Source organism: Enhydra lutris, unplaced genomic scaffold (genome assembly GCF_002288905.1).
Source record: "Enhydra lutris kenyoni isolate GAN:26980312 unplaced genomic scaffold, ASM228890v2 scaffoldscaffold75, whole genome shotgun sequence".
NCBI classification, from domain to species: Eukaryota; Metazoa; Chordata; class Mammalia; order Carnivora; family Mustelidae; genus Enhydra; species Enhydra lutris.
The window spans coordinates 1,925,943-1,991,502 of NW_019154159.1; the positions used below are offsets into that span (position 1 = coordinate 1,925,943).

At 52.4% G+C, this 65,560-nt stretch overlaps 1 pseudogene; it reads left to right on the top strand.

Annotated features, from left to right (window-relative positions):
* Positions 1–20,276: 20,276 nt before the first annotated feature.
* LOC111160272 lies at positions 20,277–47,943 on the top strand (annotated as a pseudogene).
* Positions 47,944–65,560: the final 17,617 nt, after the last annotated feature.

A 65,560-nucleotide genomic window follows, 5' to 3' on the forward strand; every position in this document is an offset into this window, starting at 1 on the left:
GAGTGCACAGCCAGAGCCGACCACTATGTGTTAAGCCCTCAAGACGTGGTTTTGTCCCCTCTGTCTCTGGAGAAGGGGAGCTCACTCTAATGTTTAACGCTCCAGCAGAATTACAATTATGAAAAGCGCACACTGCAATTCAGGTTTAGGCTGAAAGTATTAATTTCCTGGTTTTAATTATTCAATAGAAATTAATGAAAATGTGAGCGGAATCTCAAAGGAGACTCTAACCCGTGGGCGTGGGCAGAGGGAGAGAGACAAGCTGTACAAAGTGGAGTCTAGGGAATTGGGTGAACTCAAAAGCCAAGGGCGCCATCACCTATCTGCCACCCAGCCAGGCTGTGAGCTTCCCAAGGGTGGGGACCCTCCTGCACCAACCCGAGTTGGCGTTTGCTCATTCCTTTGGGGGGTGGGTGACGGGGAATGCACTGTGCCCTCATCCGGGCCAGGTGCTATGCCAGGAGCTGGGGAGATGAGACCCAGCCCTGCCCTCAGGGAGGGACAGATGAGTGGCTTTCCCATCCCACCATAAGAGCTACAGCCCTGGTGTGATGACAACACGGAGCAGGGGTATTTGTCGAGTCCAGAAGACTGAATTATCGAGGGGTGGGCAGCCCGGGGACGAGGGGAAATGAGGAGAGTAGCTACCGTAGGAGGTGGCTTCCCCAGGAAGGAAGAGGATCAGAGCTTTGGGGAAGATGATTCTGAGGATGGAGAAACTGGGTGCCAGACATAGGACAGGCTCCCAGAAGAGATGGCACACAGATGTGAGGATGGATCCCCAGAGCCCTGGCCTTGGGAGCCCTGGCAAAGGAGTGCCCATACCTGAGCTTTGCTCCGGGCATACCACTGCCTGTCTCTGAATGGACCATGAGGATCTTGGATAATGAGCATCTCCATGGGAACCACGTGGGAATAGGGGCTTTCCCATTCTCGTGTGACCTCTGGGGGGGGGGGCACAAAAAAGAGATCAAGTCCAAACCTCACGCTCAGAAGCAGGGTTTGGAGCAAGCTTGAATTTGATGTAGCAAAACGCTGTCTATATCAAAGAGTATGAGCAGACAAGTCATAGGTTGGAAGAAAATATTTGCAAAAGGCACGTGTGAAAAAAGACTGTGATCCAAAATATACAAAGAACTCTTAACATTCAACAATAAGAATATGAACAACCTTAGGAACTGGCTCCCACACACCTTCCTCGTTGTCCTTTGCTCTCTGCTGTGACTGTAAGTAGCAGTTCCTTGCTCACAGGACATGGATTTCAAGATTGCCTTTTAAAGGTTTTTGTTTTGTTTTGTTTTAAATCAGCGTTTTTAGATGCAAATAACAAATGTCCCTCCCTGGAATCATTACCACTGAGGCCCATCACTCATCATCCTGCTTCTTCCCAAGAAGGGCATCTCTTCTCTGATTGGTAGAACCTTCAGGGACTCTCTTCTCTGGTTGGTGGAGCCTCAGAGGAGTCTCCTCTCTGGTTGGTGGATCCTCAGAGGAGTCTCCTCTCTGATTGGTGGAAAGGCATCAGGAGCCGAAGTTCCAGCTACAAGGATGGCGGGGAAATCCACCAGGGCACTGCCCACTTCTGCCCACGGTGGGACGTTCCGAGACTAAGGATGGGGTCAGAGGCTGGGCAGCCAAAAACGATGACAAATGTCTACAACACTTCACATGAAAACTTCGGAAAATCTAGACCAGTACAAACAAGTAAAAACCACCTACATTCCCTCTACTGTTAATTTTAGCATATTTCCTCCCAAACAGTCTGTGCGGATGTGGATACGTTTGCGTAGCTGGTAACCTCCCATCTCTGCGGTTTTGGTTCTGGTCCTTCTTCCTGATGGGTGGCAGAGCATGCCATTCCAAAATAGCCACTCTGGCGCAAGGATTATTGTGAGCTGAAGAAGACTGAGAAGCAGCACAGGCAAGAAAACCTCTCTGCTCCCTCCCTCTCTGCCTAAAAGCAGGACCCGAATGTGCGAAGTTGTCCCCCCACCCCCCAGAAAGGACTGAAGTTAATCGCCAGAGACACTGTAGATCCCAACCAGCCCAGAGAGGCACCAGAGGGTCCAGCTAATGTCGCTGAAGCCAACCCCTGTCTTCCTCTGGTTCCCACAATTTACTGCCCTTAGAAGCCTGGACTCCTTGGTCTTGTCACTTCTATTCGGATTCCTTGTTTTGTTAAAATGCTGTATAAGACTGAGTTCCAACCCCTTTGAGCTACTCCTCACTGGGTACTTCCACAAGTTAATAAACTCTAGTTTCTTCTCCTTGTGAATCTGCCTTCTATCAGCCTAACATACAGACCCCAGCTGGAGACGGAGGCGGTTTTTCTCCCGTGCCTTCCTCAATAGCCTATCACAAGCATTTTATTTTGTCCTTAGAAAGTCTTGGTTGATGTTATTTTCTTTTGTAAAGATTTTATTTATTTGAGAGAGAGAGAGCATGAGTGGGGGTGGGGGGCGGGAGGGGCAGGGGGAGAGGGACAAGCAGACTCCCCACCGAGCAGGGAGCCCAACGTGGGACTGGATCCCAGGACCCCAAGACCGTGACCCGAGCCGAACTCAGACGCTTCACCAACTGAGCCAGCCAGGCGCCCCGATGGCTATTATTTTCAATAGTTATATAATGTCCCACTCTCCAGGGAAGTCAGTTACGATAAAATTCCCCATTCTCACCCCCTCTGGGGGGTTTACAGGGAGGTGACCTCCAAGAGCTGGTCCCGGTTCGAGGAGGCCACGCACAAGGCGGTGAGGGACATGGATGGGTCAAAGAGCACTGAGGCAGAGAATCCTGAGTCCGGAGGCAGGAGAGAGCTCTGCAGGCCGTGCTGGGCAGGGCAGCTGGGACCCATGCTGTGCCCAAGGGGAGGGCCTCCCTGTTCCTTGCACACCGATGCTCAGTGCCATGGGGGGGAAGAAGCCGGGCTCTGAAGACGGGCAGACCTGAGCCGGACTCCTACCTTCCGTGCGCCTCCACGCTCTGGCTAGAAATGTGGGCATTTCCATGGTGCCCATGTGCAGGGTTGCTGAGTGGACACCAGGTCTTCCTGGTGGCCCAGTGTCTAAGTTTTGTTTTTGTGGCAACAGCATCCCTGTTTCCCTTGGGAAGACACCCCTCTCCCTTGCTGGGCCTTCTTGGCGGCCCATGACCCAAAACAGATGAGAGGTTCCTGCCCTGCCCCTCCCAGGCCTGTCGGCTTCCCTGATCTTTGCTCCCTCTCCCAACTTAGGACCAACCCGAGAAGGCCACATACGTACCTCTAACGTGTCTCAGGAAGCCCAGGCCTGGTTTGCCCACCGCCAGCCTCCGCCAGCCTCCGCCGGGTGCGCCTGACACCTTCCTTCTGTCCCACCGGGAAGCTTCCCCACCCCACCCCCCGCCTGCTTCAAGTTTCTGCCAAGACGAAAGTGATGGGGCTCCGGCGAACGGAGCCCACAGTAGTGGCCTGCTCTCGTGTGGCTGGTCTCCATCTCGTGCCGCGTTATTTTCTCCAAACACTTAGGTAACATTTACCTGATACACAGTCACTCTGCGTAGATGAACTCCTTCACGCAGAGAAAGGTCTTGGAATGAGCGACAAAGGCCACCCCCAAACCCACATCCCACCCTAGAACTAAGTGTCCTGTCCAGTGCGGCTGTGGGCTCATCTCGGTTTTTTGTTATCTTCGAGCTGTGTCACAACTCTGTGTATTGGAGAAAACGGATAAGAATCCGAATCATCCTTGTCGGTAACAATGCACATGACTGAGTTTGGTGGCCCGAAGTGGATTATTGCCCCGTGGCTGGTTTTGCTGCGTTGGTCCGTTCGCTGCAGCCTTCTTGACCGTCCGCGTACCTACGCTTTTTAAATTCTCTTTTGAAACGGTTGTAACATCTTGGTTCCCTTGTGAATGAATGAGCTCAAGAAATTCTTGCACACACATTCATTTTCTAATTGATGGAGCTGTGATTTTGCTTTTCTAAGAATTGTCCTTTACCGTGTCTCACAGTTTTTGAGGTGGGTACTGTTATAATCCCTCAGGTTAAAGGGGAAGTGCCTGAGGCACAGAGAGGTTAAGGAGTTTGCAGAAGGGCACACAGCTGGGACCAGGATTTGGCCGTAGGAATCTGGCTTTAAATCTGTGTGCCTCTAAGAACACTGGAGCTCTGTTCTTTATTGGCCGACCCCACAAAATGGGTACAATATTTACAGATGAGAACGGGGAAGCACAGAGTGGTTAAGCAACTCATCCCAGGCCCCGTGGTTACTAAGTAGCTGATTCTACAACAGAACAGCTGTCCCCAGGGATGCTGGGGTGAGGGTCCTGGGGGAAGCACTGGCCGAATATTAGTACAGAGAGGGGCTCATATTTTGGGAGTGCTTTCTAAGTGCCAGTTCCTGAACCAAGAGCTATGCCCAGATCATGTCATTTATCCCTCTCAATAGCCCTACAAGGCAGATAATTTTTTTAAAAGATTTTATTTATTTATTTACAGAGATCACAAGTAGGCAGAGAGGCAGGCAGAGAGAGAGGTGGGGGGAAAGTAGGCTCCCCGCTGAGCAGAGATTCCCGATTCGGGGCTCGATCCCAGGACCCTGAGGTCATGACTTGAACGAAGGCAGAGGCCTCAACCCACTGAGCGACCCAGGCGCCCCAAGGCAGATAATTTTTTAAAAAATATTTTATTTTAGGGGCACTTGGGTGGCTCAGTCGTTAAGCGTCTGCCTTCTGCTCAGGTCATGACCTTGGGGTCCTGGGATCAAGCCCCACATGGGGCTCCCTGCTCAGTGGGGAGCCTGCTTCTCCTTCTCCCTCTGCTCCTCCCTCTGCTCCTGCTCTCTGGCTCTCTCAAATACATAAAATCTTTAAAAAAATTTTTTTTTTAATTAAATTTTATTTTTTGAGTCATCTCTATACCCAACATGGGGCTTGAACCCACGACCCCAAGATCAAGAGTTGCGAAGGCAGATAATTTTATTATCCCATTTTACAGATCAGGAGACTTGGAGGGAGGGAGTAAATTGGGTCTGTCTTCATCTCTGGGTTTATTTGGGGCCAAGATCTGCAGGCTGAGATGCCTCCGCCAGGGCCCCACTGGGGTCTGCCTTCAGACCTGGTGTGTGTGCCCCTGGGCTCCCTGATGCCCACCCTCCAGGCCCGGCCTCCCCACCTCCACCACAAAGACTTCACAAAGGCTGGAGACCTCGCCCAGCCTGACCTCCCCAGCTCGGCTGAGCTTTGCCCCTCTCCCCCAGCCTTGAAAATCAGCTAATTATCCTGAGGGGGCAGGAGTCCAGTCTCCTGGGCCCCGTGAGGGGAGGCGCAGGGTCAGGGATCCGAGGGGCCTCTGGCTTCCTCTGTTTACGCGGGACTCTGGAGCTAATTGAAAGGAGCCGACCAGCTGCAGGGGTGGGGGGCCAGGGCGGGCTGAGCAGCCAGGCTCCCCCGCAGGCAGCGGTGTTATGAGGTATTAAGGAGGAGAAAACACGGAGCGGCTTCGTTTGCAAGGGAAATGGCTTGACAGGGGCCCTTCATTTGCAATCTTTGGGCTCTGAGGTTTTGATTAGCGGCTGAGGAAAAGGTCCCTCCTGTTTTATGCATGAGGAGCTGTGCTGGGCACCAGGGAACCCGTGGGCCCGAGGCCCACTCCCACCCTCCCACCCTCCTACCCCTTTCTTCTCTTCCTCCCAGGATGGGGGGTGGGGGGTAAGGAGCAGAGGGGTCAGGGCGGGAGGCTTCCCAGAGGAGCCTCCCCTTGGTGAGGATGGAAATTTCCCAGAGCAAGGCTTCCCCCTGCTTGTCTGTGAAGCGGGAACTACAAGATCTCTGTCCTGAGGCTTCGCGGGAATTTAATGAGCTCAGCGTGGAGGTGCCTGGCTTGGAGCAGGAGATGATTTCTGGTGCTGGGCACGCACCCAGCGACTCTGCGGAAGTCCCAACCCCCACCCCACCAGACCTCCTGGCCCTTCCACGGCCCCCAGCCCCTCCTTGTGCTACCTCTGACCCAGACCACTCCCCTTGGGGCACTGGGGACGCATCTCTGCTGGGAAAGCGAGGGAGATGGGGGCACTGAGCTAGGTGCTTGTTAAAAGTAACCTCTCGGGGCGCCTGGGTGGCTCAGTCGTTGAGCGTCTGCCTTCAGTTCAGGTCAGGATCCCTGGGGTCCTGGGATCAAGCCCTGCATTGGGCTCCATGCTTGGCAGGAAGCTTGCTTCTCCCTCTCCCACTCCCCATGCTTGTGTTCCCTCTCTCGCTGTCTCTCTGTCAAATCAATAAATAAAATCTTAAACAACAACAACAACAGCAAAAAGTGATCTCTCTGGCCACTTGGAGGGACGATGTCCCTTTAAAAGTTGAAAATTACTTTTTAGTCCTTTTCTTTCACACGCCTCCCCCACCTTCCTCGCCTCCCTCCCTTCCTCGGGTTTTTTCCACCTTCTGCAGGGCTGCGCTAGACCCCCTGCTCTGCAAATGTGATAAATGCTGCGGGGGAGGCTGCTGGCCTGGCTGGGGCAGAGGCCCAGGGTGAGGCGGCCGAGGCCAGTTGGGGGAGGGAGGACCGATCCAGAAGCTTGACCAACAGTGACAGCGGTGTGGCAGTGACAGCGGTGTGGCTGTGTCTCGGGACAATGGGTATGGGCAGGGTGGGGGTGGGGTGTGTGTGCCCAGGATTCACCCTCCGAAATTCCTGAGGATCACAACCTTGGCCTTGGGAACGCCCAGGCTGGGGGTCTCATGAGCTCAGCCTCTGGGGCTCAACTGCCCCTCAGGGATGAGCCAGGCTGGTGGAGGTGGGAATCCCGTCTCTGTGTGCAGGACACCCTACTGTGAGCCCCTCTCAGACCTGGGTGACAGTCCGGCTCTGTCACTTACCAGCTGGTGGTCTTGGACAAGTTCCCTAACCTCTGAGACAGTTTTCTCATCAGAAGATTGGGGATGGGGACACCTGGGTGGTTCAGTCGTTGAGCGTCTGCCTTTGGCTCAGGTCATGATCTCAGGGTCCTGAGATTGAGCCCCGCATTGGGTTCCCTGCTTAGCGGGGAGTCTGCCTCTCTCTCTCTCTCTCTCCCTCTGTCCCTCCCCACTGCTCATGCACTGTCTCTGTCTCTCAAATGAATTTAAAAAATTTTTTTTCTTTAAAGATTTTATTTATTTGTTTGACAGAGAGAGAGAGAGAGACAGCGAGAGCAGGAACACAAGCAGGGGGCGTGGGAGAGGGAGAAGCAGGCTTCCCGCTGAACAGGGAGCCCGATGTGGTGCTTGACCCCAGGACCATGGCCTGAGCTGAAGACAGACGCTTGACGACGGAGCCACTCAGGCGCCCCTAAAAGAATCTTAAAAAAAAAAAAAATGGGGGATGATCCGCCCTACCTGAGAGGGTGATTGGGAAAGGTGACTGGGAAAGGGAAAAGAGGTGACGTAGCTAGTGCACGTGACCACCAGGGGTCTTCCGGACACAGTAGCTACTGCTCTGACGCCAGCAGACGGTGTTTCCTGTGGACAGGGTGGGGAATGGGTTGGGGGGTGGGGGACAGCTCTGCCTTAGGCTCAGGATCCCCACGCTGCCAGGCACCCACACCTGTGGGAGATCTCATCTCCTTCCTCCTCCAGCCCCAAGTGAGGCTCTGATTGCGTGTATCCATGACCAGGGAAGAGAGGAATGAGGCTGCTGCAGCCTTACAGCTGTCCCAGGATTGGTCAGATTGTTCCCCGGAAGCCCCTCTTCGAGGGCATTGACCCCCTGGAGTAAGCCCGGTATTCGCAATTTCCCTGGGACATAAACATTGGGGGGATTGAGGACACGGAGCCTGGGCGCTGCATCCGCCCAGCTGCCTGGTGTGGACGTCTCTGGTTTCTGAAGGCCAGGCCGTGTTGCCCAACGAAGACGGTCCTGCAGGGCCCCGGGAAGACTGCAGAGCCGTTAGCATCTGAAGCCTTGAGTCGAAAGGATGGGAAGTTAGAATTCTGATGCCCCCTTTCCCTAACCACACGAATGGGAGCAAGTCACTTAATTTTTCTAGGTCTCAGTTTTAAACTATAAAGTGGGGATACGAGAAATAACAAAAAATAAATGAGATAAGGCATAGGGATAACAGTGCCTGGGGTGTTGCAAGCATCAGTAAAGGTTCAGTTTCGGGGCGCCTGGGTGGCTCAGTGGGTTAAAGCCTCTGCCTTCAGCTCAGGTCATGATCTCAGGGTCCTGGGATCGAGCCTCGAATCGGGCTCTCTGCTCTGCGGGGAGCCTGCTTCCTCCTCTCTCTCCCTGCCTGCCTCTCTGCCTACTTGTGATCTCTGTCAAATAAATAAATAAAATCTTAAAAAAAAAATGTTCAGTTTCATTTGTGTTATGAGAGCTCATTTCCTGCCAATCCTGGGGTGAGGTTTCCATTTTGAGGGCTGTGCACGTGAGCGTCCTCCAAGTCCTCACTGAAATGCAAATGTACCCACAGCAGCAAAGAGCCTTGGGGGCTGGGGGTCACGGGTCCGTGACAGAGGTGACGTAGTTGGGTTATGCTGGTGGAAGGCCCCGCAGCCCGGACTACGCAGTGATGGAGCTGCAGAGTGAGGGGGGAGCAGCTGGCCACAGACAGAGCCCCCTGGAGACTCTGGGCTCAGGCGGACAGATGTTGTAAAACACAAGAGAACTTGGTTGCTGAGGACGGGAGTTGCAGACAGTCCCTTTAAAAAGAGATTCTGCACCAGTGATAGCTGACTCTCCCATCTCCTCTACCTTTCACCCAACCCAAACCTAGAAGCGTTCTTGATGAGGAAGTTGAAACAGGGGGTGCCTGGGTGGCTCGGTTGTTAGGCATCTGCCTTCCACTCAGGTCATGATCCCGGGGTCCTGGGATGGAGCCCCACATTGGGCTCCCGGCTCTGCGGGGAGACTGCTTCTCCCTCTCCCACCCCCCTGCTTGTGTTCCCTCTCTTGCTGTGTCTCTCTCTGTCAAAGAAATTAATAAAATCTAAAAAAAATTTTTAAAAAAGTTGTTGGAACAACTGTCGGAGAAGATAAGGCCACTGAACTGCAAGGCCACCGGTGGCTGGTGGCACCTGGGGGGATACTGCAAAGCTCTCCCATCCAGTACAGGGAGGTGGTGGTGGGGTTTTACTTAATAAAACCTGTCCTTACCCTGGCCTGTACAGAATTCTCACTCCAGAGGGGATAGGGAGGCCCAGTGACCCAATAGCCGAAGAAACACCAATTTGCTACCCAGTCCTCTTCTGTTACACATGATGAACCACAGAAGGTCACCAGGCCATTTGAGGAAGGCCACTAGGTTGGAGGGAGACTCAGGAAAACAGCAAAGACACTGGCCGGAGGAAGCGGAGATGATTCTTGGGAGGGCTGATAGCATTCAAAACCTGTGCTGAATATATTCAGAGGGGTTAGAGAAGATGTTCTATTTATATAACAAGGACTCAATTTGGTTAGGGAGAAAAAGACCAGAGAACAACTGAAGAGCTCTTGAGATTAAAATATATACATATGCTTGCTAAAATTTAAAGTCTAATAGAAGCGCTAGAAAATAAATCATTTCAAAATGCAGAACTAGCAGAAGCAGGTGGGGAACATAAAAGCAAAGAGAAATAGTCTGGAGAAAGTAAAGTGAGTCAGACTAGCACCTCACTACCAGTACATGGAACCAGATGCTTAGAGAAAATGGAATACTCCTTCCAAGTTATAAGGGAAAATCGTCCCCAACCTAGAATTCTATACCTAGCTAAACTGTCTGTCAATAAACCTTAGAGCAGAATAAAGACATTTCATACGTGGAAGGACACAGTCGATCTTCAACGTTTCCTTTCTTCGAAAGTTGCTGGATGATATAATTCAGAGAAATCAGGAAATGAATAAAGAAGGGTGGCTCAGTCATTAAGCGTCTGCCTTCTGCTCAGGTCATGATCCCAGGGTCCTGGGATCCAGCCCCATACTGGGCTCCCTGCTCAGCGGGAAGTCTGTTCCTCCATCCCCCACTCCTCCTGCTTGTGTTCCCTCTCTCGCTGTGTCTCTCTCTGTCAAAGAAATAGATAAAACCTTTTAAAAATAAATTAATAAATAAATAAAGAGGAACATACAAGATCCAGAACACTGGATCCAATCAAGAAGAGGAGTCAAGGGAAGTTTCAAGGTTAGGGTGACCAACACATTCCAGGTAGCTTTCTTGTTTCCAGCACTTAAAGGCTTATGACTTTTAAGCCTGGAAACTAGGATGACTGGTCACCCTAAACCCAGAGAAAGTCAGTCAAGATTGCCACTCAAGGAACAAAGATTCTGAGATCAAGGTTTCCTGGGAGAAGGTGTGTTCTGTAGAATTTATAGTATGATACAGACATGATTAAAGTCAAACTATAGATAAAGCAGACAACACTTGATTACAGTTCAGAGACAGATTATACATGTTAAGACCTTTGTAAAAATTAAAATGTGGCTGTCAGAAGGAGTGGGAAAGATTATGGGGAGGAGGGGGGTGGTGTGCACATAGCCTTATGATAAAGTAGGGTCGAGAGATACTGTTGACAACATGAAACAGGTCCGCATGTCAGAGCTAGAAAGTGCTCAACAGAACCAAAGTAACGACGATGATAGCAATATAATAGCAACAACGATCACTTTCAGACTCTGAGAGGCAGAGGGGGATGAGAAGGAGGTGAGCCAAATCCCTCCTGCTCATTGCGGAAATGAAGTCTTCAAAGAAGTCATGAAACAGAAAATCTCCATGAAGCTCATATCTGATAAAGAACTTGTATCTAGGATATATACAAAGAGCTCTTGTAACTCATAATAATAAGAAAGCAATGAATTGGACAATAAAAAATCGCAAAAGTTTTGAACAGACACTTCACTAAAGAAGAGAGGCAGATGGCCAACAAGCACATGAAGACACTCATCACAGACATTCAGATGAAGACGACAAGGAGGTACACTTATACGCCTATTAGAACTGCTGAAGTTAAAAGTAATGACAAGACCAGGTTTTCATGAGGACACAGCAATGGGAACTCTCATGTGAGGCTGGCAGGAGGGTGGAAAGATACCGCTGCTCTGGAAACCATCCATCTGGACATTTCTTACGGAGCTAAGTGCATGTTTAACAGAAACCCAGCATCCCACCCCGAGGTGTCTATTCAAGAAAAATGAAAATCTACGTTGGCTTATACTTGTATGGGAATGTTTACAAGCACCTTTCATTCATAATCACCAAAAAAGGGAAACAATGCCAAAGCCCATCACGTGGAGAACAGGCAACACAGTGTGGTAGAGTCACACAATGGAGTCGTACACAGCAACGGAAAGGCAGACACGCCTGTCTGCTCAGTAACGTGGGTGAGCCCCAGACGCTCTCTGCTCTATGTCTTGGTGGTGATGGTAGCTACGTGACTGCATATCCTTGTCAGAACTCACAGAACAGGACATGTAAACAGCGTGAATTTTACTATATTTCGTTACGCTTCAAGAACCTGTCTTAGGAAAAAAGCTGTTGTAGACTTGGCCCCACATCTAGAGAAATCCGGTCCTTGGGGACTCTGGGCTCCAGGCCTTTGCCCTGTCCTAGTACATGTAGACTGTTGTGTTCTGTTCTGAGCAGCCTTCTCCCTCGCCACCCAGGTGCCTCAAAGTTTAATTTTTGAAAAATGAAAAGCGTGATTCTTATACCAGTATAAAGTGATTATGTGTTGGCGCACCCGGGTGGCTCAGTCAGTCAAGCATCTTCCCTCCACTCAGGTCATGATTCCGGAGTCCTAGGATTGAGTTCTCTGTCGGTATCCTTGCTCACTGGGGAGTCTGCTTCTCTCTCTGCCCTTCACCCCACTTGTGCTCTCTCACTCGCTCTTGATCGCAAATAAATAAATAAAATATTTTTAAAATAAGTGATTATATATCTAAGACTTACTGAATTCATTAACGAAGGAACCAGCCGGCTGGTACAGTCGGTTCAAAGAGATTCAAGAGCCTGGATACATATAGGCCCGGAGAGAAATCTGGAATAAGACAGCTGTGTTAAGTACAAAGCTGGTTAACATCCTTTGGAGTAATGAAACGGTAACCTTTGGGATTAGCTTTTCTATGGGACAGAAATCATTTGCATCTCTTCCAGACAAAATTCATTTGAATTGTTATTAGACAAGAATCATTTGCACAGCTAACAGTTTTCTACAAGCTGACATCTGCCCTTCAGAGTTGCAAAATAGCCTCATCAGTAGCAAAAAGTAGGTCAAATCAAGGTACAAACATTCTGTGTAATTAGACGGTCCCCGTGTGGTGTGGGTGTGGCACAGAGCATCCCAGCGGTAACTGAAAGGACACTTTCCAGTGGCGGATTATTTTTCTTAATGTAGGACAGCCATGGGACACACTGCCAGGGGCCTCGCTAGGGCCCAGGGTGTGTGCGTTTATGATTTCTGTAGATACGGCCTGGAGCTTGTACCAGACAGGCTGTCCCTGCGATCTGGATCTCATGGCTTCCCTGGGGTGATTGCATCCAACGGGATCCTGAGGGTTAAGGGCTAGACGTGGCCTCTGTTGTTTTGGGGAGGGGGGGATGAGGAGCGGAGGGTGGGGTCCCACCTCCAGCCCTGGCTCACTGAGAAGTCACCACCGCACTCTCTGGTGACTCCGATGTCCTCTTACCTGCACCTTCCTCCCACTCTGGGAAACCGTGCGTCTTCTGGGCCCCGATGTGGATCACGCTCCCCTAGTGGGTTTCTGTCCTTACTGGGTGTTATCTCCTCGAACACACCCACGTCTCTGGCCTTTTAACCCGTTCTTCCCTTGTCTGCGTGGGATTCTGGCATTTCTAGCTCCCTTGGTGTGGACATCACCTTCCCGTGTTTCCAGGGCTGTCCCAGTTGTGTCTGCCTCTCCTGAGGCTGATTCCCAAGTCCTGGAGGAGGGCTCCCTCCCCAGCTGTACCTCCCCCTCACCCTCACCCCCGGCTCTATCAGACCCCTGCAGCACCCCATTCCCTGTGCTTCTGTCTGGCTCCCACAGGGACAAGCATGCTGCACCCCCTACTTCCTCTGGGGTGGCATCCTTTTCTTCTGTGTCCTCAGCTGGGCAGTACCGCTACTTGACCCCACCTGCTGGTGGCCAGAAGGGGCGGTGGGGGCAGCTTCCGAAAGCAATCCGTGTTGTTTCGCCAGGGAGAAGCCTCTCCATGGTCTTCAAGTCCAGGGCTGGAGGTGGACAGTGGTGTTGGCCCTTAGCAGCAAAGTGTGGGCCTTTCCATAGCCTCAGAGAGTCTGGAGGAAATCTTGGATTCAAGATTTGGGGGAACATCAGTCCAGATGTGCCTTTCCCGTGTATCAGGGTCCCATTCTTCCCAACCAGGGCCCTGAGCTTGGCATGGTAGATCCTTCTGGGTTGAGAGTTGAGCTTTCTATGGAGTTCTGCTGCTCTTAGGGTTAAGTCTTGGGTTTTCTGAGGTCTTAATCCAAGAGATGAGAGCCTCTTAGGGTCTCCCCAAGAAGGCCCTCCACTGTTTACCCTTGGATTTTCTCTGCTTTTTTTCCCCCAAAGCATCACCATCTGTGTTCGACAAGCGTCTCCTCCACGTTTATCCAGTGGCAGATCTAGGACACCAGTGGCTCATTCTCTGCCCCCCGCTATGCCATTTACCATGGGTAACATTTTAACAAGTTTTGTTACCTGTGCCAAGATCTGTCTGTGTTCCAGACACTACCACCATTGGGGTCCATGTTGCCAACCAGATGGTAGGGGACCAAGCACCAAAATCCAATCAAGCACGGGTGTTTTTGGACCACTCCTGGCGCCCGTTGTCACACGTTGGCTTCCCCAGGGGGCAGACTTTGAGTCAGAGATTAGCATCGCATGGGTCATGGGGTGCTCTTGGGATCTTGCCCAATGTGATTGAAGGTGTGGCCTCGTGCATGGGATTAGCAGCCTCCTAAGAGGAAAGCCAAAGAGCTCCCTCTCTTTCTGCATTGTGAGGACTCAAGAAAGAGGCCTTTTGCCATCTGCAAAAGAGTCCTCACCAGAACCCCGCCCAGCTGGAACCCTGATCTCTGACCTCCAGCCTCCAGAGCCCTGAAAATAAATTTTGTGGCTAAGCCACCCAGGCTGTGGAAATTTATTACAGCAGCTGGAACAGACTACAGGGTCAACCCAGAGGAATCAGCGTGGGGCCCCTCTCAGGATGGAGGACGGTGCAAGGAAACCAGGCTCTGGGGAGGAGGCGTTGGCCTTGATCATTGGCAAAGAACCCCCAGACAGGGGCTGTCTGACAGCACACAGCAGGTGGGGGCTTCCAGCAAACAGTCTGTCCCGGGCCCCAGAACACTTGTCACATGGTGTATGCTGGTGTGTGTGCTCACGGGCAAGGCCCGTGTGAGCAGGGAGAGCGTGTGCCTGGTGTTCCTGCACACAGGCTGGGTGGGGTGCATGGGTGGGAGGCCAACCCCCACCTACATCCACGCAGGAGACCCCAGCCCAAGCTCAGGGAGAAATCAGGGCTCTGCCCTCAGCACTTCATGCCCTGAGGGTCGGCTGGGAGACTGGACGCCTGAGTGGCACAGGGAACGCCCCTTGCGTGCGCTAAACTTTGATATGTGCTCACAACCGAGTGGTCCGAAAAGCTCTTTTCTGAAGCACCAGACTTCTGCAAAAAGCACAGACTTTTGCAAACGGCCTTCCTGAGAAAGCAGGAAAAAAGCCCCCCTGGCCACCTGGCCGTACAGGGACGCGGGGCACCCGCAGTGACCAGGTCACTAAGGGACACTCAGCCCTCAGGGGCAACAGCAGGTCGGATCCCAGATGTGCGGGACCAATTTGATGCCGGCTGTAAAGAGAAGTCAAGACAAGTCCATCTTGAGGAAGGCGGAGAACAGGCAGGAAAAACAAACCCTCAAATCCCTGTACTTTCTGAACCAAAAATTATGGCCCTGGATTCCCCCTTCTACTTGAGAATGCATTTAAAATGAAAAAGATGAAAGGAGTCTGGATCCCAGGGCCGGGCCCCTGCCAGCTCTCCCCAGCCTGGGGCTGCGCTCTTCCCGGGTCCTTGGTCGCGGGTCCTTCTACTAGCCACGCCCCCGCCCCGTCCTTCTACTAGCCACGCCCCCCGCCTCTTCCCCCCCGCCCCCCGCCCCCGTGACTTGCCGCAACCACAGCGCATCTCTGTAGCATTGCCGAGAGGGCTGTAAACGTTAAGTCACATTCTGTTACGCATTTAACACCTCTCCTTTATTGAATAGAATAAAAGCTCATGAGCGCAAATAGAAAGTGCTGCAAAAATACATATCCGTTAATACAATAGTTGAAATTGCAAGGGTTTCAAAAACCTAGGCAGAACGATGTCATCCTGGGGACCGTGCGTCAGGGCTGCGGTCTGATGGGTCAGACACACACAGCTCCCCTCCCCACTCCCCCCAAAATAACTTCGAGTCCAGGTCGACTCCACCAGGGCAGAAACCTGAAACCCAGGAGTGAGTCAGGATTTTGTGAATTGAATTCAATTTCCGATGCCCCAGGGTGCTTGCTATTTAACAGGGAAAATTTAGGCATGGTAAAAAGAAATTATAATGCAAATAAGCCCTCTCCAGTCTATCTTTTTTTTTTTTTTTTTTAATCTGATTTTTGCTTTTCTGTGTGTTGAGAGCTGGGAAGAGTGTCCCTGAGGGAAAGCAAGGACCTGGGCGGGCCACCATCCAGCTGAATGCCCCGGGTGACAGGCAGCACCATCTATGCACTTCTGTGGGGGAAGATACTGTGTGCGGGGATTTTGAGATCTGGAAGCCCTCAGGTCAAGGGAACCAGCTGGCCGCTCAGAGGATGGCATGGCCTTTGCCCCGTGACCCCTGAAGGATTGTTTAGCAGAGCCTCTGTGCTTCCCTCAGCGTCCCTCCTGCCTACCCTAACTGTCCTTGTCCAGAGCCCTCCTGGCCTTGGGGACCATCTTGCCCTGTCCCAGTCCCACCTGTGCACTGTCCCACTGGGCGTTACCCCAAACAAGCGATCCCTTGCAACTCGACCACACTTAGTCCTGGCAAGAGGGACCCTGGGTCCCCATTTTAGCAGGCCCCATTCTGATCCCCCTCTGGGGAAACCCTTCCCCTAGGGCAGGGAGTCTACCCAGAGTTGTGCCAAATTTTACAGGTTAGGGACCCGTCCTCCACAAGTCTACCTCCATTCAGACACCAGTGGCAGCTTCGGGGGTCACCAGGCCACCCTCACTTCTTCCTTTTTTTTTTTTTTAAAGAGTTTATTTATTTATTTTGTGGGGGAGGGGCAGAGGGAGAGGGAGAAGCAGACTCCCTGCTGAGCAGGGAGCCCCATGAGGGGCTCGATCCCAGGACCCTGAGATCATGACCTGAGCTGAAGGCAGAAGCTTTAACCCACTGAGCCCCCAGACGCTGCCCCTTTTTTTTCAAGATTTATGTAAGAGAGAGTAAGCAAGGGTGTGGGGTGCGGGGCAGAGGCAGAGGGAGAGTCTCCAGCACAATCTCACGACCCTGAGATCACGACCTGAGTGGAAACCGAGAGTTGGCGCTCAACCAGCAGAGGCCCCCCCCACCCCATGCCCACCTTCACTTCTAATTAGCTGGCTGCCGACTCGGGGGCTCCAATACCCTAATGTTTAATAATTCACTAGAATGGCTTACAGAACTCAGGAAAGCACTGAACTTCTGTTTATTGTCTAATTACAGCCCAAGGACGCGGATTGGAACAAGCCACAGGGAGAGACACTTAGGGCAAAGTCTGTGAGGTCCCAAACGTGAAGCTTCCATTGCCCTCCCCGTGCAGGGACATGCGACAGCCATTTGGAGAACACTGCCAGCTGGGGAAAGCTCACTTGTGCCTCAGGGTCCAAAATTTTATCACAATTCCATTACAGAGGGAGAGCTCGGTCTCCAGCCCCTCCTCCCCTCCCCAGAAGCTGGGCTCTAGTCTTGTGGTGGGTCTCGGTAACATGACCAGCTTCAGTTGGAGGGACCAGCCACGAGTCACAGACATGTCCATCACTCAGAAAAGTCCAGGGTCTATGGGGCACCTGGGTGGCTCAGTGGGTTAAAACCTCTGCCTTCAGCTCAGGTCATGACCTCAGGTTACTGGGATCCCTCTATCGAGCTCCCTGCTCAGCAGGGAGCCTGCTGCCCCCACCTCTCTCTCTGCCTGCCTCTCTGCCTACTTGTGATCTCTGTCTGTCAGATAAATAAATAAATAAATAAAATCTAAAAAGAAAAAAAGTCTTAAAAAAAAAAGAAAAAAAAGAAAAGTGCAGGGTTTTATAGGTGACCTCCCAAGAACCAGGGACAAAGGCCATATAATTCTTTTTTTTTTTTTTTAAGATTTATTTATTTATTTGACGGACAGAGATCACAAGTAGGCAGAGAGGGGTGGGGGGAAGCAGGCTCCCCGCTGAGCAGAGAGCCCAATGTGGGGCTCCATCCCAGGACCCTGGGATCATGACCTGAACTGAAGGCAGAGGTTTTAACCCACTGAGCCACCCAGGTGCCCCAAGGCCAGATAATTCTTGATTACACACAGTCCACGGGACCAAGAGGATAGGCTGCTGCCCCCCATCTAGACCATACTCTGGAACTCAGGGCTCCAGAAGGTCTGCCCACCCTCAGGTCTGTCCTTGTGCAGCTGGGCTGGGTGTACACAGCCCTTGTTGTGAGGGGCTGGGGGTGGGAAGGAAAAGGGGGAAGTCCTGGCCGCCTCTCCTGATGAAGTTCTAGAACATAGGTGAGGTTTGGTGGGGTGAGGTCCGGAGCCGATGACCAAGAAAGAATTCTTGAGACGTCTTTGGTGCAAAATGGTGGTTTATTGAAGCACGGGGACAAGACCCGTGGGCAGGAAGAGCTGCTGCCCCAGGGATGTGAGGGGTGGTCTATTGTATACTTGTAAATTGGGGAGGGGATTAGGGATGGTGTAAGTCTCTAAGGAATTTTGGAAGCAAGGTTTCTAGGACCTTGAGGGTCTAGCTATTGTCTGGGGAAAAGGTTATTCATTACCAGTAATAAAACCTTCTCATGAGACCCTTTAGATGTCTATCAGTGGGCCATATGCTTGGGAATGATTGTCGACACTATCTTGGAGGTTTAGAGATAAAGTTTCCAAAGACATTGTTAAAGTAGACTTACAGGATCCTGGTTGGGGGTAGGGGGTCGGTCAGGCTAGGATTGTCCTTTGCCCTTAGCAAAGCCTTAAGGTGGGGGTAGTTGAGTCCCTAGAGGAGAGTCACTCTGCCTGTTTTAAGGACTTGTCAGTAGGTAAGGAAATTTAATAATTTTTCTCCTGCCTCTGTTTCCCACATCATGTTCCAGCACAGCAGTCTGAAAATTCTGAACTTGAATCTGGCCTTTGAGGTGCTCTAAAGGCCTATCCGCAAGGTAAGAAAATAGAAAGACCAGAGCCTATTTTATTGAGAGTTTGTTGGCTTGACTTAGAATTTGTAAATGCTCAGACCTGACACATAGTACATATACCTTCCTCTACGCTCTGTGCCTGGGGCCCCCCAAAGTTAGAGCTCGGCCTGGCAAACCCTGCAGTGGTTCCCTTTGCCCCAAGATTGAGTCTAAGCTCTGGGGGTGCACCGAGCTCCTATGGAGGCCAAGAAAAACAAGGCTGTACCCACCTCAAGTCTAGCCTTGACATAAGTGCAGCCATCTTGGCTCCAGCAGCCATCTTAGGTCTCCATGACCGGTAAATGACCCCTGGCTCCAGGAAGACTGACCAAAGGTTTCGTCTCCGTGACTGGTAAATGACCCCTGGTTCCAGGAAGACTGACCGAAGGTTTCAAAAACAAAGATCAATCAGGAATAGGATAGCTTAACGTTGTAATAAATCATGTCGGAAAAACAACAACAAAAAAAAAACAGGAACATAGGGCCAGCAGTTGTGGCCCAATCACTTACTGCCGAGTCCACCCCTACTCTGCCTTTAAAAACTCTGACTATAATCTGGTTCTGGGTCCAAGTCCCTATTCTGCTGTGTCGGGTAGACTTGGGCCCAAGCTTAAACTTGTCGAATAAACCCTCGCGTGATTGCATCGGTGTTGGCTTCTTGGTGGTCTCTCAGACACAAAAACTTGGGCACAACATTTGGAGGTCCCACGGAGACCCCAGGACCCCGACCCAGAGGGTCCTGCACCGGCTGGTGAGTGCACTCGTTTTCCTGTTTGCCTGCATACTTTGGGAGCTCCAATCTGCATTTTTACCTGTAGGAATTCCAAGCAGTATCTGGGTCGACGTTGGCTTAAGCAGACGTGCTGGCGGGCCATCGGGGGTCTTGGAGACGTTCCTTGCCCCCGCCTGGAGGACAAAGTCCTCATCTGTGAGGAGAGCTGGCTGCCGTTGCGGTCGGATCCTCCCTTAACTTCCTTTCGGTTTTGTCTTCTCAACCACGCCGGATCATTTGTCTGTGTGAGTGTGTTCTCATTAATTGTCTTTTTTTTTTTTTTTAAAGATTTTATTTATTTATTTGACAGACAGAGATCACAAGTAGGCAGAGAGAGAGAAAGGAGGAATCAGGCTCCCCACCGAGCAGAGAGCCCGATGCGGGGCTCGATCCCAGGACCCTGGGATCATGACCTGAGCCGAAGGCAGAGGCTTTAACCCACTGAGCCACCCAGGCGCCCCTAATTGTCTTAAGTGTATTTGTCTTGCTGTGGACTGAGGGCGTGATGGGACAGACACAAACGACCCCTCTGTCTCTGATGATTGACCACTTCTCGGACGTCAGGGAGAGAGCTCATAACCTGAGCACAGACGTACGAAAGGGAAAGTTTCAGAATTTCAGCATGTCTGAGTGGCTAGCCTTTAATGTTGGATGGCCCCGGGAGGGAACTTTTCAACTGCCCATTATCCTACAGGTTAAGGCCGTCGTCTTCAGAGAAAAGCCACACGGCCGCCCTGACCGAGCACCTTATACCCTGGTCTGGCAGAACATGATCGAGAATCCTCCCTCCTGGCTTAAACCTTTTCTCCCTCCCAAAGCAGGACCTACATCCGAGATCCTGGCCCTGTGGAACCCAACTCCTGAGTCTGACAAGAAAACGGAGTCCGAACCAAAGACTCCGCTTTCCCCAGTCCTTCAGGGCACTCCCACGGGGGACCTGATTCTCCACCACCCTACCTGGTCTCCCTCCGCCCCGTCTGCCCCTCCAGCAGAAGCTTCGGGGGTTGCCGAGGAAGTGCCCCTCCCCCTCCCAGATGGAGGCACCCCCCATGCATGGGCCGGCGGCGGCAGGGACACGTGGACGGACCCATCGGGCAGCCCCAGCCCTAAACCTGGGACCAGCCGATTCCACTGTCCTTCCCCTCCACGCCATGGGACCCCCCGATGAAACGGGGGGACAGCCGATGTTATATTGGCCATTCTCTACTAGTGATTTATACAACTGGAGAACCCAACATGCTAAGTTCTCCGATAACCCAAAAGATCTGATTGGTCTTTTGGATCCTGTTTTTCACCCATCGGTCACCTGGGATGACTGCCAGCAGCTCTTGTAGGTTCTCTTTACCACTGAGGAAAGAGAGTGAATCCAGGTGGAAGCCTGAAAGTCCGTCCTGGGTGACGACAAACAGCTGACGCAGAACCCCGATCTCATAAATGCAGCTTTCCCCTTGTCTCACCCCGCCTGGGACTACAACTCGGCGAAGGTGAGGAGAGGCTCCGGGTCTACCGCCAGACTCTGATGGCAGGTCTCGAGGCTGCAGCACATAGCCTACCAATCTGGTCTAGGTATATGATGTAAGACAGGGTGAAGATGAGAGTCCAGCGGCATTCCTGGAAAGGATCATAGAGGCATTCAGACAGTACACCCCTATGGATGCAGAGGCCCCAGAAACCAGAGCTGCCCTTGTTATGGCTTTTGTTAACCAAGCTGCTCTGACATTAAAAGGAAATTGCAGAGGGTAGAAAGACTAGGAGAGAAGAGCCTACAGGATCTGATAGTGGTGGCAGAATGAGTCTACAATAACAGAGAGAGCCTGGAGGAACAACAGGCTAAGATAAGTGACCGTCAGACCCAGAACCTGGCTAAGATCCTACTGGCCACAACCACGGAAGACCCACATGAAAAACAGAGATGTCTTAAGAAGCTGGCTTCAGGAGCAGGTAGAGAGGATGGGCCCCGTCGAGAACGCCCCAAACTGAATAAAAACCAGTGTGCTTATTGTAAGGAGGAAGGCCACTGGGTAAAGGATTGCCCCAACAAAAGACCAAAGGCCTCCGCTACAATCTTGGAGGTCGAAGATTTAGATGACTAGGGGGGTCGGGGTTTGGCACCCCTCCCCGAGCCCAGGGTAACCCTTAAAGTGGAGGGGCAACTGATTAAATTCCTAGTAGACACCGCGGCACAGCACTCTATCTTGCTACAACCTCAAGGGAAGTTGACAAATAGGACCTCATGGGTACAGGGGGCCACAGGCACTCAACAATATTCGTGGACTACCCGAAGAACAGTGGATCTCGGCGTGGGCCGGGTATCCCACTCTTTCATGGTCATCCCTGAGTGCCCCTACCCCTTGTTAGGCCGGGACCTACTCACCAAGATGGGAGCCCAAATTAGTTTCCACCCTGAAGGGACAAAGGTTCTGGATAAAGAGGGCACCCGATCCAGGTGCTTGTCATGAACCTGGAGGACAAATATCGTCTTCACCAAACGCCCCCAGCACCAATGACCGACATTGACCGCTGGTTGCAGGAGTTTCCCCAAACGTGGGCAGAAACCGGAGGAATGGAACTGGCCCAACATCGGCTGGCGATATACATTGAACTCAAGCCAGGAGCAGATCCAGTCAGGGTCCGCCAATACCCCAAGCCTCTCACAGCACAGACGGGGATCACCCCACGCATCCGGCGACTGCTAGACTTGGGCACACTGCGGCCTTGTCAGTCGGCATGGAACACTCCCCCGCTGCCGATGCGAAAGCCACACTCTGATGACGATAGATCGGTCCAGGACTTGAGGGAAGTTAACCGACGGGTGATGGACGTGCACCCCACGATCCCAAACCCCTACACTCTCCTCTCCACCTTGCCCCCAGACAAGACTTGGTACACAGTGCTAGACCTAAAGGATGCCTTTTTCAGCTTGGCCTTGGCCCCAAAGAGCCAAGACCTCTTGTCTTTTGAATGGGCAGACCCGGAGAAGGGCATCCATGGCCGACTCACCTGGACTCAACTGTCGCAAGGATTCAAAAATTCACCCACCATCCTCGACGAGGCACTACACGAGGACTTAGGTGAGTTCCATGCCAAGCACCCTAACCGGATGCTATTGCGATATGTAGATGATATCCTGTTGGCAGCCGAGGACCAGGAAGCACGCCTACAAGGCACCAAGGATTTGCTCCAAACGAGAGCAACTCTGGGATATCGGGCTTCAGCTAAGAAGGCCCAGATCTGCAGAACGGAGGTGAGCTCCCTGGGGTACAAATCGAGAGATGGATGAAGGTGGTTAACGGATGCACGGAAGGAGACCGTCATGAGGGTCCCGTAGCAGCGAAACATCCTCCAGGTGCGTGAATTCTTGGGGTCGGCTGGGTTCTGCCGGTTGTGGATCCCTGGTTTCCCTGACATAGCCAGGCCCCTCTACGAGGCCACAAAACAAAAACAGGACTTTGTGTGGACTGAGGCCATGAACAAACCCTTCAATGACCTTAAGCAAACCTTGCTTTTGGCCCCCGCACTCGGGCTGCCTAATCTGACTAAGCCCTTCCACCTTTACGTGGATGAAAAGGAAGGGGTGGCGAAGGGAGTCCTAATTCAGTACAGAGGCCCCTGGAAGAGGCCGGTGGCCTCCCTCTCAAAGAAATTAGATGCCATGGCCGCTGAATGGCCTCCATGCTTAAAAATTATCGCTGCAGTGGCCACTATGGTTAAAAATTCAGATAAGCTGGCTATGGGGCAGGAACTGTATGTCACTACCCCACATGCCATTGACGGGGTACCCGACCCCCAGACCGATGGATCAGCAATGCCCGCTTGACCCATCACCAGAGCTTGCTTTTGAACCCTACCAGAATTTTGTTCCAGGCGCCAACAGCCCTAAACCCAGCGACACTGCTCCCGAACCCTGACTGGGAACCCCCCCCCCCATGACTGCCAAGAAATCCTGGCTCAGGTGCACGGAGCCAGAGCCGATCTCCAGGACCGACCACTGCCGAATGCGGATGACACCTGGTATATAGACAGCAGCGGCTTTGTCCGGGAAGGAATCAGGTATGCGGGGGCAGCTGTGACCAGAGAGACAGAGACTGTCTGGGCGGAACCATTAGCGGCTGGGACATCTGCCCAACGTGCGGAACTGATTGCGCTGACCAAGGCGCTAACGATGGGAGCAGGCAAGCGGGTAAACATCTGTACTGAGAGCAGCTACGCCTTTGCCACGGCCACATCCACGGAGCCGTTTATAGAGAAAGGGGGCTCTGAACAGCAGAAGGAGAGACTATTAAAAACAAGGCAGAAATCCTTGAGCTCCTAAGGGCCCTCTGGCTGCCTAAGTCACTGGCCTCTATCCATTGTCCGGGACATCAAAAAGCAGACATGCAGTGGCCAGGGGAAACAGGCTGGCCGACTTAAAGGCAAAAGAGGCAGCTCTTTCGGTGGACCATGTCTTAGTGACCACACTGCCTGATCCGGGAGCAGCGAGCCTGCCAGACAGCCCCAACTACACTGACGCAGACTTACAACGGATCAGGCGTCTGCCCACGGCACAATGCTTACACGGCTGGTGGAGAGCTGCAGATCGCAGCATAATCCTACCAGAGGGACTGGGACGGCGAGTCCTATCCAAAAGGCATAGGAGTACCCACATGGGAACAAAAAAAAAAATGGAAGACTTGGTGGGACATGCAAAGATCACCATCAAAGACTCCCGATCAAAGATCGAACAGATTGTGGCAAGCTGCCACGCATGCCAGCTAACTAATGCCACCGCCCGTGGATCTAACCCGGGCACCCGGCTCCGGGGGGACCGCCCAGGGGCTTACTGGGAAGTGGACTTCACAGAGGTAAAACCTGGAAAATACGGGTACAGATATTTACTAGTGTTTGTAGACGTTTTTTCAGGATGGACAGAGGCATTTCCTACAAGCACAGACTGTGACCAAGAAACTGCTGGAAGACATCTTACCAAGGTATGGTTTTCCTTTTAAGATTGGATCAGACAACGGGCCAGGATTCGTCTCTAAGGTAACACAGGGAGTGGCACTAGTACTTGGGGCAGATTGGAAATTACATTGTGCATATAGGCCCCAAAGCACAGGACAGGTAGAGAGGATGAACAGAACATTAAAGGAGACCTTAACTAAATTAGCCCTAGAGACTGGTGGGGATTGGGTGACTCTCCTCCCCTTCGCCCTATATAGGGTACAAAACTCCCCATATAAGATGGGACTTACCCCCTACGAGATCATGTTCGGTATTCCCCCACCGATTATTCCCAATTTAAACCTGAGATGCTTGCTGAGTTTGATGATCACCAACTCCTTTTCTCCCTCCAAATGTTACAACGAACCCATGAACAGGCGTGGCCTAAGCTGAGGGCCCTCTACGAGACTGGGCCACCCCCGGATCCTCATCGATATTGACTGGGCGACTGGGTGAACGTCCAGAGACACCAACACCAGACACTCCAACTGCGCTGGAAGGGACCCTACATCGTGATCCTGACCACTCCCACCGCTCCCAAGGTCGACAGGATTACTCCTTGGGTCCACTACACCCACATCCGGCCAGCTGACCCACACGCTGTTCTCAAGGACTTTGTTCCAGAATGGAAAGGTCAATCCGACAAGGACAATCCCCTAAAGCTAAGACTGCGCCGTTCTCACTTACCCCACTAATGTTGCTTATGCTATGTCCCCCTCACACCAGGGCCAATCCCCCCAAACCACTTAACCTAACATGGCAGGTAATAAGTGTTCCTACAGCAGAGGTTGTATATTCCCTCTCAAAAATCGCCCCACAACAGGCTTGGTTCCCTGACCTCACTCTTGATCTAACAAAAATACTTGGGGACACCCATCTCCACGGATTGAGAAGCCAATTATACAAACGGCAGTTTTATGTTTGCCCGGGACACCTTACAGGAAACTGGGCAAGACAGTGTGGGGGCCCCTCCCACTTTTACTGTGCCAGCTGGAGCTGTGTCTCCACTGGCGAAATTTGGTGGACGGCCCCCTACAAAGATGATTTAATTACTCTTAAAAGAAACCGCACATCACAGAGCTCTGAAACTGGTAATCAGATCACCCTAAAATTCACAGAGGCCGGCAAACTAGATACAAGATGGCAGGTAGGACTTACTTGGGGCTTAAGAATCTATGACGTAGTAAGACTCGGCTACCAGGACCCGGGTACACTATTCACCTTGAGACTCTTGGCCCAGAATAACCAGGTTAACCTAGGTCCAAACCCTGTATTAGCACCGCCCAAAACTCAGATAACTCCTATCCCCCCCTCCGCCACCCTCCCCTGTACCCACCATACCATCTGCGTCCAGTAACACCTCTAACGTAGATATGATCACTCCAGTCCCGACCCCCTTCCCACAAGATCTTCCCTTCCTTAGCCCCTCTCAGCACACACTTTGGGACCTGATGTTCCAAGCTTACAGGTTCCTCAATGCAACCAAGTCCAATCTTGCCCGATCTTGCTGGCTCTGCTATGACATCCGGCTTCCCTTCTATGAGGGAATCGCAATGTTGGGTCAGTACAACACAACCTCCGACCCTAATGCCTGTAGATGGCATCAAAAGACTCAAGGACTTGCTCTACATTCAGTATCAGGTCAGGGACTCTGTATAGGCACCCCCTCACCCCAATACCAGTCCCTATGTAATGAGACAAGACCTATATCTAACTTAGACACCACCTACCTCCTCAAGACGGTTGGTGGGCATGTTCTACAGGACTTACCCCCTGTTTTCATGGTCAGATTCTAAATCAGACAAAGGGTTTCTGTGTACTAGTTCAGCTACTTCCTAAAATTATCTACCGCTTAGATGAGCAGGTACTTCGGTGGTTCGATGCAGGTACCCACAGAAGGGATAAAAGAGAGCCCATCTCAGCTATCACCATCACCACACTGTTGGGAATTGGGTTAGCAGGTGCAGGGACAGGTACTGCTTCAGTAGCCGTACAGAGCTCCCACTATAACAGTCTCAGGGCAGCCATCGATCTGGACATAGAACGGATAGAGACCTCTTTTTCCCACCTCCAAGACTCCCTAACATCTTTGTCTGAGGTTGTCATTCAAAACAGAAGAGGACTAGATTTAATCTTCTTACAACAAGGGGTGTTATGTGCTGCCTTAAACAAGGAATGTTGCTTCTTCACTGACCACTCAGGAATAGCCCGAGAATCTATGGCAAAAGTCAGAGAAGGTTTGGTTAGACGCAAATGGGAACGGGAACAGCAACAAGGTTGGTTTGAATCATGGTTCAATCATTCCCCATGGTTAGCCACCTTGCTGTCCACCCTAACCGAATCCCTCATTATCCTCCTTCTCCTCCTTACCTTCGGGCCCTGCATTATCAATAAATTAGTTACTCTTGTCAAAGACAGAGTCAGTACAGTTCAGCTCATGGTACTTAGCAATACCAACCACTGGACCTTTTACTGAGGCCAGCTTGGACCCATGATTGGGTCCTTCCTTAGGTTCCTCTGAGAGGGGGAAATGTGGAGGCCAAGAAAAACAAGGCTGTACCCACCTCAAGTCTAGCCTTGACATAAGTGCAGCCATCTTGGCCCCGGCAGCCATCTTAGGTATCCATGACTGGTAAATGAACCCTGGTTCCAGGAAGACTGACCAAAGATTTCGAAAACAAAGATCAATCAGGAATAGGATAGCTTAACGTTGTAATAAATCATGTCAGAAAAACAAAAACAAAAACAAAAAACAGGAACATAGGGCCAGCAGTTGTGGCCCAATCACCTACTGCCGAGTCCACCCCTACTCTGCCTTTAAAAACTCTGACTGTAATCCGGTTCTGGGTCCAAGTCCCTATTCCGCTGTGTCAGGTAGACTTGGGCCCAAGCTTAAGCTTGTCGAATAAACCCTCGTGAGATTGCATCGGTGTTGGCTCCTCCATGGTCTCTTGGATGCGGAAACTCGGGCACAACACTCCAGTGTTTCTTTCCTGTGTCTCGTCTCTTGCCTCCTCTGCCACCCCAGCTCCTGCCCTGGGCTTCAGCCTTACCCCTTGTCTGGCAACTTCTCCAAAGTACCAAGATACCAGAGCTCCAGCTTGCTCACGTCGCCCCCAGCTCCCAGACCGGCTATCCTAGGGTCAGGAGCCGCCTCCTCCCCCCGTGTGCGAACCCCTGCCACAGGGTGCTGTGGGGAGGTGCTCCGGGGCCGTTGGCTTCATGAGGGGCAGGTTGGAAATTGACGCGGACCTCTCTGCCGCCCTTTTTCTACCCCCGACGCCCTGCGCCTGCCTTCCCGGCCTCTCCTGAACGGGACTCACGTTCTCTGGGCTCTGGGGATGGAGGGCACAGGCCATGCACTCCATTTGAGCTGGAAGACTGAACCTCCAGCACCAGGTCCCGAGACGGGGGTGCCGGAGACCGCCAAGTGGGAGGGGAAGGCCGTTTTGGGGTCTGTGACTACAGTCTTGCCTTGGGCCCCACGGAGGCCGGCTCCCTCCCACCTTTCCCCTGCAGCTTTGCTTTTCCTTTCCGCTTTGCATCTTCCTCAGATCAAAGGGAAATCACCATCTGTTTTGCATAACTGTGAAGGCTCCGCAGTTGCCAGAAAATCCCTCTGAGGCCTCCTATCCCCCCTCCTCTCAGCCTTAGGGAGCTGCCCCCCCACCCAGTTTGTTCTACGGAGTTGGTGGATGTTTATTTGTTTAAATGCACAGCCCACACGTGTGCGCAGCCTCCCGGGAAAGCTGGAAATGGGGTGCACTGTGCAAACATGTCTGCAGAGAACCGGGAGCAGGGAACCCAAAGGTCCTGGGTAATTTTCTGCACCCCCCTCACCCGGAAACAGTGGGAGGAGGATGGGAGAGACCATGGTCATTTCAACCGGAGACTTCCTGCCGAGGGTCAGCGACATCCACCATCCTTCCCTACAGATTAATAGTGTGGCCCCTCCCTGTCACTGTAGCAACCACTCCCCCCCCCAGTGTTTTTGTGATCTCGAAAAGGAATTTATGGATGTACCATTCAGTGAGCTCTTCTCCAGACAAACAGATCTTGGAAAGAAACTACTGGAAGCCCAGGGCCTCCAAACAGAGTCTTTGTTTCCAGGAGAACATTTCAACTGGCCGATGAGGGGCCTGGAAACCACGGCAGGAAAGGACAGATATTAATTAAGGAATGTTCCAGAAGTTGCCCTGGCCACAGCAGAGGAAGGGGCTTTGTAGATACCACACACAGTTCCTGGCACCGCAATTAACCCAGAGACAATGAGGTTTTCTTCTCCTCCTACGCTCCCATAATCTGGGCCTTGAATTCAATATGTCCCACCTTGAATTGCCTTACTGGGCTCCTATCCTTGGGAGGGACCCCATGTGCTGAGCAAATGTAGCTCAAAAGGAGAAAAGGCAGGAGCCCCAAACCGGAGGCTGCCTGACGGGCCCGTGGAGACCTGTTCAAGCAGGCAGGACAGTAAACAAGCTTGGCCCGATTGGTCACAACACTCCGGATCGGGCCACAGAGACAACCTCCTGATTCCGCGTGCATGCTTTCTACACAATTTAAAAAAGAGGAAGTTTTTTTTTGCAATTATGTAATTCAGATCACCAGTAGAAAAATGGCAAAATAGAGAAAAACACACAGAATAAAGCAAAGCCAATTATCAGACCTACCCCCACCCGAATAAACACTGTTCGTGCTTTGGAGAATATCCCCGGTCCTGCTCCTAGACATAATGTCCTCACTGACTCTTGTCAGCGCAGCCTGTCCCCTCTGTACCTACCTCTGCCCCCGGCCATCTTCCCTCACCCCGGGAGAAAAAGGCTGGCAGATGCCATGGCTTCTCGGCAACCTGTCTCAGGTGACAGCTCCGCGACCACTTTAGGTCACTGACACAGCCCACCATGTTAGTCACATGCCCCAACTGAACTTGGCTGTCTTCCCCTCCCCCAGCTCAGACTGCTCCAGGCCAGAGGCCTGCTATGGGGTAGGGGTTGGGGTGGGGGTGGGGGCTGGCCCACACAGTAGAAGGTTCCAGGGACCTCTCTAGAGTCTCTTCTCTAAGGGCACAAATCCCATTCACGGGGGCTCCACCCTTATGACCTACTCAGCCCTCAGAGGCCCCACCTTCAAACCCCATCACCTTGGGGTGGGGTTGTCAAGAGATGAGTTTTGGAGAGACACAAGCATTCCGTTTATAGCAGTTCCTGCACAGCAAAAAACTGGGACACAATGGTGGCTACGTTTACTGAGTGCTCACTACGTGTCAAGCACCGTGACAAACACTCTGGGGTTAGCTCGTTGCCTCCTCACGACCCAGGAATTAAACTGTGTAGAGAATGGGTCTGGCCTCTGCCCTCAGCTCCAGAGAGGTGATCTCTAGGCCCCTCCAAGTCCTGCCTCATGGGCCTACTCTTCCTAAAGATGGCCCCAGCAATATGTGTGGCCCCGTGTGCTCTTCCAGAATCTGGCCACCCCACATCAGGAGGCAAGATCTAGCTCCCCTCCCCTTGAGCCTGGGCAGGGCTGTGAACAGAATGAGTCCAAAATGATGCTATGTGACTTCTGAGACTAGACGGTGCAAGGCTGCATGGCGCCCACTCGGCTTGGCGCACGCTCTGTCAGTCACGGTGGCCACCATGAGAACTTGAAATGTGGCTCATGTGACTCAGCGACGGAACTTTATTTATTTATTTATTAAAGATTGTATTTATTCATTTGAAAGACAGAGAGAACGCCAGCAGGGGAGAAGCAGAGGCAGAGGGCGAAGCAGCCTCCACACTGAGCAAGGAGCCAGATGCTGGTCTTGATCCCAGGACCCTGGGATCATGATCTGAGCTAAACTTAGGTGCTTAGCTGACTGAGCCACCCAGGTGCCCCAGCAACTGAATTTTAAATTTTATTTAATTTTAATTGAGTTTCACTGAAATAGCCACATATGGTGCTTTCTTGAACTCTCTCTCCATTGGTCTACGGAGCCCAGGGCTGCCAGGTAAGAGAGGTCATGCTGTGGAAACCATATGGAGGGGGGCACCTGGGTGGCTCAGTCAGTTAAGCATTTGCCTTTAGCTCAGGTCATGATCCCATGGTCTGGGGATGGAGCCCCGCATGGGGCTCCCTGCTCAGCAGGGAACCAGCTTCTCCCTCTCTCTCTGCCTGCCACTCCCCCTGCTTTGCTCTCTGTCAAGTAAATAAAATCTTAAAAGAAAGAAAGATAGAAAAAGAAAGAAAGGAAGGAAGGAAGGAAGGAAGGAAGGAGGGACGGAAGGAAGGAAGGGAGAAACCATGTGGAGAGACACAAAAAGATAAGGACACTGGGGAGCCCCAGCTGCCAGCAGCTAGTCTAGACATGTGAACACGAGTGAGCTTTCAGATGCTTGCAACTCCAGCCACTGCCTGACAGCAACCATATGAAGGATCCCAAGAAGAGCCCCTCCACTGAGCCCAGTCAACCCCCAGGACTGTGAGAGACAATGCTAACTATAGTTGTTCTGAGCCACTAAGTTTTGGTGTGATTTGCTATGCAACAATAGATAACCAGAAGAGGAGGTAAAAAACACTGAAGATTGTTTGCTAGACTATCCCATTACTCAGCAATATCCCCTGCCCCTTTTTCTGGCAGAATATGGCCCACTGTCTGGTCTTATAAATAAAGTTTTATTGGAGCGCACATTCATTTACATTTGTCTGTGCCTGTTTTCTCGCTAAGATGGCAGAGTTGAGTGTCTGTAACAGAGACCACGTAGCCCGCAGCATGAAATATTTACCACGTGGCCCTCTACAGAAGTTTGCCAAATGCTGAGGTAGGGGATTACGTTTCCCTGACTTTTGAAGCCCAAGGCATCCAGGCAACCTGCTCCAGCCGATGAAGTGGGAGCAGAATGACTGGGGTCCCTTTGTGTGGGAACGTTGAGAACCGGCTCAAACTTTGGGCCTTGTTTTCTTTTCCTTTGATGAAACCCCCCAGTGGTCTGGGTAGAGGCTGCTCCATCAGCCCGAGTCCTAGAGCGAAGGTCAATCTGTATTTGTTTCCCCGCGGCTGCCTAAGGAAGTACCACAACTTAAAACAACAGAATTTATTTTCTCACAGTTCTGGAAGCCCGAAGTCAGCAATCAGGGTGTCACAGGGCTGCGCCCCGCTCCGAAGCCCCCCACCGTTCCCTGCCCCTTCCAGCTTCTGGTGTTCCCTGACGCTAGACTCTGCCTGGGTCACCTCCTGGGGCAGGGCTGGAGCGGACGCGATGGGCACTCAGCACGAGCTAAGGACACCGCGGCTCACAGCGAGCCCCCCAGAGTCAGGGGTGGTTTGCACCGTAACACAAGCTGGCCTTGCGGAGTGACACTAAGCGTGAAGTGACAGCAACGAGATGCGGGCTTCATGTCCCCAAGCACATAGGCGCTGGGTGTGGCCAGAGACCAGGCGACTTACACGGAGAGCACGGAGGAGTGCCCTGGCTGTGGGAAGCTTTGCTTCGCAATATCTGAAACAATTTTGCAATATCTGATTTTCTTCCTCCAGGGTTCTTTGATTTTTTTTTTTTTCAAGTGTCAATTACAATTTTAAGAGTCAAAAAGTGAGCTGTAAGTTGGGGCTCTCCAGGACAAAGCAGAGACCAGTTGACATGGCTTTGGGAAGAAACCTTGACCTCCTTCCCTCCTGCCCCTTCCCACCCAAACAGAAACCCCTCGTCCTGACAGTTCCCCGCTCTGAACCGCAGTCTGCCGCCAGCTTAGTCTTACCAGAGCTTGGGACCTGGCTTGAGACCACGAAGCGCCAAAGACTGCAGATCTGCCTGAATTTGCATACAGATTTCCCAGGGCAGGTAGGTGCCCAGCGTTTTCCTGATGAGGCGAGTTCGTTTTTGATTTCCTGATTACCCACAGGTCAGGATGATTGTGCAGGTTTTTGCCGAGAGGCCTTCTGGGTTTGGGGGAGGGTGGCACCGGGTGGGAATTTAACGATGGAAGTCGGAAGATCTTTGGGGCGTGCTGGTCAGATGCACTGACTGGGGGGTTCCTTTTAGGCACCTGTGCGGCGGAGTCAGAACATTCTTTGTAAGGAGCAGGGAAGAAGACCAACTTCCCATTGCTTCCCTTCCATGTTCCAGAATCACCCCCCAGGAAGTCAAGCTTCTTCTACCTCACCTCCCTCCGTTGTCCTCTTACCTCATCCCTCCTCTGGCTAATTTCACCTCCCTCTTTGGAGGCTGCGCTGGTCAGCTCAATGAACCTCACAGATCTGCCACCAGATGAAAGCTATACCGTGATCGGCCTGTTGAACAACCATATTTCTTGTCCTGATGAGAGCTCAATAGCTCGCCCATGAAATATTGCTTCAAGAGCCCCCATCCCAGACTTGAAGTACCCAACAATCACTCAACAGTGATTCTGGGGCTGTGGCAGCTTGGCCACAGCCACCTCGACTGTCTCCTCTGCTTGACTGGGGATCGGCAGCGGGCAGCTTTCCATTTTAGGAGAGGCTGATGCCTTCTCCCTAGCGCTTTTCCGGCTCTCTGTGAGGCTCTCCCTCCAGTGACCTCTTTCCAGCTGGAATTCTAGAACCATGGGTCGCAGTGTGCTCCCTGGGGGCCAGGAGGGTCTGTAGGCTGGATCTCTGCCCGAGGGAGGTGGCTCGCCTGGCCAGATGTGGTGCTGACCTAAGGTGAGCTCAGTTCTGACTCCCATGAGGTCATGCTATAGTTGAAAAGATAACAGAAACAGGGCGTCTACTCTTTGCAAGGGTCTCTCGAATGGCTCTGCTTGAGTTGCCTATGTCAGTAGGCCCTTCTCTGACCCCAAACTGGGCCTTCCCAAATCCATCCCCTTATAGACATTGCCCCTGTCACCACTCAGCCCAGGAGTCCCTCCCTCATCATTCACCCACCTCCCTGCTGGCTGGTCCTCATCCCTCCCTCCAACCTCCTCCATCTAAGGGCTTTTTGAAATGTGTGTCTATGTTAAAACAGGTGGAGGACAGGTGAGTGGAGGAGAGAAGGGCTTCCAGCCACATGGCAGACCAATGCACTGGGGCTTTTCTCTCCTCTCTTCTAGTGCAAAGAGAAGCAGAGCAAAATATACCACCAGCACCAAATGGTTTTCATACTGACTATTCATACTGGAAAGAAATAGGATGGAGAATTGAGAATTAAAGCTTGGAGCCGGAAAGCAGAAGCCAGGACCCTGACACTCCTCAAATCTGGCAATTCGAACACGAGGTTCGAACACGAGGACCCCAGGTGACATCTGGAGCTCACTCAAGGTGAAGAGGCTGGAATGGAGCCCCCAGCTTAAAGCCTGGAGTCTTCAAGAGCTGCTGGCAGAAAGGAGGCTAGCAAAACTCCACCTGCCGGGCCAGGGATTTAGGGATTTGGATAGAAAATAACTCGCTTGTCAGGAATCAAAACCCTGGGCCTGTCCCCAAAACAGTAACAACGTTCTTGATGTTACACTGAGAGGTGGATAAAACCCAAGTCACAAGAGCAACATAAAAACTGTTTCTGAACCATTCAAACACCTGAGCCCTGGCAGAAGCAGATATGAAATTGCTCCACGGGGACAATTTTGTGACCTAAAGTGTACCAGACTCCCACGGGCCTGGGGCAAACACTCTCTCATGAACCCACGAAGGAAAAATTATAGAATGCATATATGAACCACCCCAAAAAAGGAGACATTAGAAGTAACAAAACAAGAATTAGCTCTCCAATACCTGGAATTCATAGAAAATCTTATGAACCTTAAAACATAAAACTGCCTGTCATTTTGCCGACAGAGATGGGTTTATTCTGAAATAGCAGAGAACTGCATTCCAGGACGTGGAAGCCACGGCAGAACCACCCGCAGGACCGCAGAACAAAGAGGAGGGTGTTTTATAGAGGAAAGCGGATGCTGGGAGGGATGCTGTAGACAAAGTCCTGGAGTACACTGGGAATTGGAAGTATGGGGGCTCCTCATTGGCTGACCTCTGACAGTCTGTCCTTGGCTAGGCTGTGACTCTCTCATTGGCTGGGCTGTGACCGCCCCCCCATTAGTTGAACTATGACAGTCTTTCATTGGCTGGGCTGTAACTGTCTCTCATTGGCTGGGCTATTGCTAGGGCAAGAGAAAAACTTCTTGCTGGGATTTCAAAGTAGTAGCTCAGGTAGTAAGGGTTTGTGCCCCTGGTCTTTTCCCGTTGGGACCGCAACGGACAAGAAAGATAGAAAGTGAGAGCTTTCCCTGTGGCCTCTGGGCTCCGTTCTAAATGAGGTTTCCTTTTATTAATTTTCATAGTCCGAACATCTGAAGTATAATTAAAATGTATTTTAAAAGACATGGAAAATGAAAGAAGGAATTAAAATCTGACATTTTGAAAAGAATAAGTGGACATAAAAAATAATCAAGCATGGGGCGCCTGGGTGGTTCAGTCCTTAAGCGTCTGCCTTCGGATCAGGTCATGATCTCAAGGTCCTGGGATGGAGCCCTGCATCAGGCTCCCTGCGCAGTGGGAAGCCTGCTTCTCCCTCACCACTTCCGCTGCTTCTGTTCTCTTTCTCCATGTCTCTGTCGAATAAATAAATAAAATCTTTTTTAAAAAATCCCTTCTTTTACTTCCCATATCTGGGAAGATATGGGCTCTCTCTCTCTCTTTCTGTGTCAAATAAATAAAATCTTTTAAAAACCATGTATAAAAAAGTTCTCATGTATGCATAAAATATATACACACATAAAATATATACAAAAGAAATAGCGATATTACTAACAAAAGAGTCATTAAGACAAGAATTGTTTACTCACTAATAAAAAAATTTTTTTAAGATTTTATTTATTTGACAGAGAGAGACACAGCAGGAGAAGGAACATAAGCAGCGGGAGTGGGAGTGGGAGAAGCAGGCTCCCTGCTGAGCAGGGAGCCGGATGCGGGGCTCCATCCCAGGGCTCTGGGGATCATGACGTGAGTGGAAGGCACATGCCTAACAACTGAGCCACCCAGGCGCCCCCCCCCAAAATAATTCTTTAAGAAAAATATGCCAGTTCTGAAACTCTGTGCCTCTAACTATTTGTTCTCAAATATAGAAAGTAAAACAGCCAAAGAAACCAACGAGACATCCACAGGGAAAATCTGAGCATGTCTCGGTCAGAAAACCATAGCTTAATTTGAACCTCATAATTAACAAGCTTGATCTAGATGTACATAGGCGCTAAATATTCTTTTCAAACTCGAATCTGACATTTAACAAAACTGAATTTGATATTATGTTGCAAAGGAAGTTTCAACTGATAACATACAGGTCACCTCCTGACACTAAATAGTAAAACGAAAAATCCCAAATGTTTGCAAGCTAAAAAGGATACTTCTAAATAATTCAGAGGGTAGGGCGTAATAAAAAGTAGCCAGTATTTAAAAGTAAGCCAGTGAAAGGATGAGATTTCCAAACATGGGAAAAAACTGTAATAAAAGTAAATAGTCATTAGGAAGAAATAGTGGAAATTAATGAAGTATTTAACACAAGAAACTGGGGAAAAATACCAGAAATAAAGTGTTTAATGAGAGGAGAGAAATACTAAAGATAAGGACAAAGATAAGCAAAAAGGGAACTATGCAAAAGAAAGAATTAACAAATACACAGTTAATTCTCCAAGAAGACAAAGTGAATAAACTTTTGGAAATAAAGATTGCCCCCCCAAAAGAACTAAAAAATGAATTTCATTGGGAACATAAAGGAAGACATAAACACAGAGTAGAACTCTTTAGCAAAATCTGCATTATGAACAACTTTATGTCAAAAAAGATTTAAGAGTTGTAAAAGATGAAATAGATGCATAGAAAAAATAAAAATGATCAAAAATGATCTCAAAAAGTAATAGAAAACCTGGAAACATGTAGGACATTAAGTCAGCAGTCATAAATCTACTTGCAAAAAAAAAAAATCAGACCAGACAATATTAAAACCAGACAAGCAAGTTTTACTAAGCCTTCAAGGAACACAGAACCCCTATTTGATACAAATTGTTCCATAGAAATTTCCTTTGGGGAAATACTGGACAGGGACAAGAGGAGGGGCTCCCCAGGTCCTTTTATAAGGGTTGCAGAATTTTGATGCCTAAAACAGGCAGAAACAGTACCTACAAGGAAAATAGGAACACAGATGCACAAATCCTATATCAAAATTAGCAAGCCAAATCCAGTAGTCTATATATAAATACTTTATCATGGGTGCACAGTCTTTACCTCAGGGATATAAGACAGTTTAACACCGAAATATCTGTTAAAGTAATTCACCACATTAAAAGATTAAAGGAGAAAGTCCATATATATAATCACCTTATTGGATGCAGAGAAGGCCTTTGATAAAATGCAATATCCACTCATGATTTCTTAAAGAACTGAGAATAGACAGCAATTTTCTTAAACTGATAAGAAACACCTACCAAAAGGCATCGTACTTAATGATGAACCATTAGAGTTATCTTCCTTAAAGCCAAGAACGAGATGAGGATTCCTGTCCTGTGATTTTGATTCCGTATTCTGCCAGGATCTTCAGCTAAGTTAACACATGGATGTTTCTTCCTCATGTGACCTTCTGCAGGGGCTCCAGGGCCAACCCTGATGAGCCACGAGGTTGTCCTGAGACCTGGGTCCCGTTGATCTTGGGGCTGCACTGTCCCTGGAGTGCTGTCCTCCCCCTCCCCCCGCCATGCTCCATGTCTGCAGATGAAGGTCCAAGACCTGCCAACACTATTTTGAAAAAGACAGATGAGACGCTGGCCCTTCCAGAAGTACATACTTGCTAAAAGGGATCCGTGATAATAAAGCAGTGCGACCTGGATCTAAGACACACAGACCCACAGGGCGGAATGGAAGCCAGGAGCGGATGACCGGTTTGTGGGAACAGGGCAGATGGTAGTAGGAATCGGGGAGGAGAAGAATGGGCGGTACCTACAGTAAGGGGTGCGGTCAAACGTAACATGAGAACTGACCTTATGCGACACATGAAAATGAGATCCAGATGAATTAAAGACCTAAATGTGGGAAAAAAGCAAAACTTCAAGTCTTTTTGGAGAAAATACAGAACAATCTTTATGATGCCCAGGTAGAGAAGGACCTCCGATCCCCAAGGCACAAATTATACAGAATCAAGAGAAATGTATTTGACTACGTGGACATTTAAGGACCATGGAACGGAGTAAAAGGACAAGCTTCGCTCTGGGAGGTGTTTTACAAGCCCCGTATTGCTCTATAAATTTCGGATGAAGACGTGCACGGATGGACCGTGGAAAGGAGTCATTTGTTTACTTCTCCCGCCTGTCCACGCAGTGGGCGAGGAGCCTGAGTGTTACTGTTTTAAAACATCGTGTATTGATAGAAAATTTGAGTTATGGTAAGGAAACCATTCTGATGACCCCCACTGAAAAGATAGTACATCACTCACAGTTCCTGGGAGAGGAGGGACACGCCAGGGCAGGGAGGTCACAAGGGTTCCGGGCAGGAGGCACAGGGGGAGGAGGGAACTGAGAGCAAGAACCTTTGTTGTAGTTACCATGGGAAGGAATGAGTGCAGCAGGGTAAGCAGGTTTGGGACTGATCTCAGCAGGCTCGAGGGCATAGGAGCTTTCTGGAGTTGTCTGATGGCTGGTCCTGGAATGATTAGGACAAGTGCATAGTGGCCTGGAGCATGATCCTGATAGAGAAGGAGCTTTGCGGGGGCGCCTGGGTGGCTCAGTTGGTTAAGCACCGGCCTTCAGCTCAGGTCATGATCCCAGGGTCTCTGGATGGAGCCCTGTGTCGGGCTCCTTGTTCAGCAGTCAGTCTGCTTCTCCCTTCTGCTTCTCCTTCTGCCCCTCCCCCTGCTTGTGCACCTGCTCTCTGTCTCTCTGTCAAGTAAAAAAATAAAATCTTAAAAGAGAGAGAAGGAGCTGCGGGGTGGGGAGCTCTGGATTGATTGATGTGTAGTGGAAAAGCGTGTCCCTCGGGAGGAGGCCTCCCCCTGACCAGGGGGTGAGGTGGAAGGAAGGAAGGTAGAAGCCGGCAAGGGAGCAGGAGGCCAAGGCAAGGGCGCCCAGGTGGTCCAGAAGGAGGCGTGCCTGGCATATGCGCCTGGTGCCCACGTTGGGAGCATCGAGCCTCCAGAAACTGGAAATGCGGCGGCTGCCGTTACACACCAGTTACTGCTCCCATCTTCCGACCTTTTTTTATCACCTTGCTCTGAATTTCCTTTCCTGGTAAACAGCTGCTCAGTCTGGAGCTTCGGGAGAAAAGGATGAAATTAAAGTGTCAGAACCAAAGATTTATTCTTCTTTGTGCCTTATTTTTGGCGCCTGGCACACAGGCCTGGCAGACGTGCCAAAGCGCCGGTTTCTTACCTTCACCTGCTTCGTCTGACGGCAAGATGAGGCCTCGCCCCATCTGCCGGAGGAGGGACACACGGCCTGCCCTTCTGGGACAGGCCCCGCTGTTTGGATCAGCTCGCTGTGTTGCCCACACGCCTCACGCACCCAGCCCACTTTGTTCCCCAAATGCTTTCTTGCCGAGCTCCCTACATGAGCAGAGTAATGTTTCATTTGCATGAGTGAAAATCAACCCTAGATTAATCTCATAGTATCGACTTTAGGATATTTAAATGTGAACCCAGCTGTGGAACTCTCCCCCAGGGCTGGAGCCAGAGTGAGATGCTCACTCTAGCTGCCCACGTAACTGGTCCCAGACTGGCTACCAGCTGGTCCCGTCCCCTCCCCCCGCCCGCATCTCCCCTCCCCGGGAGTCACTGGGAGGGGCGCTGACTTGGAACCAGAAGAAGGGGTTCCCCTCAGGTCTCTTTGGGGTGGGAGGGCTCTGGCTTTGAATCTGCCGGAGACCTCCCCCGTCTCTGCTGCTTGGAAAGCTCATCCATTCGGCCACACTTACTGGTTTCTGTAATAGACTAGCTACGTCCTGGGAAGCCGGCGGTTGATAAAACAGACACTGGAGGGTCACGCGTCTGCAGGAGAGACAGCCAAGAAAGCCGAAAATTCTGATATGGAAGGAGCGGGACCAGCTACGTAATTCTTGGCCTCCCTGGTGCCACATGAAAATGTGGGGTCCCTTGTCCAAACGGTATTAAGGATTTCAGATGGTACCAGAGGGGCATCAAAGACACAGGGGCCTACCAGGAAGCCGCCCTGGGAAGGAGCCTGCCCTCTTGCCCCCAGAAGGGAAGAAGAGCGCTTATCCCTGGAGAAGGGATGGCCAAGATGAGACCGCGCAAACCCAACCTCAATGTCCTTCTTTCCATTCGTATGCCTCTGTCAGCCCGGCTGCCAGGCCCTGGTCATGGAACCTGAGGGTAGAGGGAAGCTTCTCCTCCCCTGACACCCCCACAGGTGGAGACCCTTTCCCTTCTGTGCTGGGAAAGAAGGCTCAGAGTGACACCCATCGTGGGCTTTGAAGATGGAGGAATGAGCCAGGGAATGTGGTGGCCTCTGGCAGACGAGAAGAAGCCTCCATTTATAGCCGGCAAGTAGAGAGGGACCTCAGTCCTGTAACCACAAAGGATAGAGGCAAGAATGAGCAAGGGCAGGGGTCCTCCCCAGAGCCTCCAGAATGGGACCCACCCTGATTAGAGCCCAGTGAGACCTGTATCTCTCTGACTTATGACCTACAGAACTCTCTGGCGACACATTTGGTTGTTTAAGCCACTAAGTTCATAGTCACCCATCACAGCAGCAACAGGAGAGGAACGTTCAAACACGTGGTCTAATGAGGAAGTGTCCCCGCTGGTTTGGTGCCTATGGGATAGAGACCGGGAGCTGGAGCTGGAGGGTGATGGACATGGGAGGGCACAAGGTCAAAGGGCGAATGGGAATGAGAATGGGGCCTCGGGCCTGCCCAGACGGGCACCATCTTTCAGGCATGGCCGCCAACACTCGTGGGCGTCGGCCTCACCCTGGAAAGTGAGCATTGAGCGCAGATTCCCGAGAGAGGCAGGTCTGGGGGGAACCTGGGAATCTGCACGTTTAAATGGCTGGGCAGACCCTGATGGATGTTTCGAGCAAGGGGTTCATGCCGTCGGATTCACCAACGCTGGGGCTTCTCTAGCAGCTGGGTTCTAGGCTGCAGAGAAGCCCCCCCAAACCTTTCCTGACTTTCACTGGCTTCCCCCCTCTCGCCCCAGGCTCCCTCCCAGAGAACACTCAAACCGTCCACACTCACTTCGGGTGCTTTACCGAAGTCTGTCCCCCATCTAGGTCGTGGCCTAGAAGGGGGAGGGGGTACCCACTGGGGCTTTGATGGCGGAGCCCCCAGGCCCGCCGCTCAGTGCCCTGGGGGCCATGACAGCCCTCCACTGGTCTGCAGGTGCCCGAGGCCGGGTGAGCGGCTGGGTGGGCTGAGTCAGGACAAGCGGAAATGGCGGGCGGTGTGGGGGTAACGGCAAGCGCGCGAGTTCCTGCACAGGGCGCTCTGGGACAATGAGGCCGCCGCGGGCCACTCCCTGGGAAGCACATTCTGCCGTTTCCCACTGGAACTGCTCTCTGGGCGCGCACTGGTTGAGGCAGTTCCAGACCAGTCTCAGCCGGCAGTGCTTCCTGTCCCACTGTCACCGTGCATGTTCCTCCAGAACTCGTGTCCTAGACCTTGACCTCAGGAGGGCCTTCGCAAAAAAGCGTTAACTCAAATGTGGGCCCCCCGAGCGGATTCTGGTATGTTCGCGGGGTGGAAGGAGGGGCACAGATCAAACACCAAAACACACACGCAGGAATGTGTAGGTGAAATAATACAGACTCCACGTTCATTGAAAACCAGCCATGCGTGTCGGCTAATCTCACATATTTCCAAAGTGGATAAATGCACATCAATCAAATTTGCAAGAATTTGGAGTCATTTAAATCATGTAGGAATCCGTGCTGATTGAGTTCTTATATTTGTTCAGGAATTAATGGAAGTAAGTACCAAATTTGCAGAAAGACATACCCAGAGGGAGGAGGGACTCTGGCCAGGACAGATTCGAGACCTCTCTCATCTTTGCAGGATTTCAAAACAGACATCCTTGCCCCAGGATGTGGGGTGGACAGAATCCTATGTTCTCCCACACTGTGGCAGCTCCAGCCTCGAGCCCTCCTCCAGAATCAGCCACCTCGTCTCCAATGGCACCCAGATCTGGTACCTGTGCTGAAGCCCATGATGTCTGGAGGGTACAGGCTCTGTCCAGGGCCAGAGAGAACCATCCAGATTCTCTGGAATGTTGCTTCCTGCTCCTACTCACCACCACCCCCACCACACAAGGCCCTATGCACAGGGCTGCAGGACTGGTCTGCTCTGATAGGTTCATTCTTCAGAGCAGGGCGTCCACAGGACACATGGGTCCCTCTCTGGCCAACAGCGCCGGCCTTCCCAGAACAGCTTCCTGCTGGGAGAGGTAGGAGGGACAAGGAGCCGAGCTCCTGGGGCTGCATACACACACCCACAGACCCCGGGGCTTAACACCACACCGACTTCTTCCCTCACGCTTCTGGAAATCAAAGTGTCAGCAGAGTTGGTCCTGTCGGAGGCTAGAGGGGAGAGTCCCTCCCAGGCCTCTCTCCCAGCACCGGAGGGCTGCCTGCGAGCCTTGGTGTCGCTCTGATCTCTGTTGTTACGTGGTGTTCTCCTGTTTGTCCATGTGTCCTCCCCTCTTTTTTTTTTTTTAAGATTTTATTTATTTGACAGACAGAGATCCCAAGTAGGCAGAGAGGCAGGCAGAGAGAGAGGAGGAAGCAGGCTCCCCGCTAAGAAGAGAGCCCGATGCGGGGCTCTATCCCCAGACCCCGAGACCATGACTTGAGCTGGAGGCAAAGGCTTAACCCACTGAGCCACCCAGGTGCCCCTCCTCCCCTCTTCTTATAAGGACATCAGTCACCTTGGATTATGGCTCACTCGAATCCGGGACGGCCTCATTGGGAACTTCATTCCGTCCACAAAGATCCTATTTCCAAACGAGGTGGCTGAATCCGTCCATCTCGGCTGGGTGGTTTAGACAAAGGACATGTCTTTTTCTGCGGTTCTAGAGGACAGGAGTCGGAGATGAGTGCCAGCAGGCTTGGTTTCTGGTAAGACACCTTCCTCTGGCTTGTAGGTGGCTGTCCTCTAGCCGTGTCCCCACGTGGCTTTCCCACTGGGCGTGGAGAGAGCACTCTAGTGTCCTTCCTCAGCTTCAAAGGACAGGTATCCTCAGAGATGGGGGCCACCCTTGATGCCATTTAACCTGAATTACATCCCTAAAGGCTCCATCTCCAAACACAGGCACGGTGGCGGCAGGAGCCTCAATGGATGAACTTTGAGGGGACACAGTTTAGTCTCTAACAGTCATAGTCTGAGTAGACACAACTTCGGGGTGAAGGAGACACTGTTGGATCCTCTGGAGGAGTGAAGAGGACCGAGGATACCGTCTCTCCCCTTCACCACTCCCACTGTCCCCCAGCTGGCACTCTGCCCGCTGTCCCCAGCTGTCGGCCCAACACCCAGCTCAAAACCATGGCTGAAACCAGGTCCGCACTGCACTTCTCTGAGCTGCTTTACCTCTGGCTTTCCTACCCCATTTCTCCCTTAAATAGTATCTTACCCTCATCCCTGCAGACGTAACGCTTGCCCCAAGCTTAACACGGAGTGGAGTTTGTGGCGGGCAAGGAGCACCTCCTGCAGGGCTCAGCACATGGTAGGGGTGGGGGGCGGGAGAGCAGGGCATGCCTCTAGCCCTGCCCCTGAGCCTTGCCGGCTGTGTCACCTTGGGGTGGTTACTTACCTTTCTAAGCTTCATTTTCCCTGTCTGCAAAATGGGGTCCATAAGATCGTCTGCCTCCTCGGGTCAGTATGGAGAGAAGTGAGGTAGTACTCAAAGCCATGGTGTTCCATGTGATGGGGGCTGGTGTTCCCCAGGACCCTGCGACTCAGCCAGGACTCAGAGACCCCAGCTAAGAACAGTCCAGAGCCAGCAGCCTGGGGAACCAGACTCCCTGTCCCCAGAGTCCGCAACCTTGACCCTTCCACCCTTCCTCTGCAGACCCCCAGGGCCCACAGGCTCTCCCCTCTACCACCCTCCCCTGCCCCCACCCACACACCTGCCTCCCAGGTGGGGCCAAGCACACTCCCCACCCACACAACTCAGAGACTGAGAAGTTTTGCATCCCAGTGACATGTGTATCCACCCAGGACAGAGTTGGGAAACCAGGGACTCCAGCCAGTTTGGTTGAGGGAGGGATTCGGGGACCTGGAATCTTCCGTGAGGACTGCTCGCTTATTGTGGGTTTGGAGGATTCTGAGGGTGGTTGGCTCCCCTGCTTGGCACCAAAGGGAAGATTGTGCAAAGCAGTTACAGTGTTGAACCCCAAAGGCAGGGTGGCTAATCTTCCTGACACCTCCAGGGTTTCTACCACTGACGCTCAGCAGGGCTGCTCCAAAAGTGTGCCCGCGGATGGCTTCAACCGCTGTTCTGGAACCCGACGCTGGGCCAGTCTAGCCTCCCTCTAACCACTCTCCTTCCCAGGGTTTCTATGGGCCTCCTGGGCAGCCCCGAAGGTGTGGGGGGGGCAGGGCAGGAGCCCGGCTGAGCGCCGTGGGCACCACCTGCATTTGATAGGAACATGTCAGTTTCATCCAGACGCTTCCTGCCGACAGCTGGCCGGTGGGGGCCTCCAAGAGTCTGCGGGGGCTTTTAAGATAGACTGTCCTGGGGAATCAGACCCTTCTCTGCTACCTGCCAGCTGTGAAATCAAAGCCTGACTCTTCACCTTGACAAGACCGAGTGTTCTGGAGTGTGAAAATGTGCAGTGATGCTTTGTGCAAGGTGGGTGGGTCATGGGGCCCCTGGTCAAGTTCCCCAGGGCAGGAGCCTATTACTGAGGTCATAATGAGTGCCTGGGCTTCAGCAGACACCCAGTGCCCGTGGGATAAATGAGGACTCGTAACTGAGTGAATAATAAGAGAAAGAGTAATAATAATGAAAGAGTGGGGCCATAATACATAAATAATGAGAGAATGACCAAACACAATTTAGCAAACATTTAGGTTATCGCTTCCTCGGGGCCAGGCATTGCTCTAAGAACTTCACAATTATTCTTTCATCAAATGCTTATAACCACCTTGCAAAGCTGGTACCAATATGATGTTCATTTGATAGATGGGGAAACTGAGTCACAGAGGGTAAAGGACTTGTTCAAGGCCCCTCACTGAAAGGGGGCAGAGGCCAGGACCAGAAGCAGGCTGATCAGCACTCTTACCACCGGACCCCACTGCCCAAAGCGGCTTAGGGTAGCTGCAGCCTTCCAGCCCTGGGAGCAGGGGGAGGAAATGTGGATTAAGGCAGTGGGCAAGGAGGGGCTGGGGGAAAGAAGTGGCTCACTGGGGACTGAGTCCAGTCCCAGATCGCCAGCCCGGGGGCAAGGTCCAAACTGTCCCATGTTTGTGCCCCTGGTACCTGGAATCATGGCTCTCCAAGGTTCATCAAAGGAACAAAAACAAATAATTGAGGTCGAAGGGTAGGCAGTTGTCTGGAGAAGCCAGTGCTTTTCATAGAGTCCCAGCCTCTATGTCTGGAGAGGAGCTGGCATCACCCCTCAAGCTCCACGATAACCTCAGAGGGAGGGGACCAGGACAGTAGGTGGTCCCCTCGGTAGCTGTGGGCTTCTATCTTCCAAGACCAGCCCTGATTTGGACTCCCTGGTGTCAAGCTCTGTCCTACTTAGGAAAAAGGGTGAATTATAGACTGTTGAACAATCTTTAAAGGAACTTTTAAAACCCACACAGCAGCATAGCTAACAAAATAGAATCTGCCTCGTCAAATTTCTTGCTGAATTCTTGAGTGAATGGAAAGAGACAATTTGCAATCAGCATTGCCATCATGTACGAGTGAGATGCTTGAGGATGATGGAAAAATGAACACTCATTTCTCTCGTGGTACCATCCCACCAGCCAGGCCCGACTGAGAGCTCCATCCTTCCCAGAAATGGCCTTGCTGGGTCCACCAGGCACCTTCCGGGACCAGGACCCAACACCTGTTCTCATGTCTTCCCACGCTTCATCAGAAGCAACGTCTCCCTTCTCCGAACTCACGGAGCTCGCTTACGTTCCCTTTCCATCAGTGATTTGTTGCTGTCTTGTAGGATCTGTACGAACTCCTCTCTCCTGCGTGCCCTGCACACATTATCCGTTTTAATCCCTGGACCACCTCCAGTTCTACCGATGGAGATTCGAAAGGGTAAGTCACTTATCATGGACAGTGCTCAAACCACGGCCTGCCTAGCCTTATATCCCCCCAAATTCCAAATGAGTGACGCTTGAATCAAAGAGGGTACAATTATTTGGGGCAGGGGGAGAGCAGACCGCTTGGTTCCTGCAGGCTGGAATGTGTTCGCTTATGATTCACTCAACTCCCTTCACTTATAACGTGTATTCTGTGGGCGTCAGATGGCGTGCCAAGAATTAGAATTTCAAACTTGAGAAGACTGAGGCGCCCGGGGAGCTCCCAGCCCCGGGACGGGGGGTGGCGTGACCGTGAAACAACCATCAGGACATGCCCACAGAGGAGTGAGTCACGGGAGGGACCGCTGCTCTCTGGGGGCATCATTAGTCATATGTGAGCTGGGTTTTGAAGGATGACCAGGAGTTTCCTGGAAGGCAAGGCAGAAAAGGTCATGGCTGGGAAAGGTGGGATGGGAAAGAGAGCGTGTGGAGGGGGCCGGGCTGGGGGCAGGGGTGATGGGAGGTGAGTTGCGGACATCATGCCCACAGAGGGGGTGGGAGCGGTGGTAGGGACCCATACTGAAGGATAGTAGGAATGAACTATTTACCACGGGCCCCCAAAGCAGACAACTTTCAATTATGTTGAAATACAGTTATCAAAGTATTTACAAAGCAGTAGAAAAGCTGTGTGTGTGTATATATATATATGTATATATATATAGTTTTACTGGTGCATTAAATAGCACTACCCAGTGGATGACTTAATAACCAGTCATTTTGTAACAGTAACTTTGTAATAGTAATAAGTGTACATGATGTTTCAAGATTCCTGCCACAGCTGGGATGGGGTAGGAAAATATGTGTAATCGGCTTTGGTGACAAAGTCAAAGGCACGTCTAACACTGTGGTCCTATTGACGGCATTTTAAGGGAAGGAGGTGTGAAATTTCAGGAGGAGTTTTATGAAAATAAAGAAGGAATTTTCCCCCCAGCCAAGTCCATAGACTCCTTAAATTCTATCCACAAACCTCCTGGGATCCCTGACCACCAGGTGCAAAACCCCAGCTTTGCTCAATGAACCCCCCTCCTACCCTTGCCTGTGACTCTCACCAGCAGTCCTTGGAGAGGGACTGGGAACAGGGGCAGTGACTCCGTCCATCCCTCGTGATCTGCCACTTCCTTTCCCAGGAAACAAAGTGTGTTAAGATAGAGGAAGTTTTGTCAACCACCCCAGATTCCAGATAACTGAGAGGTAACTGTCTTACCCCACCCCGGAGTCTGAGGCTCACGTGGGTATGGCCACTACACGGGCACGTAAATGAACCTAGATACCTGCCCAAAGACCCAAGACCCAGAGCCAAACCAAGGGACAGAGAGGTGTGGGACTTTCAAGTATGCCCACAAATCCTCTGATACCTCTCCCTTCTGGAAACAGACCTTTGTTCTCTTCCCTTTGAGTATAATATGGGCTGGGCTTGGGAGACTCACTTCTAACAGACAGAATGTGGTAAAAGGGTTAATGTGTCATCTTCAAGATAAGTCATAAAAGGCACTGTGGCTCCTTTCTGATTCTCCCCGGGATCCCTCACTCTGGGGAAGGCAGGATCCTTTCAGCCCCGTACGGAGCTGCACAGGCCAAGGGACCCGGGCATCCAGCCAATAACCAGAGAGCAATCGGGGCCTCCGGGCAACAGCTGTGTGAGGGGCCATCTTGGAACCCGGCCTTCCAGCCCCGGTCCAACCTTGGGATGACCGAGGCCTTGGCTGATGGCTTGCCCATAGCCTCCCCGGGGATGCGGAGCCAGAACCCAGCCCCGCTAAGCCACCTCCAGATCTTGACACTCCGATGCTGTGAGATAGGAAATGCGTGTTGTTTTCAGCTGCTACGTTTTGGAGTATTTTGCTAAGTTGCAGTAGATGACGAATCCAAAAAGTATGAGAAAGAGAAATTCTGATCCTCTCCAGAGGGCTGGGGGCTGAGATGCTGGGGAATGGAGGGCAGGAGTGAGCTTCCCCGAGGCAGCCCTCTTGAGGGTGCATGGCGGGCGCTCAAGGGGTATGTCAACCGGGCCTGCTGATGGGTCTTGCACCTGTGGGGCACCCGCTGGCACGTGGCGTGACACCTCCCGGGTCAGTCCTTTGGAGAGTCACGAGCAAACTTGCAGCCACCTCAGGGGGTAAGGCCATGATCCAGAAGAGAGTACCAGGCGTGTAGCACCCGCTCAACAAATGGTCGCTCTTGGGTGCCTGGGTGGCTCAGTGGGTTAAAGCCTCTGCCTTCGGCTTGGGTCATGATTCCAGGGTCCTGGGATCTAGCCCCGCATCGGGCTCTCTGCTCGGCAGGGAGCCTGCTTCCCCCTCTCTCTCTGCCTGCCTCTCTGCCTACTTGTGGTCTCTGTCTGTCAAATAAATAAATAAAATCTTAAAAATAAATAAATAAATGGTCGCTCTTCATGGTGAATTCCCGGCTCCCCCCATCGCGCCAGACACCCCCCCCCCAGGCATGATGTCCCCATGAGAAGCCCACTCTCCTCTGACACCCAGAAGTTCCTGGCCCCCAAGGGGGCACCAGTGTGGGAACGAGAGATGCAAGTGCGGCTCCAGCTCCGTCCCTTCGTCCTGTCCCCCGTCGTCCTTCCCTGGGGTTCAGAGGTCAACCTGAAGAGCAGCTAACATGGGAGAAGATACCCAGCCTCGCCGCTGGCTGGGGACAGGCAAGCCGAAACTGCACCAAACTGGGAACAACCAGGATGTCCAGCAGTGAGTGGATGGACGGACCAACAAAATGTGGCCCGTCGTGTCACGGACAAGCCCTCCGCCACAGGAAGGAGGCGATCGCCGTCCACACGGCAATGGGGATGAACCTCAAAACTTGGGTGCTGAGTGGAGGAACTCATTTAGAAAGGGCCACATATCATACGATTCCATTGATATGAAATGCCCAGAAAAGACAAATTCATAGCGACAGCGGGCGGATTGCTGGCTGCCAGGGCCAGTGGGGACGGGGCATGGGGAGCAAGGGCTGATGCGTACGCAGGTTTATTTGGGGGTGATGACAACGTTTTGGAACTAGATGGAGGCGGGGGTCGCACGACACTGAGACTGTATGAAATCCCACGGAGTTGTTCACTTCAAAATGGCCAATTCAGGCAAAACAAAGAGACGGTGAAAAGATCAGTCGTTGGGGGTCAGGGAGGGCAGGGAGAGAGGGATGAACAGGTGGGGAGCGCAGAGGCTGTTCCGAGCAGTGAAAGTATTGCCTGACACTGTGGTGCCACCGTGTCGTATTTATCCAAACGCCAAGAGGAGCCGTCACGTACCCCCTGGACCCCGGGGGACGATGTTTCAGACAGCTTTTGTCCAGCGTGACCCACATGCCCTCTGATGGGGGGGGGCCTGTGCACGTGGGGGGATGCCCAGTTGTACCTTCTATACAACTGTACCTCTGTACCTTCTGCCCCATTTTGCTCTGAAAAATGAAGCCTTTTTTTTTTTTTTTTTAATGGTTAACTTTCTGTTGCGTGATTTTTACCTCCATTGAAAAAAACGATGCCCGGGTGCCTGGGTGGCTCAGTGGGTTAAAGCCTCTGCCTTCGGCTCAGATCATGATCTCAGGGTCCTGGGATCAAGCCCCGCATCGGGCTCTCTGCTCAGCAGGGAGCCTGCTTCCTTCTTTCTCTCTTTGCCTACTTGTGATCTCTCTCTCTGTCAAATAAATAAATAAAATCTTTTAAAAAAGAAAAAAGCGATGGCAAGACACCAGTTTTTTTACCAGCCCGACTAGCTGGAGGGAATGGGGTGACGGCTGCGGCAGCCCGTGTGTGTCAGCAAGGCAGTGGGCGAGCGGGTCCTGCGGCAGGGGGTTCGCAGGAGGATAGATGGGAGCAGATCCAGGAGAACGACTCTGCGATCGGAGAGCAACAGTCTCGGGCTTGGAGCCTTCGGCCCAGTGCTCCAGCAGCAGGCACGTCCCCTGTAAGTCCGCCAGCGTGCAGGGGATGACACGGTACACAAATATTTGTCGTCACGCCACGTGCAAGGCAAAACAGTGGAAACAATGTAAATGTCCAGAGTTAAATAAATGACAGCAGCTCATGCTGACGAGTTCTAGCTCCTCGAGACCGGCCTGGTGAGGAGAGTAAGGTGCAGAACGACGGCTTCATACGTCTCTTTACACATGTGCAAAGAACATGCGTGCACGTGCCTGTACACACACACACAGAGCAGCCCTAGAGACACATACAAGAACTAGTAAGAGTTCCCCTCTGAGATGTCCCCAGGGAGACCCACTTCTGGTCTTCACACCTTGTCTGGTGCCCCCCAGCCCTCCCTGCAGCGGGATCGGTCCGTGTGCCCAAGAGAAGACGTTCCCTTTCTGGGAACAGAACCTCCGAGGCTATGTTGGGAGCCGAATGGGGTCCCCTCCTCACTTCACATCTTGACGTCCTGACCCCTCAGCACAGCAGAATGTGACTGTATTTGGAGAGAAGCCTTTAAAATGGTCGATCAGGCAATATAAGGCCACACCGGCAGTCCTTACCCTCTAGAACATGTGTCTTTATAAGAAGAGAAAATCCAGACCAGAAACACACGGAAGGAAGAAAGACCATGTGAAGACACAGGCAAGGTCTGCACGCCAAGGAGTGAGGTCTCAGGTGGAACTGGGCTTATGGCCCCCAGATCTCAGATTTCCAGCCTCCGCAACTGTGAGGAAGGGTTATTTCTGTGGTGGTCCCTCTTCGGCGGTGCTGTCACAGTGGGGGACAGCACGGGAACACAGGCCAGCTCCAAGAGGCACTGAGGCTCCTGGCCTGCACTCCCGGTCTCAGAACACTGGGTGTGGGGGAGGACACTCGGGCAGCCTTCCAGAGAAGCCCCCTCCCGCCAGCAGCCTCATGACCAAGCCACCTTGGAGTGCCTTTGACCGCCCCAGCTGACAGCCTGACCATGACTTCCGGAGAGACCCTGAGCCCCAACCACCCTGCTAAGCTCCTCCCAAACGTCGGAACCTGCCCAAACCCGAGATGATAAAGATCCGCCGTTGGGAGCTGCCACCTGTGGGGCTAACTTGTCACCCAGCAGCAGGTCACCAGAGCTGTCTGCTCTGGTACCGAGAAAAGGCTGAGTCACGGCTCCCAAAATAGCCAGTTCCTAATCCCCGGGTCTAGTGAACATAACCTTCTATGGCAAAAGGGATTGGGCCAATGGATGAAGTTAATGATCTATTTTTTTTTATTTTACTTATTTTATTTGAGAGAAAGAACACAAGCAGGGAGTGGGGGAGAGGGAGAAGCAGACTCCCCACTAATCAGGGAGCCTGACATGGGACTCGATCCCAGACCCCGGGATCATGACCTGAGCCGGAGGCAGATGCTGAACGACTGAGCCACCCAGACGCCCCAGAGTTAATGATCTTGAGATGGGCAGATTATCCGGGATTTCTGGATGGGCCTTAAATATAATCACGAGAGCCCTCCTGAGACAGAGGCAGAAGGAGATTTGACCACAGGGGAAAGACAAGGTGTGGGGAACCTCGGCAGAGACAGAGGTGAGAAGAGGCCGCTCTGCTGCTTTGAAGACAGGAGAAGGGTCACAGGAGATGCGGTTCTAGAAGCTGAAAAAGCAAGAAGGCCAACTCTCCTGTGGGACTGCCGCCCTGCGGTCTGCTCGGTTCCAGCTCAGTGGGACTGGTTCTGGATCCCTGACCTCCCGATGAAGACATGAAACGTGCATGGCTTTAAACCCCCAGGCTCGTGTCATTTTTTTCCCCTCAGGCTTAGGAAACCGTCCTGGGACCTTCTGAGTTTTGTCATGAGTATACGCGTCTGACCAGGTCAGTCTTGGCTGTGTTCCCTTAGATCCATTCCTCGCCTTCTGGCCGCTGAGCTCTGGGGGTCTGAGCCCCCACCGGCTTTGCCGGGGCTCCCCTACCCATGGGCTTCCTACTGGTTTCAGGCCACTGGTGGCCAAGGGGAGGGTGGGAGTATGGGAGAGCCTCCCCCCGCCCCCTTCCTCCAGCCACCCCCACTTGGAGTGGCTCTAATTCTCCACGTGGCCCCACCACTGACCCTGATCCTGAGGTCCTGGGAGCTCCATGTCTGTCCTCCGTCCCTCCAGCCCCAAGTGTGGTAGCCGTTCCCCCTAGGTCACCTCACCGCCCGCTCTGGATCCTCAACTCTTCCACCATCCCTGCAACTGTAAACATCAGTGACACCTGTCCCTGCCCCCCGGGGGGAGCCCACAGCTGGAGGACCCGCCATGGGCAGCAGCAGCCCCAGGGCTCGGCACCGTTTGCAGGTGTCGGACTCACCAAGAAAGACGCAACTCTCGCAGGCATGGCGTAGAGCTGGGCGTCAGTCACGCAGAGAACCGGCCGGGCAAGAGCAGCCTCGGGAGTGAGCATCAGTCCCCGGTCCCCGTGGCTACAGGTCTGGCCCGCCATTGGCACACACCCCTCTCTTGTTCCAGCCATGAGCCGACACAGCAGGGGGGTCACACTAGGGAGCCACACACACGCAGAACCAAGCAGCGCATTCAAGCCCAGAACAGGGAAAGATCCCCAAACGCAGAGAGCCACCCACCCAGATCCTGGGAGCTCCTTCTCCCTGCGAGGACACACTCGGGCCCAAGGCCTGCTTCTCTGCGACCGAGCAGGGGTGGAAAGAAGGCACATCGTGACCAGCGCTCCTTCCAATTTTCACACCTGCGTGTTTTCCATCTCCCTGCTGGGCCCTCATCGATATTCAAATAATAGAACAAGCAGAAGAAAAAGGTCACAGAAGTGAAACAATGATGAGTATTCGGCCCAGAGAACCTCTTCTGTGGCATTCCCAGGAGGGAGCTGCCTGTGGGGGCCCTTCCGTACCTCCACACTGGGCTCTCACCACCCCACCCCGCACACCTCATCCCTCTCACGCTCCCCAGCTGCCTGCATCGTCTCTAGGGGCCATTCTAGCAGCAGCCCCCGATTACTGCCTCATAAGGGCCCAGTGGGCTGTGGAAGGGGGCTCCCGCGAGAGCCACAGAGATGTGTAAAATAGACAAGGGCAGTTAAACTCGTGTCTGCACATTCCCGTGTAGCCCGCTGGGGACACTAGGGCCCAGCCCAGGTGCTCCCCCACTGGAGCTGGCCCCCACCCCGGGCAGCCCCAGCCCCAGTTGCTATGGCCTGAGGTGGGGGGGGGGTCTTCGTGCTCCATGAAGCCGAGGCCGGCCACCCACTTCCTGAGCAGGAGTGATGTTCCCTTGCCTGCCCGCGCCTGCGTTTTTAGTGTCTGACACGGCAACATTGCTAGGTGACCATATTTCTCACAGCTCAAATTGAGACAGATGGTCTGCCCAGAGATGTTTTCCTGATTTAGCCACTTACTTATATAAAAAGCCTTACGAAAAAGCGTGCATGCCAATTTGCATTCAACTGTCCATTTAATGAGTCACCTTTCAGGAGCAGGACTGAGACTCGACCACTGGGGGAGACTGTCTGACCTGGGCGGGGGACCAGGGGGGTGTGGAGAGCGGAAGGGGGTCTTCGGAGAGCGGTGATGCCAGGGCTGGGGTCCCCAGGTCCCAGCACAATTTGCAAGGTGCACAGTGCTGCTTAGTCCGGGCCTGGCGGTGGTAAATACTTGGTAGAGACCTGGGGAAATCTCTGTGCCTCCTCAACGGTCCTTTGACCCAAAGTAGGACCCCGCCCCCAGGGAACCTGGAAGAGAGTGGCAGAGAGCCTGCTGACAGCTCAGAGGGACTCCCACTCCCGGGGCCCCTGCCAGGCCGGGAGAAGGGCCAGTCGGGACCCTGGGGCCCTCCCTGTCCGGAATTCCAGATCCCATTTCCAAGTGCTCAGTGAGGCCTCTGCTCGGTGTTGCAGACATTAGCCCCGTGTGTTCGTGGTGCCCCACGGACAAGGGCATCATTAACAGCTCACTTTACAAAAGGCACAGAGAAGCCAGTGACTTGCCCGAGGACACACAGCCAGTAGGCGGCGGCGGTGGTGGTGACGGTGGGACTCAAACCCAGGGCCTCCCCCTGCCGTAGGTAACCTGTTGTGAACATCTTCTGCTTCCTCTCTGTCTGGATTCGCAGGTTCAGGGACTCCGGGAAGGGTACTCTTCCTGACTCCCTCTCCCCTCCCATGCCTTAGCCAATGCACAGGAAATCCGTGGCTCCCCCCCTTCAAAACACACTCAGAGGGGGACCAGCCTTCCCCCCAGACCCCCCAGCTCCCATCACTGCCCCACTTGGCTGTCACTATCGTGGGTCCGGGACGCCACCTCGTGACAGCCCTCATGGTGCATTCTTAGCACAGAGGACAGGAGCCTTCTCACATATAGCAGCCAAACTCTCTATGGGCTCCCATTTCACCCAGTAAATGTCCTTCTGGAGGCTTCCAAGCTCTTCACAATCGCGCCTTGTCTCCTCTGTGCTCTTGTCTCCTCCCTCACTCTGTTTCAGCCACCCTGATCTCCTTCTTAGTCTTCAAACACACCGGCCACATTCCTGCCTCAGGGCCTTTGCACTGGCTCATTCTTCTGCCTGGAATGCTCTTGCCCACATGGCTAACATCCTCATCGCCTTTGTGCCTTGGGATCAAGTGTCACCATTTCAGGGAAGCCTGCTCTGACTCCCTGTTTCAGGGTGTGTCCTTTCCATCCTCCCCAACCCCCTACTCCTCTCCACCCTGCTTTGCCACACCGCTTAGCACCTTGTAATGTTCTCTTTAGTTTACTTGCTGTTCTGCTTGTTTGAGGTTTGTCTCCTACAGCTGCAGAGCAAGTTACACGTATCTTTGTTTCATTCACAGCACCATCCCCATACCTGGAGAATGCTTAGCACATAGTATACACTCAGTAAACACTGGTTTGATGAATGAATTGTCCCTAGTATCCAGCAAGCCCCACGGTGGCCTCCATTTCCTTTTGCAGATGAAGTTTGGCACCCAGCCCAGTGACATACAGCTAAGAGGAGCAGAGCAGGGACTGGACCCGGCTTTTCACCCCTTTGGTGGGTAGACAGATCTCCTCCACCCTCCCCTCCCACCCACATTCTTTGTGAAAATGTGGGAGTCTGCTGCCTCCCCCAGCCCTTGGGTCTGGGTTGGCTACCTGACTTGCTTCAGCCCCGGGGTTGGGGCCAAGTTAATGTCAGCTCCGAGCCTCAGCCTCTGCTCTCTCCTGGGACACTGCCGGCACCCTGAGCACAAGCCCGGGCCAGCCCGGGGGAGCACAGCAGTGATGAGGAGACCGGCCATGGCTGTCCTTGACCTGTCAGCCTCCAGGCACCTGCCAACCGACGGCAGGTGCACACAGGTCCAGCTGCCGTCAGCCAAGCCCAGCCCCTGGTGGCAGAGACATCCCGCCAAACGCAGATTCCTTGGGAGTCAAAGTAAGAGCTCCGCGTGGAGTGCCACGGAGGGCTGGATTTCGCTCAGGCTTCCTGCAACAGTAGCTAGTGGATACACTTGGATTCCAACCAGAATCTTCATTGGGTGAGTCAGCCCATCTAGGAGGCCCATGGGGCACTTTCTGGTGGGTTTGGAGCTGATAAAGGGCCCTGGGGACAGAGGGCCAGCTGCCAGCCTTCTCATCCCCCCACTGCTGATGTCTGTGGTGAGGCAGAGGGCAGCTTACTGTGACTGAGGAGTTACCCTGGTTACATCTCCAGGGAGCTCTGAGCCCCAGGCTTCTCTTCAGGGTGGGAGTGGAAGGGGCGGCTGGAATTGCCCCTCTTAGGCACAGCTCCTGCCCACCGTGTGTGTCTCAGAGAAAGCTTTGTGTCCACCTTTCTCTTCTTGAGGTTTGGCCGGGCGAAGAGTGGACTCGTGGGGGTGGGATGGCGAGGAGTGTGTTTCTCTCCCTCCTTTGGGTTCCCTCGAAAGCAGAACATGAGCCCAGGACGTAGATGTGTGTCATTTATCTGGGGAGACCCCAAGAGGCAGGAGCACAAGACAAACCAGCAAGAGATGTGTCAGGGACTCCGACTCAATCCTGCTGGGGCCCCAGGAGCCACGTGGACTAAGCCCCAGACTCACTGACCACTGGGCAGGAGGCTGCGACTTCCGTCGGGGGCCAGAAGCTGTCTCTGGGGGTGTGGACACCTCCATATTTCAGGGCTGCTCTGGGCGTGAGCTGGTGGAGGAGATGGGTCCAGGTAGCCCCTGGCCATCCACGAGGACTTGGCCCCTACAAAACTGAGCTCCAGGTCACCTCCTCCGTGAAGCCGCCCTGATCTTAGAGGCAGCAGTCATTGCTCCCTCTGCTCCCTGCGGCCCTTGTACAGGCCTCCCGCCCGCGTAGCAGGAGCTCACTTGGTACAAGCACAGTGCTCAGCAGTCCCCTTGTGTGGCCCATTTAATGCCACGGCACCCTAACGTGTGTGCAGGGGTATCGCCCCTTTATAGTCAAGGGGTCTCAGGTTCAAGGTCTCGTGGCTACAAAGGGCAGGAGCCCAGCTTCAAACCGACCCTTAGCCCGGCTGCAGAGCCACAACCCTCAAGGGGCAGCACCAACCCCGCGGCTGGGGGGTCTGTCTCCTCCTCTGGACCGCAGGCTGCCGGTTCATGTGCGGGGCACCCAGCGCACGTGGCGCGCACCCCCGCGAGAGGTGGGCGCTCCCGCCGGCAGATGGAACGCACAGCTCTACTGCGTTCCAAACTCACACTCCCACGGCGGCCAGCGGCAAAAATAGCCAGCTCATTTGAATGGAGTGACAGGAGGAAGGAACAAGAACCCATCTTCAGACAAATGGACATTTTCAAAAGAGGAAGGGCAGCGGCCCAGCCCCTGGCAGAACACAGCTCCGGCCCTGCAATTTAGCACCATTAACCGAAGCCGCAGCCCCAGTCGATATAATAGCGGGAACGTTATCAGTTTTGCCACAAACCATTATTCATTATCTCTGCGTTTCGCCGGCTCACCCCGGCGGGCTGGAGCGCCGCTGCCTCTCCCGCAGTCAGCTGTATTTTAATCAGCTACATTACGGGAAAATGTCCTTAGAGGAAGCGGGGCTGTCGCTTGGCATGTCAGCTGCTCGCGCATGGGGATGTTCCAAGGTGCCGTGATGTGGTGTGACACCGCGCAAGTTCATTTAGAGAGAAATTAAACATCATTTGGAGGCGAGCGAGGGAGATGAGCCGGGGACTGGCTTGGTTTCAGACAATATTTCAATGGCCCCGGGGTATCGATTCTGGAGGCAGTGTTTGCAAGGGCTGCTGGGGGTCTATCAGCGTTTGTCCAGAATTCCCAGGCTCAGCCTAGGTGTGGACAAAGAACACTGAGAAAGCAAGAAAGATCCCCAGGTTATAAGGGTTGACTTGGTCCCATGAGTCTTGGAGGGAGGAGGACTTGGAGGAGGGGCTTTGGGAGAGCTGGGGATGGAGCAGGGGAGGGACGGAAGCATCTGGTCCACACACATTCCTGGAGCTGACTCCAGGGGCCAAGCATGGTGCTGGGGCCACCAAGATGGAGCCAGACTGTCCCTGACCTTGAGGGAAAGAGTGGTAAGGGCCAAATGTGCCTAATCAACCTGACCAGAGCAGGGAGGGAGAGATTCTGACCGTTCCCTATGTACCCCACGGTGACAGAGGGAACCCCACAATAAGCAGTGCGAGATGGCCAAGCACAGGACACCTGACACCGGACAGATACATGGTCTGGGCTGGGGAGGGGCCTTGCCCACTATGGAGGGCCTCATGGGGGCCCACACTCAGGAGCAGTGAAGAACCAGGGGCCGTGGGCGGCTGGTTTTATAGTAACGAGAGGGTGAGGTGGCCCCTGGTTCCCACTGAGGATGTAATTTGGCTTGTTTACGTGATTCTGCAGGCAGCAGGGAGAGGGAACCCATGAGGCTGAGGACCGGGGGAAGTGCAGCTGGTAGGGCTGGTGGGGAAGCTACGGGGGGGGGGGGGGGGGGGTACCTGGTGCAAGGAACCAAACTCAGGCCATTGTGGTCTTGTGAGGCTCAAAGATATCAAGGCAGCATCTAATACACACCTTACTGTTGGGTCTTACATCACAGGAGGTGCAAGTGAGGAGGGAGGGTGGCCTTTGAGTGGTGATACATGGAAGGCTTCCTGGAGTAGGTGGCATTGAAGGTTGCCTTGAATGAGGAGGAGCATTCCAGCACATGGAAAGTGAGAGAATGGGCACGTAGAGCTGTGAGTAAAGCTCCGGAGGGGGTAGGAGGAGGCACAGCCTGAAGGAGGAATGGAGTCACAGCGAGGTGGCAGGGGTGCCAGGCTGGAGGGCTAGAAGGGAACAGCCTGCAGCAGGACTGGAGGGCCATGCTGGGGGATGGGAAGTCTTCAACACTGGGGAGAACACTTAGAAAAAAACAACCACCATCATGGGACACTTGCAGACTCTTGATCTCAACTCACGTCTTGATCTCAGGGTGGTGAGCTTATTTTAAAAGAAAAAGGAAAAGAAAACAACAACCAGCATAATGGCTGTTATGATCAACCAGACCATGAAGGAATATCGCAGAGAAGTTGGTCTCTAGGTGTCATGTGACCACCTGGATCTGGATGACCCCCCGCCTCCCCGCAAACTGTGACTCCAGGCCAGGGCTTTCCCTGGAATCCGGATTCAAATGCCCAGGCCGATCCCAATCAACTATGCATTTCCTGAGTGCCTATGGGGGACTGGCCACATTTGGGGCACAGAGAGCCCTGACTGTGCACCCCCCTTCCAACGCTTTCGCTCCCCAGAAGGATGTTGGTGATGCCCGGGCATTCGTGTTCCTCCTCCTCACATCAGCATCTCCTGAAGAGTTTTGGTGCCCACAGTCCCCGGCTGAAACCCGGAGGCTCTGCCCTGACCGCTCCCGTCACCTGATATCCCGTGCCCCACCAGTCGCCATGTCCTGCCTTCAGAACTGCTAACGGATTTCTCAAAATCGCGTCTGCTGCCTTCCTGGTTTTTTCTTACGACCACAGGCTGGTTCGAACGTGTTCAAACAGAGGACGGAATGCACGGGTGCGTGTGTACACGGACTCACAGGTACACACACACACACAGTGTATCACGACTAGTCTTTCCGCTTCACATCTCTCCTGCCCGGTCCCGGGGGCAACTTCTAAAAACACAGACCTGGTCGTCTCACACGGAAGCCTGAAGCCCTTCACAGGTTCTGCTGTGGTTCCCATCGGGTCCCTTCCCCTCCGAATTCATATTTCAAACCCCTAACCCCCAATGTGCTGCTGTCTGTGGATGAAGATTCTGGGAGGAGGCTGGGTTTAGATGAGGTCAGCAGGGTGGGGCTCTCCCGGCGGATTAGGGCTCCTAAAAGAAGGGACACCGGAGAGCCGGCTCTGTCCCCCTCTGTCCCTCCCGTGAGGACGCGGCTGTCCGCGAGCCGGAGACCGGGCTCTTACCAGGAACGGAGTCTGTTCATCGTGGACTTCCCGGCCTCCAGAGCTGTGAGAGAGAAATGTCCGTCGCTGGAGCCGGCAGGCTGTGGAATGCTGGCGTAGCAGCCCGTGTGGGCCAGGGCGGGCCCCCGCTGCCCACGCGGACAGGCCGGGCTCCTTGCCCAGCCCCCGAGGTCCCAGCCGGGACATCTTCCCCATCTCCGCAGTGCCTTCTCCTTTGACCCCGTAGCGCGAGCAGCGCTCCGGCAAATGGTCCAGTTGCTTGCAGACGTCCCTCCGACGCTGTGGTAGACGCGTGTACCGGCCCCAGCTCATCATCTGCCTCCGAATCCGCCCTTTCTAAGACGTGCCTTGGCGGTTCTTCCCGCCAAAGCTAAGATGTACTTCCGATCCCTCGACCTCAGGCTGGCCATGTGACTTGCTTTGGCCAATGGGAAGCTGCTTGGCCATGTGACTTGCTTTGGCCAATGGGAAGTGTTTGCGGGCATGTGACTCGCTTTGGCCAATGGGAAGCAAGCAGGCTTGACCCAGGCCGGTGTGCCAAAAGCCATGCCCTTGAGCTTGCCTCTTGCGTTTCTGCCATCTGCAGGGAAGGGCTTCCTCGGGGTGGCTGCTGCGCGGGGGCCCGCAGATGAATGACTGTGGAATCCAGTGCCCTGACTCCAGCCCTCCGCACGGCCCCCAGCACGAGTGAATGATTCTTGTCCGCAGCCTCTGCGGTCGGCACGGTGGGCTGACGCGGACGGAGCGCGCTGTGTCCTGCACGGCCCGGACGGACTCCCTGCCGCCGCTCGCTTCGTCTTCACCCCGATGCCCTCCTACTCTCTTGTTGGCCTAAATGTATTTCCAGACCTAGCTCGCGTTACGTTCTGCTGGGAGCCTCCTCCACCATTCTCAGGGGCGACGCCGCGGTCGTCTCTGATTCTCCACGTGCAGGAAAAGCATCGTGGCCGGAAAGAGGAATCCGTGGCTCCTCTGTGTGCTCGGACGGAGGCTGTTCTCCCTCGCTTTTTCCCAGAAGGAGGGAAGAGAACGTCTCCCACTCTCTGAGGTTCAGCCATGGGAGCCAGCCAGGGGCTCTCTGGGCCCGCCTGCTGTTTGCTCCAACCTAGGAATCTGTCGGAGGCAGATGGGTCTGCCTATCCGGTTGCTCCTTGTCAGTGCCCAGCCGGGATGCCGTGTAGTTGCTAGGTGAATAAGACAGAATTACACGCCATTCCGTGTTCTGGAATTTAAACAGCTGCTAACACCTCCCAGGAAACACTGTGTTTAGTAACTAGCCAGCCTATGTTTTAATTCCAGTCTCCTTGCTCTTCCAGCCTTTATTACACGCCAGAGATTTCTGTGCAAACACCACTGCGTCTTTGATAATCTTTGGCAGACTTGACAATCCCTTTGCCTTCTTTGCCTGGTGTTGATGGAGGCCTAACTTATCCCTGCCCCCCTCAGGAGTCTATAAATAGAGAGATGCACACACACGCGTGCGCACGCGCACACACACAGGAGAACTTTTAATGCTGCGAGACTGCTCAGCTCAAAAAGGCTGCAGGCACATTTTCCTAGCCTCCAAGTTTCCCTGGGTCCGCATGAGGGCAGTCAGCAGCTGCTGGACTCCCATGTTAGTTACCTGCTTCTACCTCCTGCAGGGACCCATGGAGGGCAAGAGGTCCAGAGACAGAGCCTGCCTAAGCCATTGCTAACTGGAATGTATCCTGTTGAGTTCCCCCTCCCATCACTTTCCCAGGACTGCCCTAGCTATAACACAGACCACCTTTCAGGTAAATTAAATTACTGTTCAGCAAGTATTCACTGTGTACACTGCGGGCAGAGCATACTTTCCTGCCTCACTGTTATGGAGCTTGACGTTGGGACTTGCTCTGACCGATGAAATGTTAGACATGATATGAGCAAAGGGTAGAAGTAAGCTGATGAGCATAGGCTTGCCCTTTTGGTCATCTGCCTTCTCTTATGACTAGGATGTGTCCTGAGTAACTCCAGGTCCGGTGAGGACAGGAATGCACAGAGCAGGTCTAGACCCCACTTGAATCCTGGAGCCGAGTCCAGCTGAGCCCAAACAAGTTCAGCCAAATCCCCCACTGACCTACAGAAAAATGGGGGAAAATAAATGCTTATTGTTGTAAGCCTTTGAGTTTTGCAATTGGTTGTTAGACAAGAATAGTTGGCTAATTCACGGGGGCAGGCTTCCTCTCCTTCCACATTCTCCCCAGCTGCTCTTTTGAATGTGAAATTGGTAGCAGTCGGCATTGCTGATCATCCCCAAAGAAGAGCATAAACTGGCAGTGGTTTTGCCAAGAATGAGGGTCCCATTACATGGTGTCAGGCCCATTATCTTACCAGGTTTCCCAGAAAACAGCTACCTCCTATTGCTTATCAATATGGCTACAAGCAGAGCAAACCCAGTTCAACTGCTCAAGTCATTGGTCAATGCCAGGCTCCAGGCTGGGGCTTTGGCCTCCGTAACATCGCGTGCTAACCAGCTGAGTTAGCCGGCTGTAACAGGGTCCTTCCCAGCACTCAGGGAATGTGCAGCGTTGAGGCTGACCGTCAGAAACCCAGACTCCCCAAGGCTCTGTCCAGCAGTGGCGGTGCTGAATCCACGGCGGTCCCTTCTGGCGGGTCTTGGAGAGCAGAGCTCAAGGGCAGGGTGCTCGCGGACATCACTGACTTTACTGACATTAGGCTCTCCCCCCTCTGCCCTAAACACTCCCTTCTTTCTTGCCAGTCTCTCCACCTGATTGCAACCCTCCTCTGCCATGTCTCTTGCTCACCCCCTGTCATGGCCCTGATCAATTACCCAGGAAAAAAATTTGTTCATCCCGAGAGTCAGATCTCCAAATCACCCAGATAATCAATATTCAACTGCTGTACTGCCGAGCGGGGGATTGATTTGCTGCCAGCTATTGCTAGGCAACTGGAAGCCTTCACACCATCCTCATGCAGTGAAGGGAGCTGTCAAAAGTGGGGCAGCACATGGGGCTACCTCTTAAGGATCAGCAGCATGTGAAGCCAGAGAATCACATCACGGGGTGAGGAGGGACTCACTGCTCTCAAGACTTTAGTGATGTCTCACTTGATACCCTGGCTTAAGCAAACCACTTGTTTAAAAATCCTTTTTATTGTAGAAAATTTCAAATATACACCACAGAGACACTACAGTGGATATCCATGGACCTGTCACCCAGCTTCAATAATGATCAACCCTTGGTGAATTTACTTTCATCCTATCCCCCACTCACTGCCCTCCCGTGAGATTCTATTTAAACAAATCCTCAACCTCATCCATGGGTACCTCAAGAGGCATCTCTGAAAGGCAAGGACTCCTAAAACCAAAGACGAAAACCACTGCCTCATGACAACACCTCTGAGAAATAACCTTCATTTCTTCACGATATCAAACATCCAGTGTTCAAATGTCTCCAAGTGTCTTAATATTTTTTTTTGCAGCTTTATTGTAATCAGGATCCAAATAAGTTCTGAACATTGTAATTGGTTAGTATGGTTCTTCAGTTTCTTGTAATCCACCCTTTTTGTTTATTAGCTGAAAAAGAGGATCACCTGTCTTGTAGAGAGATTCCCAGGAGCTGAGTCTTATACCCTGTCCATGCTGTGGTTTGCCAGCTTCCCCCCATCTCCCATGTTTCCTGTAGATTAGTAGTTAGATCAAGTAGCTTGGTCAAACTCAGGTTTGACATGTTGGTAAGACTACTTTATAGGTAGCCTTTATCAGTACTCTATAATTTGTGGTTCTCTCTCCTTTTTGTGATGTTGGCAGGCACTGATTGCTTATTAAGGACTGACAACCCACAGAGTGTGCTTGTGGGAGAGGTGTGCACATGTATATTTGACAAGGGAGTCATGTCCGGAATATATCAAGAGCCCTTACAAATCATTAAGGAAACAGTAGACACCCCCCTCTTTTTTTTAGAGAGAGACAGTGAGAGAGAGCATGAGCGAGGAGAAGGTCAGAGGGAGAAGCAGACTCCCCGTGGAGCTGGGAGCCTGATGCGGGACTCGATCCCAGGACTCCAGGATCATGACCTGAGCTGAAGGCAGTCGCTTAACCAACTGAGCCACCCAGGCGCCCCGACACCCCCCTCTTTTTAAGTAAAAAGCTCCTTATTCCTTTCTCCTAGAACTGAATCTGAACCTGAAAGCCAATGCACAAAAAAGGCTTGGGCAGAGAGGGAGCATGGCAGGTTGTGGGGATGTGATGACAACCCATCCTCCTCCCTTCACCCGTGGAAATGAACATCTTGCGTGTTTAGGGGGGGAGTAGAGGGGCTACTTTGTAGAAACCGACCAATTTACCAAGCCCAACTAACCAGGATTCTTCTGAGTTACTGAAAGATCAAGAAAAATCAATGTTAATAATTAATCTCACAGATTCTCCTGTTGGAGTCAGCAGTAAGAGAAAGCCACACAGTCCCGGAATTTAGTATATCCGCAGAGACCACTCTGGGACAAAATACATAAACACAAGTAAATTACTTCAAAGCTTTTCTTTTTTTTAATTAACTGAAGTAATTTTGTAATAATCCCCACAGCTTGTGTCTTAAAATGGAAATCAGTTAAGGATCGAATCTGTCTTCTGATATTGTTTCCCTAGTTCTGGGGCTCAAACCACGAGAGCGCAGCCCCACGGGGTGGTGGTGACTTGAGGCTTTAATAAAACACACAGAACTTTCAGACTTCACTCCAGCTCGGCAGATGGTAACAAGTGTCAGAAGCATTTAATTAGCCCCTGCATTAGCTCATGATTTAACGAGCCCTGTCTAGCTGCGTACCTGTGATGTGTGGATCTGCAGAGACGTAAACCTGTGAAAGACTATAAAAAGCTTTTTAAGAATGATGGATTTGAGTGTTTCAAATTCCCAGACTGCCATGAAAGGCAAAGGCCAGCCCCCCCACCTCTGTTCCTCTTCTCTGTGCACACACAACAAAGTGAACCTCCAAAGGCAATGAATTCTACAGTCTCCAGTTCCATGGGGGACCATGGGCTGTGCACACAGCTTCATAGCACCACCGAGCCCGTGGGACCTCGCCCTATAATCCCTTGTGTTTATGTGCCTTGGAAAGGCTTTTCAAAGCCAATTCACTCACACTATCATGTGTAAGCCTCACAAAATCTTGTTAAGTCAAAAAAGTATTACCCCATTCGACAGGGGAGAAAACCGCTGTCCAAAGTCTGAGGTCAAGAGTGAGGGAGTGAAAATGCCAACAGAGAACCCACCTGCTTCTGTGCTGAGCTGGGTCCAGGCTCCAGCCAGCATGGCACCAGGGGAAGGTCCTAAAGACAAAGACAGTACCCTTCATCCAGGAATTCTGGCAGCCCAACAGTGCCTGACACTTAGCCATTCATTCGAGGATGGTGAATTCAACAGTTCGCAAGGACCACCCCAGGATATTGTTGTCTTGATGACCAGGAAGTGGAACCCAAATCCTTCTGTTTTGCAGCAAGCTTCAGTCCTCTGAGGACCAGGAGATGAATGGATTTACACACCCTTTGTGAGGGTCCTCCATATACCTTGAGGCAATAAGGAAGTCATGGCTCAGAGTGAGAAAGTTCTCCGCAGGAAGACAAAACCAGATTCCTTAATCTCTCTGGGGAGGAGAAACGGTGTCTTCCACTCTCAATAACCACCAACCCCCCATCATGCTATGCTCATAGGGGTGAGATGTTCTGCGTGTGATCTCTGAGCATCCTCGGATTCCAGGCTGACCTCTCCATTACAGTGGGTAAGGGAACCAAGGAACCAACCCAGGACTCTTCTGCAGGCACACATTTGGGAGGCATACCCCCCAGCCCTGATTCCTCCCACTTTGCCAACAGAGCATTTCCCTCCTGCTGGAAGGCTGTGTAGTCTATCACCCCTGGGTTTGCAAGGTCTGGTGCACTGGCAGGGACTACAGCAGAAGAAGTGGTTTGGAAAGAAATGCCAGTAGCAGCTGTGGAGGCGGAGCCAAGCAGTAGAGAGGTAACATCAGCTCCCCGCGACTACTCCGGGCAAAGCAAATTTTACATCTGAAAGCTCCGTGGATCACAAGACACCCACACTCAGCCTCTGCCTCTAATTCCTGGGGGTCTCAGAGAAGGGGAGGGTGATAACCACCTTAGAGCAAAGTTCCTCTGTCTGCCTTCATATTTGAATCACCCGGCTGCTTTTGCCCCACAGCAAGTCAGTCACTCTCCAGGGTGAGTTTCAACCAGGCATCAGTGTTTCTAACGTCCCTTTATGAGGGGGATTTGAATGTCCAGCCAGAGCTGAGAATCACTCCCTTAAGGGAACATTTGATATAAGGGTTTCTTAACTCTGACTGCATTTGGAACTCTCTGGGAGCTTTCTTTCTCTCTCTTTCTTTCTTTCTTCCTTCCTCCCTCCCTTCCTTCCTTCCTTCCAAAGATTTTATTTATTTGACACAGAGAGAGATACAAGCAAGCAAAGAGGCAGGCAGTTGGGGGGGGCGTGGAAACAGGCTCCCTGCAAAGCAGAGAGCCCGATGTGGGGCTCGATCCCAGGACCCTGAGATCATGACCTGGGCTGAAGGCAGAGGCTTAATCCACTGAGCCACCCAGGCACCCTCTTTCTTTCTTTTTTTTTAAGTAGGCTCCATACCCAGCATGGAGCCCAGTGTGGGGCTTAAACTCACCACCCTGAGATCAAGACCTGAGCTGAGATCAAGAGTCAGACATTTAACCAACTGAGCCACGCAGGTGTCCTGGAACTCTCTGGGAGCTTTAAGTAACACTGATGTCAGGACTCTGCTCCAGAGACTCTGACTTAATGGGGCTGGGGCACAGCCTAGGCAGCAGCATTTTTCAAACTCCACAGGTAAGCCTAATGCTCAGCAGTGATTGTGCTGCTGCTCTAAACACTTTTATCCTTGTGCTTTAAAATGAGTTCC